Source organism: Lactuca saligna, chromosome 8, assembly GCF_052625555.1.
Source record: "Lactuca saligna cultivar CGN05327 chromosome 8, ASM5262555v1, whole genome shotgun sequence".
In the NCBI taxonomy this organism is placed as follows: Eukaryota; Viridiplantae; Streptophyta; class Magnoliopsida; order Asterales; family Asteraceae; genus Lactuca; species Lactuca saligna.
The window spans coordinates 235,672,723-235,744,811 of NC_136424.1; the positions used below are offsets into that span (position 1 = coordinate 235,672,723).

At 39.1% G+C, this 72,089-nt stretch overlaps 1 protein-coding gene and 1 long non-coding RNA gene across 2 annotated transcripts; both read left to right on the forward strand.

Annotated features, from left to right (window-relative positions):
• Nucleotides 1-22,706: 22,706 nt before the first annotated feature.
• LOC145013125 (uncharacterized) lies at nt 22,707-25,734 on the forward strand. Its single transcript, XR_013664843.1, has 3 exons — nt 22,707-23,175; nt 23,417-23,648; nt 25,114-25,734. It is a non-coding gene; the product is annotated as an uncharacterized LOC145013125 (long non-coding RNA).
• A 17,003-nt stretch (nt 25,735-42,737) lies between these two features.
• Nucleotides 42,738-43,400, forward strand: LOC145010542 (uncharacterized). The gene has a single exon (XM_078969069.1). The coding sequence runs from the start codon at nt 42,738-42,740 to the stop codon at nt 43,398-43,400; it is 663 nt and encodes a 220-aa protein (XP_078825195.1).
• Nucleotides 43,401-72,089: the final 28,689 nt, after the last annotated feature.

A 72,089-nucleotide genomic window follows, 5' to 3' on the forward strand; every position in this document is an offset into this window, starting at 1 on the left:
TGCCGACGAGGGATCATGCTCAAGCTCAGGAGTCAGGCCGCTAGACGACCAGATGAGGGAGTTCATCTCCTCTGAAATCACATGTAGTATCCTAGATCAGACTCATGTGATCTTCGACACGATCAAGGAGGGTATTTTAGAGCTTTTGGATGAGAGGTTGAGTGCTTTCCGTACTGAGGTGGCGACCATGATGGTGTCATGCATACTGACTTTCAGGGAGTTCAGAGCTTGTGGAGCTCCCAACTACCATGGGGATCGAGACCCCAATGCGAGCACTAGATGGTTGGCAGATGTTACCAATGCCTTTCGTACTAGCAGATGTACCGCGGGGGACAAGGTCTGACTTGCATCCTGTCTTCTGAGGACAGAGCACGTGGTGGGAGGAGGTCGAACATGCCATTGGTGCTGATGAAACTCTTGATGCTATGACTTGCAGTGATTTTTCGGTTAGGTTTAGAGTTGAGTTTGCACCTATGATAGAGGTGCAATAGCTTGCTAGGGAGTTCCAGGATTTACAACAGACTACTGAGACGGTGATGGAGATCACCGCTAAGTTTTAGGAGAGGACCCTTCTCGTTCCACAGTATGTGGCAAATGAGGAGATGAAAAAGGCCTGATATCATGAGATGTTCAGGAGTGACATTTGGTAGTTTATGAGCCAATCTAGCAGCAAAATGCTGGAGGATATGATTGTAGAGCTGGATTGAGATTGATCTAGAGATGTATAGGAAGAGGAAACCAGATGCGACATCTGGTATGGAGGGTTCGGGTAAGAAGCCCAAGACAGATTCCCGAGGGAAGGTCCAGCAGGGCCGAGGCCGCTGCGGCAAATGCGATAGGTCACACGAGGGGACGTGCAGGGCGGGTAGTTCGGGCTGCTTTAAGTGCAGCCGAACTGGACATGTCAGTAGGGACTGTACAACTACCACCACCACAACAACAACATATGATCTGATTTGCTTCCAATGCAATCAAAGGCGCCACAAGCAATCCTAGTCCCCGAGTTTAGCAGCAGTAGGACAGGTGGCGGCACCCACTCCTTCTACATTGAGGATTACAGACGGTCGTCAGGGCCGTGCTGAGGTGCCAGTGGTGAAGAGTAAAGCCTTCCAGTTGACAGCAGAGGAGGCATGTGCAGCTCCTAATGTTGTTATGGTATGTGTTTTCTCCCTATATCTTTATTTATGTTGATTATTGCTTATGTTTATGTGTTTTGTTATAGGATCATTCCTTGTAAACGGTATATCTGCCCTGGTATTGTTTGATTCAGGGGCTACCCGATCCTTTGTGTCGCTCTCACTCAGCAAGCGATTGGTTGGAGCTCCAGGAGAGCTGGATTGCCCACTTGATGTGGAGATAGCAGCTGACAGGACCGTTAGGGTTGCGAGGGTTCACAGTTGATATACTCTACGGTTATTCGATGAGTAGTTTTAGTAGATTTGGTTCCTATTCCCCTGCGAGGGAATAAGGCCATCGTGTGTATGGATTGGTTGAGCCCCAATGGGGTAGTAATTGACTAAGAGCAACAACTAGTGAGGGTTCGCACTCCTATTGGGGGAGGGCTAGTAATTTAGGGTTTAGGGTTTAGGGTTTAGGTTGAGTGGAAATGGTTTTGGTTGAGTGGAAGGAACCCTCCGCCTGTCAAGGGTTTGTTTTAGACCTGAAAATCATGGGACTTGGCGAGTGTATGAACAGACTCGGCGAGTCCAAGGCGATCTCCCGACCCATGAGGACAGACTCGATGACTTGTTCATACAACTCGGCGAGTCACAGACTAGACAAGCTCATATGAGGAATGTAAGGATGAGATTTTCAAAAGAAAATTTTCATTTTTTTACAACCATATTTTAAATATAAAACATTCTCAAAAAGTGTTTCACAATAGTTACTAATCAAACATGTTCCCAAGATAATAAATCACATCTCCTCTCGGTGTGTATGGTTCTTGCCGGCGCCTTCCCACGGTCCTCGCTAGTACCTGAAACACATAACACAACAACTGTAAGCATAAATGCTTAGTGAGTTCCCCAAAATACCACATACAACACATACGCTACTCGAGGCTACTGTACGAACCTCCGGTCGATGTGTCTCAGCGGGACCCTCCAGTCCTGTAGCTCGTTGGGCCCTCCGGCCCGGTCTGAATCATTGGACCCTCTGGTCGGTTCTGTATCGTTGGACGTTCCAGTCCGGTCTACACAATCATAGAACATACAAATATCACATAGCACATAGATTCACATAATCTCATACATAACATATAAGACCCTCCGATCTAGATAAATACCACTCTAGGTAACGTATAGTGAGAAGACTCACCTTGCGTAGCTTGGTGACTCGCAAATCTCGGAAATATCGAACTTCGTGGGATAAGATCTAGCCTCCGCCTAATCATATGAAATAAACACTCGGCATCAACACATTTTCCCAAGGCTAGACCATCCCTTCTCTTAATACAATCATGAGGGTAAAAGACCATTTTACCCCTCACATGGCTCAAATACCCTAAAGTTGACCAAACCCTAAAACTCAACAAAAGTCAACCCTTTGGGTTACGCTGCACGTACCAAACATGTACGTTGGGCGTAACCGATACCTTCAGAGAGTCGGGGTGCGCCACCCCCTACGCTGTGCGTACTGGAATTATGCCCAGCGTAATACCTAGTTTCAGTCCTTCAACTCTTGAGGTATTAAACAGTTAAGACCCACGTCCAAATTTTAGATCTGACCATTGCTAAGCCTCTTAAACCATAAAGTCGATGACTTTAAGCCTTTGCATGGCTGAATAAGTCACTAGCACCCAAAATGTAACACCCCCTCTGGCACGTATCACAATATTATCCGCTTTGGGCCACTCGGCACGAGGACTTCACATGGGGTCACCCATCCCGGTACTACTTCCGCCCGAGCACGCTTAACTGCAGAGTTCTTATGGGATCTGCTGCCCTCACGGCTTTAAAACGCGTTGTGATAGGGAAGGTATCCACACCCCTTATAAGGAATGCTTAGTTCTCCTTCCCAGCCGATGTGGGATCAGATCTAACCCACTTTCACCCCCCATTATAGGGTTCGACGTCCCTGTCGAACACATCGACCCGTGCCCTAGCTCTGATACCATTTGTAACACCCCCTCTGGCACGTATCACAATATTGTCCGCTTTGGGCCACTCGGCACGAGGACTTCACATGGGGTCACCCATCCCGGTACTACTCCCGCCCGAGCACGCTTAACTGCAGAGTTCTTATGGGATCTGCTGCCCTCACGGCTTTGAAACGCGTTGTGATAGGGAAGGTATCCACACCCCTTATAAGGAATGCTTAGTTCTCCTTCCCAGCCGATGTGGGATCAGATCTAACCCACTTTCACCCCCATTATAGGGTTCGACGTCCCCGTCGAACACATCGACCCGTGCCCTAGCTCTGATACCATTTGTAACACCCCCCTCTGGCACGTATCACAATATTGTCCGCTTTGGGCCACATCGGCTGGGAAGTCCTCGTGCCGAGTGGCCCAAAGCGGACAATATTGTGATACGTGCCAGAGGGGGGTGTTACACAAAACATTTCATTTTCTAACCCTAGAAGGCATAATACTCAAGCATGACCTCCTATCAACGACCAAGATGGGAACTTTATGGATCTAGACCACAAATACTACTAAAAAGGGACAGATCTGGAGCACTTTACACTCATAAAGTCTCCACCTTTGGGGTTTTTAACCCTAGAAATGGCACATGCAACAACAACCAAAAAGAAGAGGGAAATTTTGAACTTTATACCTCTAAATGCAGCTCCTTTCTCTGTAGATCTTAGATCCAAACTTGCACTTCAAGCTTTTAGTCTCCACAAGCTCCTTTCTTCCTTCTTCACTAACACACCAAGGCACTATTAGCTCCAAGAACACACACACTCACTAAGGACGATGGAAGGCTCTCTCTTAGGGTTTTACTCACTGATATGGAGGCTGAGAAATGAGCCTTATCATCCTTTAAATAGTGCACAAGTCTTATTAGGGTTTTGCATCTGGGTCGGGTACGCCCGGCGTAACTATGGGTACGCCCAGCGTACCTTAGCGACTCCGCGTCCAAAATAAGCGCATGAGTATGTGTAGCGTACCCCTTTGGTACGCCCAGCGTACTTACTTGCAAGGCTTCCTCCACTCAAGGACCAATCATGACCAATTGACAAAGTATAAGAGTGGAATAAATGTACCTGAATCTCGGGGTGTTACAATTCTCCCCCACTAGAACTAGACTTCGCCCCCGAAGTCTCATTCCACGAACAAATCTGGATGTTGCCATCGCATCTCCGACTCTGACTCCCAAGTCATTTCAGACCCCTTCCGATGTTGCCACCGAACCAGAACCAGAGGCGCCTCCTTGTTTCTCAGAACCTTGATCTTCCGACCCAAGATTGCGATCGGCTTTCTCAGCATAATTCAGACTCGTGTCCACCTGGATATCCTCTAATGGTACCATTGCTGACTCATCGACTATACACTTCCTCAGCTGTGACACGTGGAAGGTATCATGAATCTGGTCCAACTCTGCAGGTAGCTCAAAGCGATACGCTACCCTGCCCACCCTCACGATCACTCTAAACGGCCTAATATACCGGGGTCCCAGCTTGCCCCTCTTCCTTAATCAGATCACTCCTTTCTAAGGAGATACCTTCAGGAGCACAAAATCATTGTCCTGGAACTCAAGCTCGGATCGTCGCCTATCCGCATAACTCTTCTGGCGACTCTGAGCGGTTAACAACCTCTGTCTGACCTGTTGTATCTGCTCTGTCATCTGAAGCACTATCTCTGTACTACCCTTCACACGTTGCCCTACCTCGCCCCAACAAATGGGGGTCCGATACCTCCTTCCATACAACAGCTCAAAGGGAGGCATACCAATGCTCGAGTGATGGCTGTTGTTATAGGAAAACTCAGCCAAGGGAAAATACATGTCCCAACTCCCTTCAGAATCCAGTATACATGCCCGAAGCATATCCTCGAGCGTCTGAATCGTCCGCTCGCTCTGCCCGTCATTCTGCGGGTGGTATGCGGTACTAAAATGCAGCCTCGTACCCAATTCCTCATGAAATTTCTTCCAAAATTTGAAAGTGAAACGCACATCTCGATCTAAGACAATCGAGAACGGTACTCCATGTCGCGATACCACTTCCTTCAGGTACAACTCTACCAGCCTCTCCGCAAAAAAGCTCTCAATGATGGCAAGGAAATGAGTGCTCTTCGTCAACCTGTCCACAATCACCTAGATTGCATCGACACCCCTAGCAGTGTAACGCCTGTGTTTCTGGGCCTATCATTAATGATGATAAAATAGTCTAGGTTAACCTTTGTAACCCGTTTTGAAATAATAGAAGTGTATTATTTGAGTATTATGTGTTTTGTGCTTAATTGCTTAATTATGTGGTTTGATTAATTAGAATAAAATATGCGTCAAAATTTAAGTGTAAAATAAACTTGATATCTTTGGATAATGTTGTAGTAGTTGAAACGAGGTTTCCGAAGATATAAAGAATGTCGAAATCCGAGTTATAACGAAGAAGTTATGACCTGTCGAAGTTTCGTGACAGAACCGGCAACGCTGAATGACGTAAAAAGTGAAATTTACGTTAGAGCGATATTTAGTGTAGCACCTGGTTTCCGGTATGTGAATTTTATTTGAGCATTGCCCTATTTTAGACTTGGACTCGGCGAGTCATAAGGTCCGACTCGCCGAGTAGGGACGTGACTCAGGACACGTTTTAAGTGGGCGACTCGGCGAGTCCATATCCTGGACTCGGCGAGTCATCGCTGCTGGATGAAACCCTAGGTTCCAAGGGTTTGCACCCTATTTAAACCCTCATTCCGCCCCAACTCGTCCCCATTCACCCCCAGAACTCCCCCAACATCGTTTTCCCTTATTTCCTTGAGAGATTGAGGTGTTCTTGGTGTGTTCTTGAAGGTTTTGAGGAGAAAGAGGAGTAGATCAAGAAGAGGAGAAGGAGATCAGCCATCTTTGTGTCATTTCAACATTTTCCTTGAGGTATATCTCGTTTTCCCCTGTTTCTATGCTTAGGATGTCATTTGGGACACTCTTGAGCAATTCTTCAAGCTTGTTTGTGCTTAATGTTTCGTAATAAGTGGATTAACCTTTAGATCTAGGCAAGATTGAGCTCCAGGAGCTCAGATCTGTTAGCTTTATGGCCCCATGTGGCTTGTTCATCCTAGATCTACCCTTTTGAGGCATTTTGCACCCTAAAATCCACATTAGTGAATATCCACACGTAAAGTTGGAAACTTTACGTGTGATTTGTGTCCTAGTAGTCCAGATCTATGAGTTTCATGAACTGAATTCGAGTAAATCGATGTATTTGGTGGATGCATGGCGACGACTCGGCGAGTCGTATAGGTGACTCGGCGAGTCTGGTCGCGAGTCACCGATTTGGTCCTTTCATCATGTGTCGAGTTGAGCCGTGAGTCACAGGGGGTGACTCGGTGAGTTGGGAGCTGAACTCACCCGTGTTAGGACTCGGCGAGTCAATGCCCTGACTCGGCGAGTCCAAGGCAATCTTCATAGATCAAGAGCAGACTCGGCGAGTTGTTCATACAACTCGGCGAGTCTTAGCATAAAGTGTTCTTCGGATGAAGATGAACTTGACGAGTTGTTCATACAACTCGGCGAGTAGGATGAAGGAGTTGAATGACAGTTAGAAGGTGAACTCGTCGAGTCATAGCCCGACTCGACGAGTAGAACCAGGGACCCAGGACAATAGTTTGCTAGGGACTCGGCGAGTGGAGATCCACTCGGCGAGTCGGGTCAACTGAAAGTTGACCCTAGCTTTGGCTTAGAGCTAGACCGGGGGTAAAATGGTCATTTTACCTAAAGGACAGTTAGCAGTGTTTGATTGAGTATGTTGTGGGAATTTCAGCCGGAGGACTCCCGGAGCAACAGCAGTCAGTTAGTTCCCGATCAGTTCAGCAGCTACTTTGAGGTGAGTTACCTTCCAGTAGTGGTGGGTCTAAGGCCACAATGCCGGCCCACCAGTAGGAGACGTATGATAGATGATTGTCTTTGTGATATCATCTAGGTTTGCTATTACCTGTTATGTTATATGCTATCATGATACGTTATATGCAATAGTAGTAGAGTTCGGTTGTTAGGACCGTCGGGTAGTCAGACACCCCAGAATTATCTGACTGTATGTGATGGTATGCTTGTATGTTGGTCTGTTATGTTATGCGATAGAGGTAGCGGGAGAGGACCAGTCCCCAAGGATCGGTTGTTAGGACTGATGGGTAGTCAGCACCCCAGAATGGCTTGACATGGGTAGTCAGCACCCCAGAATGGCTTGACACGGGTAAGACGGCACCCCAGAATGGCCGTATGGGTAGGTCGGCACCCCAGAATGGCCGTACCGGGTAGTCAGGCACCCCAGAATAGCCTGGCAGTACGTATGTTATGTGTTTGTATGGTATGTGGTACGTTGGGGGAACTCACTAAGCTTTGTGCTTACGTTTACGGTTTTGTTTTCAGGTACCTCTGCATCGAAGGGGAAGGAGCCGGCGCGGTAGCGGCACGTCATACACACACTCTTCGGTTTCCGCATTTACGAGATTTACTGGGATTGTACTTTGATATTTTGATGGGATGTATGGTTTGACCTTTTAGAACATGGTTACGATGTGTTATGGTGTGATCAAACAATGTTTTTATTTATTAATGTTTTCTAAAGTAATATTTTAAAATGAAATTTTCAGACGTAAAAATTGGGTCGTTACATTTAGCCTTACTGATCTAAACGAAATTCGTAGAGTTCGTTAAATCGAGAGCGTGCATAAAAAGAACGCCAAAATCTGACTTCGTATGAGGAAGTTATGATTTATTAAAGTTTCGACTTAGCGGTATGCAGCCCGAAATACTCGATTTGAGATCGAGCGGTTTTTAGCTGAAACAATCTAAACGAGAATCGAAGATCTCGTTGTTAGTATTAAAGCGATGAAAAGTTAGGCAAGAACGGACGTCGGATGAAGAAGTTATGAATTTATAACGGAAATTTTCTGTCCCGGCCTATTAAAAATAATTAATAAAAATAAATTCAAAATTAGCCGACAGAGTCTAAACGAAAGTTGTAGAGCGTAGTCTCATCTACGTGTGGATATAAAGAACGTCGAAAACGGAGTTCGTATGAAGAAGATATGAATTTTCAAAGTTTATTAAATAATTAATATTAAAATTTAATTATAAAATTCGGCCTTATCCGAAGGGGAGTCACCGAGCTTATTCGAGGTACGCCCAGCGTACAACGAAGCGTGACGTCCCTCGCACTTGAGTTCTTCGGGTGACGAACGCCATGACGATTCGGACGCGTACGCCCCGCGTAATGCTGTACGCCCAGCGTACGGCGAGGCTCCAGCCTCCAATAAATAGGATGCGAGGTTGCCGAGTTCTTTTGCTCTTTTTCTCTCTTCTTTCTCCCGTTTTACATCGTTTTGCGTGCCAAAAGTACCCTGAAGCCCCGGAAATATTCCCAAGCCCTGAAGCAAGTTTCGAAGCCCCGAAGATCCCGAGAAGTGCGATTTCCGAGCCGAAGCTTTGTCTGCGAGAAGTTCGATTTTTGTAGAGATCTTCCAGATCTGCTGAGGATTACTACTTCTATAAGCCGTAGTGCTATCCGATCATCTTCTAATCAAGTGAGTGTGTAGTTACTTTCTTCCAACGCATAATTATGAAGTATTTTATACGAAATATGTGTTATGTGTATAATGATGTTGTTATATGTGTGAATGTATATTCATTCTCTTCTATCTCATAGATCCGATTTATTTTCTATGAAATACGTGTTATGTGGGTGTGCCTCATCTGTTATGTGGAATATGTATTGAATGAAAATGCTATACAGGTTTTTTTTAAACTATGTATGAAAATATATATATTTTTATCTATTAATATGTTGGGTAGAACATGGGTAGATAGTTGGTGTGTAATAAACAGATGAGAGGCCTCGATGTTGTTGTTGTTGACCTAGTTATTCAGCGGAGTATGGATAACGACCACAGACTCCTTCTAGACAGTCTCGTGGAACGCTAGCAGGTTCATAACCTGTAGGTGTTGTGAACGATGTGTTCACCGGTGCACTCTATCCCCTTCATGGTTTCCTTTAGGATATCTATTGTTGAGGAAACCCCTTAGCAGTGATGTCCATCCCGATGAAAATCCTAGATTAGGTCCCTTGAGATAGATGTTGTTTTAGGGATGTAAAGTGAGGATTACGGGAATGGGTAATCGGGATAGTGATTGGTTGGTGAAATTAAATATAATTTATTTATTGTGGGTTGAAAACCCTATATGCTCACCAGGCTCCCAAGCCTGACCCACTCAGTTTTATTTGTATTACAGGAAGTGGCGCAAGGGCGTAAGATGGATGAACCATCAAGATTGTTTTGTTTACAAGTCTGTATATGTATATATTTGTTGAATGACTTGTAATGTTATCGTTTATGCTTTATGGTCTGTATCGGAACATGACATCCCGAGTTTTGATTATATAATGAAAATGCATCTCTTGATGAAATGCTTTGATAAATATTATTTTATCATGTTTTGTTTTGGGAACAAATTCTGCAACACTTTTAAATCAAAAGGATTTACTCTGAAATTATTTTAAAAAGCATAAATGAAATCGGTCTTTTCTGGTCGTGATTTTGGGGATGTCACAAGCAGTCCTCGGCAATTTGGTGATAAAATCCATGGTAATCTGTTCCCACTTCCACTCGGGAATCTCTAACGGCTGCAACTTACCATGTGGACGCTGGTGCTCGGCCTTAACCTTGCGACAGGTCAAGCACCTCTGTACGAACCATGCAACATCCCTCTTCATACAGGGCCACCAATACTCCTTCTTCAGGTCCAAATACATCTTAGTGGCCCTGGGATGGATCAAGAACTTCAATATGTGCGCCTCCTCCATCAAGATGGTACGCATTCTGCCTACAAACGGTACCTAAAACCGACCCTTGAAGGTTATAAGTCCTCGACTATCGGTAACGAACTCCGATACTTTTCCGATCACTCGCTCCCTTTTTCGGTTCTCCGGTCTTACGGCCTCCGCCTGGGCCCCACGAATGGTGTCCCACACCGGAGTCATCACTGTCAATCTCATGCAAACATCTCGTATCGGGGCTCCCTCCACCCTATGGCTTAAGGCATTGGCTACAACATTAGCCTTGCCCGGGTGGTACAGGATCTCACAATCGTAATCCTTTACTACGTCCAACCATATCCTCTAGCCATATTCAGATTGGGCTGATCCATCAAATACTTCAAGCTCTTGTGGTCCGTGTATATCATACACCGAACCCCATACAAATAGTTACGCCAGATCTTGAGGGCGAACACTACTGCCCCCAATTCCATATTGTGAGTGGGATACCTCGACTCATGAGGTTTTAGCTGTCTCAATACATATGCTATCACATGCCCCCTCTTCATAAGCACCGCTCCCAACCCCGATATTGATGCATCACAATATACCACGAAATCCTCCATCCCTTCCGGAAGGACCAAGACCGGGGCTTCGCATAATCTTTGGCGAAGTGTCTCGAACGAGGTCTGCTGCTCCGGACCCCAAGAAAAAGTAACACCCTTCCGGGTCAACTTGGTGAGTGGCACGACGATCTTGGAGAAATCCTTGATTAATCTCCGATACTAGCCTGTCAACCCTAAGAAACTCCTGATCTCAGTAGGTGACCTCGACACCTCCCAACTCATCACAACCTCAATCTTGGCCGGATCAACCAATATCCCCTGCTGGTTAACGAGATGCCCTAGGAACTGGACCTCCCATAACCAAAAATCACACTTGGAGAATTTGGTGTAAAGCCTCTCCGATCTTAGAACTCCGAGGATTTCCCTCAAATGCTCCTCATGCTGCTCTCTGGATTTCGAATATACCAAGATATCATCGATGAAAACAATCACCGAACGATCCAATATCGGCCTGCACTCTTGGTTCATGAGATCCATGAACGCTGTTGGTGCATTGGTGAGCCTGAATGACATCACCACGAACTCGTAATTCCTGTAACGAGTTCTGAACGTTGTCTTCTTGATGTCCTCATCCCAAACCCTCATATGGTGATATCCCGATCTCAAGTCTATCTTGGAGAACCAAGACACCCCCTGCAACTGATCGAACATATCTTCGATCCTCGGTAACGGATAACGGTTCTTAACCATCAACTTGTTCAACTCCCGGTAATCGATGCACATCTAGTGTAAACCATCCTTCTTCTTGACAAAAAGGATCGGCACTCCCCAAGGTGAGCTACTCGGTCTGATAAACCCCTTTCCCAGCAGCTCTTGAAGCTATGAGGATAACTCTTGCATCTCGGGTGGCGCAAGACGATAGGGTGCCTTGGCAATAGGTGCTGCCCCGGGCACCAAGTCGATACGAAACTCCACCCACCTCTCGGGAGGCACACCCAACAACTCCTCGAGGAAAACATCCGGGAACTCCCGCACAATTGGGACCTCGTCAATCGGACTTGGCCTCCCAGCAGCCACTCGTGTGTCCATCACATAGGCCACAAATCCCCTATAGCCCTGCTGTAAACTCTGTCTCGCCCTAGCATCCGAACAAAATGTTGACTCAGGACGGGTACCCTCACCGTACACCGTAAGTACTCCGCCACTAGGGTCTCGAATCGTCACCAGCTGACGCTCGCAGTCTATAATAGCTCCAACTTGGCTTAACCAGTCCATGCCCACTATGACACATACGTCCCCCATCGCAATCGGAACTAGATCGATCGGAAACCCCGCACCGAAGATCTCAAGTCTACATCCTCGAACCAATACCGTGGCATACACTGCTCGCTCGTTAGCTATAGAAACTCACAGAGGTCAACTTAAGGCCTCTCGACAAATACTGATATGACGACTAAAGGCTAACGACACAAAAGATCGACTCGCTCCCGAGTCAAATAACACTAAGGCAGGTACAGAATTCACAAGAAAAGTACCTACGCATAACATGATATAAGCATAATATCTCAAACTCAAATAAATAGAGAGAAGAATAGATACCGGCCACAACATTGGGTGCTGCGCGAACCTCCTCCACTGTCAATTGGAAGGCCCTCCCACGAGCCATTGGCACCTCGGCCTTCACTGGCCGAACCTCGGTAGCCCTAGCCGCAGGCACAGATCCCTATTGTAGCTGAGGGCACTTGGCCTTCCTGTGGTCGGTCTGGTTGCAATGGAAGAAAACAGAGAATCCCTTGGGGTAATCCCTCTCGATATGCCCCTCCTTCCCACACTTGTAGCATACCCCTGCCCTACATGACCCCTCGTGACTCTTGCCGCACTTCCCACAAGTGCGGCCCTTCACGATCCCAGATCTTGAATCAGCGGGCTTAGCCTGCTTGGCTGCCGGCTAAGACTGAGCCGGCCGTCGATCCATCCTCTGTGACTCGGCCTCCTCCCTGGCCTGAGTCTCCAACTCAATCTCCCTCTTCCGGGCATTTTCCTGGAGCTCAGCAAATGTCCGGTAAGTCGAGTTTGCCATGAACTCCTGAATATGAACTCCTGAATATCTCTCCTCAGAACACTCAGATACCGGCTCATGCGAGCCTGCTCAGTAGACACCTGCTCAGGGCAAAACATCGCCCTCTCGTGAAACTTCCTGGTAATAACTGTAACAGAATCAGTACCCTGCTTAAGGGTCAAGAACTCCTGAATCAACCGTTCCCTCTCCACCGGGGGAACATACTCGTCTCTGAACATGGCGGTGAACCTCTCCCAGGTCACCTCAGAAATCTCTGCCAGAGTGAAGCTCGCCATCATGATCTTCCACCAATCCTTCGCTCCCAAGCGGAGCTGGTTCAAAGCGAATCATACACTCAAGTGTTCTGGACAAGAACACGTATAGAAACATCCCTTGATGTCAGAGATCCATCTTATCGCAGCAATCGGGTCCTGCGTCCCATCGAACTCTGGTGGCTTCGTGTTGCTGAACTCCCGAAACAACAACGAGTCACCTCCCTGAGGTCTGGAGCAACAACAGCAGCAGTAGCTGCAGCAGCCGCAACCTCAGTCACCGCTGCATACTGCTCGTCAAAGGTCTCAATCAATGTGGTTTTGATGTCCCCGAACATCTCAGGAATCTCAGCCCGGATGGCAGCAACCACCTCCTCATGAATCAATCGACGGATCTCCTCATCGCTGACACTACTGCTCCTAGGTGTGTCGTGTCCCAACCACGATGCCTCTGAAATGCAACATCAAAATATCAGAGACTCGATCGAGCATACTTGCACTCGATAACGCAACCCTACTCGTCCTCCAAAATCCAAAGGATTCTTACTTGGGTTTCTCACTAATCCGGTGTCTTCAGTAGTACGGGCCCTATACTACTGACCACACCGCATCAACATTCACCCCAAGTCCTCCTCCTTGGATCCCGGATCGCAAGTAGTCTATTCTCGTTATGCATTGGCTACCCTCCAATAGACCTCTCATGAGCTCCTAACTGCTACCTACTCACTCTTAAGGCATCTCATAGCAGCAGTAATCTCCTAGGCTAAGGTATCACAGATCAGGCCACTCTAGTCCTATTATGAACACCTAGCCCACTCTAGCATGCATAACATAATATATCATATAAAACATAATGTAAGGGTATTTTGGGGATTCACCATTCGGGCGTTGGCTGATCATACACACTGCTCTGCTCTTCTCTTTTTAAACCTTTTTACTCTTTTAAAAACTTGTTTTATGTAAAAAAAATCTCTCAAATCCTCAGTTTGAGTTCAAATACGCCCGAAGGTGCATCCGAATCCCTCAAACCAAGGCTCTGATACCAACTTGTAACGACAATATTTTCAAAAGAAAATTTTCATTTTTTTACAACCATATTTTAAATATAAAAGATTCTCAAAAAGTGTTTCACAATAGTTATTAATCAAACATGTTCCCAAGATCATAAATCACATCTCCTCTCGGTGTGTACGGTTCATGCCGGCGCCTTCCCACGGTCCTCGCTAGTACCTGAAACAAATAACACAACAACTGTAAATATAAATGCTTAGTGAGTTCCCTAAAATACCACATACAACACATACGCCACTCGAGGCTACTGTACGACCCTCCGATCGATGTGTCTCAGCGGGACCCTCCAGTCTCGTAGCTCGTTGGGCCCTCCGGCCCGGTCTGAATCGTTGGACCCTTTGGTCCGGTCTGTATCGTTGGACCTTCCGGTCCGGTCTACGCAATCATATAACGTACAAATATCACATAACACATAGATTCACATAATCTCATACATAACACATAAGACCCTCCGGTCCACATAAATACTACTCTAGGTAACGTATAGTGAGAAGACTCACCTCGCGTAGCTCGGTGACTCGTAAATCTCGGAAATCTCGGACTCCGTGGGATATGATCTAGCCTCCGCCTAATCATATGAAATAAACACTCGGCATCAAAACATTTTCCCAAGGCTAGACCATCCCTTCTCTTAATACTCTCATGAAGGTAAAAGACCATTTTACCCTTCACATGGCTCAAATACCCTAAAGTTGACTAAACCTTAAAAGTCAACAAAAGTCAACCCTTCGGGTTACGCTGCGCGGACCAAACATGTACGTTGGGTGTAACCGATACCTTCAGAGAGTCGGGGTGCGCCACCCCCTACGCTGCGCGTACTAGAATTACGCCCAGCGTAATACCCAGTTTCAGTCCTTCAACTCTTGAGGTCTTAAACAGTTAAGACCCACATCCAACTTTTAGATCTGACCATTGCTAAGCCTCTTAAACCATAAAGTCGATGACTTTAAGCCTTTGCATGGCTGAATAAGTCACTAGCACCCAAAACATTTCATTCTCTAACCCTAGAAGGCATAATACTCAAGCATGACCTCCTATCAACGACCAAGATGGGAACTTTATGGATCTAGACCACAAATACTACTGAAAAGGGATAGATCTCGGACCATGGAGCACTTTACACTCATAAAGTCTCCACCTTTGGGGTTTTTAACCCTAGAAATGGCACATGCAACAACAACCAAAAAGAAGAGGAAAGTTTTGAACTTTATACCTCTAAATGCAGCTCCTTTCTCTGTAGATCTCAGATCCAAACTTGCACTTCAACCTTTTAGTCTCCACAAGCTCCTTTATTCCTTCTTCACTAATACACCAAGGCACTATTAGCTCCAAGAACACACACACTCACTAAGGATGATGGAAGGCTCTCTCTTAGGGTTTTACTCACTGATATGGAGGCTGAGAAATGATCCTTAGCATCCTTTAAATAGTACACAAGTCTTATTAGGGTTTTGCATCTGGGACGGGTACGCCCGACGTAACTATGGGTACGCCCAGCGTACCTTAGCGACTCCGCGTCCAAAATAAGCGCATGAGTACGCGCAACGTACCCCTTTGGTACGCCCAACGTACTCACTTGCAAGGCTTCCTCCACTCAAGGACCAATCATGACCAATTGAAAAAGAATAAGGGTGGAATAAATGTACCTGAATCTTAGGGTGTTACAAGGAAGCTGAACTCGACGAGTTCAAGGAAGAGATCTACTTACGCGAGGTGCAATTTATTGGGCACCTTGTCAACTAGAAGGGTATTCTGGTCGATCCAGAAAGATAGAGGTCGTGATGCAATGGGAAATTCTGAGGTCTCCAACTGAGATTTGGAGTTTCCTGGGTCTAGCGGGTTATTACCAGAGATTTATTCAGGAATTCCTTAAGATTGCAGTTCCTTTGACCCGACTGATTAAGAAGTTGGTGACCTTTCGCTGGGGACATGAGTAGCAGGCAGTCTTCGAGATTCTTAGACAGCAACTATGCATGGCACCGATCCTGACTTTGCCAGAGGGAGTTGACGACTTCGTGGTTTACTATAACGCATCGATCACAAGCATGGGTGCAATATTAATGCAGCGGGGTCATGTGATAGCTTACGCTTCGAGGCAGTTGAAGCCTCACGGGGATAACTATCTGACGCATGATTTACAGCTGGGGGCTAAGGTTTTTGCCCTAACGAGGAAGAGAAGTATGATTTCTAGTTCCACCAATGCTCAAATAAGGGAATGATCTTTCACCTTGATCGACACTTGGAATATTATCTTCAGACAGAAAGCTTTTTCCAAAAGGATGAGGAAGACCATAGTTGTCAGAACAAGACATCTACAAATAGGAGAAATTTAAGTTAGTTGATTTAATCTTTAATATAACACCCAAATGAAATATTAAGGCTAGGACCCAACACAATAATTCACAATTTAGAAGAGAAATGTCGTACGACCAGTTGTAAATTAATTGAAGGTAGGTAAATGATGATTTACCAATTTCACCATGAAAACGAAATTTTAAAAGAATTAGGTTTTTAAATGAATTTCCTATATCTTTTTGATATTCATTGAACTTTTCAATGACATGTGTAATCTCGATTATGCACTTCAAGTTTGTGACTGGGATACCAAGGATCACAAACAAGGTGTGGTTAACCATGCAATTTAGCTTGGTACTCTTGATGTCATTTATCACCTAATCAATGTGCCGGTTAACCACGCACGCTCCATTGATCAATGATAATTTATGAGAAACCCATTGCCATCATTCATTAGTCCATATTAGTGTGTCGGTTAACCACACACGCTCCACTAACTGACCAATAAGGTGTAATGTGCAATTTCATGGGTTAACATCAAATTCACATTTTCCTAAAGTAACTAAGATTGGGAATTTATAAAAGTGTTTAGTTACTTTATATTTTCATTATTCTTTTAATGAGGATTTAGTGTCCTATCCTACCCGTTCGACTAACGACCCTCCACTAGTCAAGAGTACGGTATGTAAGTGAATACCCAATGGCGGTCATTTTATAGGTCGCTTCCTTAAACACCCCTTATAGACTAGCTTCGTGAATGGGGCATACTAACGTGAAGACAGACCTTTACTATATATATATATATATATATATATATATATATATATATATATATATATATATATATATATATATATATATATATATATATAATTAAGCTTTTAATCTTATATAGTATAAGAGTGTATTTTAAACTTTTAAAATACTAAGTGGTTTAATCGTTTAATAAATTAAACTTTTTAACTCAATTAAATTTAAACCATATTATGGATATATTAATTCTCTTTTAATTAAACACTTAATTAATCTTATTAATAACATCCATGAGGATATATTTTAAACTATCAAAATGCGAAGATTTAACTATTTAAATTACTAAAATCAGAACTTTTAATTTAAATTTAAACTATAAAACCAAAAGGGTGTAATTTGAAACTATTTAAAATGACTTGGTTAAATCTATGAATCAAAACAATCTTATATCATCCAAATTTAAGCAAATCTTTAATTTTGGTAAGGATATCAAGTTACCAATAAGAAAAATCGATTTTAGGCAATAAAACGAGTTATGGTAATTATCCAAATCAAAATCTGATTAGGAAATCGAAATTTTAGGTTACAGACAAGTCAACTCGTCGAGTTCCCTAGTCAGACAACATATTTCGATTTTCTATAGCTTTGAACAATTCACTCTTACATCTATTCAATTGAAAAACACCCTAGGCTGTGATACCACTGATGGGTTTTGAGCATATCTACAATCCTATGTGATCATGCAACCCTAATTACTTTGGATCTAAGTTTTTCTCTATTGAACATGCAAATTCAATACCAAAGAAATGAACCCTAGATATAGTATATATAATTTCGAAATTCACACACACACACACACACACACATATATATATATATATATATATATATATATATATATATATATCTTTACTATCTTATAAAAGAAATCCCACTATTTCTAAAAATAGATTGAATATAATAATATTATTTTTTTAAGACGTTCAAATCATTAAGCTAATAGTACACGTAGTCATCAATAAAATAATATTAAATTTTAACCTGTGTTTTGAATCCTTATATTTCTCAACAAATTCTATCTCCTTCCCTGAATTTCGGATAATTCAAAATTTGAAACCATCAGAAAATACATGTTGATTCAAATATCCCTCTTGCAGATGACTCCTTCTTAACAGGTTTTTATTTTAATCCTTACTTGTAATTGATTTCATCATTTCTAACTTTTTGTATTTTTATTTTATAAATATATTGGGTGAAGATTTTATTATATCAGGTTTGTTCCTAAATTTTTTTTTACTATGTTTCTTTAATGTGTTGGTTTTGCAGGTTCAAAGAACTCAACCAAGAGGGCCAGTTAGAGCATTGTATTATCATTAGTTTGTATATTTTGACATCTTACTTTTGCAATAAAGAACGGTTAAACACAAGATTTGACATGATTAAGGTAGTTTGTATATTTTTCATCTTGTTTAGTCTAAAAATGAAACATTTTTCATCATTGGTCCTTATAATATCAAGTTTCATCACATGGACTTCCTGATTACGGTGATTATTGTCCTTATTATAAGGTTATATATAGATTTTGTTCAATATTTTAAGGTTTCGAGAACCTAAATCAATATGAATCCTTGAATTACATACCATCGTTGAAAATGTTTTAATTTGTGACCAAACTTGGTTTAAAATTACAATGAACAAGTTGACACTTGAGTATTTTGGCATTCTCAAAGGCCTATTTATCGACTTTTGAATCACAACACCTAATATTCTAAAGGTTTATTTTTATAAACTATTATTTATATATTTTATCATTTTACTTAGTAGGACATTAAATTAATAAAGGAATTAAGGAAAACGAAAAAAAAGAGGACGATAAACAGTACAAGTGGTTTGGGTATGTATAAATGGAAGTAATAACCATTTAGGGGGTGTTTGGCAAAAAAGCTTATTGCTTATTAGTTTATTAGCTTATAAGTTAATAAGTAAATGTATGGTAACTTATGAAAAAATGACGTATTAGAGGTTCCCCATCGGAATAAGTTATTTTAATCCAAACACTTTTTTAACTTATAGTGATGTGGAACCTAATAAGTTGTTTTAAAAAAAGCTTAGTCAAACACCCCTTAATATGGTATGGTAATGCTCTTGAAAAATAGATGTCATTTGAAATTCATTTCTCGAAGTGAACGCAAAATGATTTTAACTCTAAAGAGATCAAATTATTTGTTGCCCGCCGCTTTGTGCGGGTAGACGGCTAGTATGTATATATATATATATATATATATATATATATATATATATATATATATATTAGGGTTTGATGATTACCTCACTTGTTATATTGTAATAACAAGAGAATCCTTGAAGTCCTTGACTCTTGAAAGCTTAGTTCCCCAAGTGTTGCACCTCTAATGGAGTCGCAAACACTCAATACAACAAGGATGACTTGGAGAGATACTAGAAATCAACCAGGTTCTCTTAGAATAGCATGGGAGCCGAAATCCTTTGTCAAAGGGGGTTTAATAGTTGGGGCTATTAGGGTTTTCAGGTGGAAACCCTAATTTCCTTGCTTAGGCCTTAAGCAATCCATGAACCTCCATAATAGAAGCCTTGGACAAATTAGGGCCTCCTATAGATTTCATCTAGTCCTCCCATAGGAGTCCAACAGCTCAACTTTACAACTATCAATGATTTGCAAAACCAATCCCTCCATTATTAATCAGTTCCTTTTAATCTCAAAATTAATATCAAATTAATTTCTAATTAATTACTAATTAATAATATGATTTCCAAATAATGTATTAATAAAATCATTCTGAGTACTAATTTATTATTCATATAATAAATCCTACTCTCTATCCATTTGTCATCCTATCAAGTTAAATGAGTGAAGGCAACCCAAAAGGACCGTACTCATAATCAAATCAAGTATATAGTTATAGGCTTAGACACCTAATCTATCACACACAACGTGCACTCCCCAGTATTTATGCAATTAGTATTTGAGTACTATGATCTTTTAAATAATGTAGTTGTGTAATGGGATTTTTGGAAACAAATGTGGTTGATATTATTAATTATTCAATGAAAATTTTCCTATGAAATTTAGGTTGTTACATAATTTCACTTAAAATTCCCATAAGTGAATGAGGCCTAGCCGTAATTGTCGAAGAATGGTTCTTGATACTATCGAATCTTGGTGACTTTTTGATTCTATTGGCAATAGCGAAGTAACCATTAGGATGTGACACAACTGTTGCTTTATCATGGATCGAGAAAAGCACTCATTACTTATACACATGGTACATGGGGCTGCAGTCACTTCAACTACTCACTTTACATGTGGATTTTGATCATTGGACCTTGGTTGAATTTGAACGTGACACTGGTTATAAAAGAAGCCTTGCAAATACAATTCAATATTTCTGATTCCCAAAATTTATGCAAGAACCCTAAACCTAAATTTTGTTTATCTTCCAAAATTCTCTCAACAATCAACATGTCTACGACCAACACTATTTTCAATTACCACAATATAACCGACAATGAAGTTTTTTATGCCAGAGATGAAGGTTCAATGAAACAATGTGTGGTTTAATCCATCGATCGACGACTATCCAAAACAAACTGAAAATGGCTGTATAGTGTTTGAATGATTCCATACTACATTATGATCTAACCACATCGTTTGATATTCCGTTGAACTGGTTATCACTTGTTGCCACTACTGCCGTTTACAACAAGATGGCTGAACTTATTACATTCCAGATGGAATCCAGACGCAACAAGTGGTTACACAAGAAACAGTTCACCCAAATCCTTTAGTTTCCATCAGACAGTTCATTTGAAGTCTATACGCCTGATCAGATACTTCAAATGTTCTATGAAATAGGTTATCAACCCCATATTTCTCTTATTAGCAGTTTTAAAAAGTTGAATCTACCAAGTGTTTGGAGTTTTTTCTTTGGTATCACTGTTCGTTGTCTGTCTGGAAGGAATTGTGGACTTGATAAGGTGAAAGTTAATTTTTATTTTGTTATGGCGGGATTATACTATGGAATGAAAGTTGTTTATGCTTTGATACCGTGAGATGAATTTAACACATCTATCAAGCATTCGAAGGTGTCCATTGAGATAGCTAGTGCCAGATTTTGGAGTCTTAATTTGCATGAAACTTTTAGCCAAGCAGGAATTCAGGTACCTGAAGATGTTGAGACTACTCAAATCTCAACTCTTATAATTTTAAAGGATTCTCTAGATGATCCTATGGTATTTTTGGTTTTTGGGAAGATACTTGATGTTATACTTAACCTAGTATCTGCTTCGAATCAGTTTCTAATCCAATACAAAGCTTCATTGGATATTACTTCTTTTAGTTCTACTTTAAAGAATGTCACATTTAAGGAGGTAGATAGTTCATCTAAAGCTTCTCAAGTTGTTAAGAAAAAGAAGTCCACATTAAAGCCTAAAGTAGTTACTCATATATTTATTTCTGAGAAGCCAAATGGCTCAGGGAAGACAGTAAAAGGTGTTTCTAAGAGGAAGAAAACTCAAAGTGATTTAGAGAAGGGAGTTCCTACTGATTCTGTTCTAGATATATCTGTCCTTGAGAATTTTGTTAAGAAGTTGAAGACAAAGTCTAAGTCCTCTGGTGTTGTTATAAAAGAATGACACACAATGAATATATTTATGTGTTCTAAAATTTGGATCCTAAAATTAGGGTCGTTTTGTAAAAATTAGATGTAAGACCCATGTATTATATGAGTTAATTAAAAAAAATTAAATTTAAATGTTTAAATATTTAAGAAGTTTGGATTTATAAGAAAATAAGAAAAATAATAAATTATTAAAATTGATTTTTTTATATTTTAAATTTAAATAAATAAGCAAAATAAACTAATGAGCTTTAATTTGGTTAATTTAAAATAATAATGTAAGTCCATTAATGATATTGATATTCATTTATTACTATATTTATTGTAAGTATTCCATCATTCCTAATAAATCAAAATCTTTTTGCCACATGTCCCATTCTCCTTTATTTGGACACATGACATTTTCTAAAATTTTTAAATTTTTTATTTTCCACTTGTCATTTTATTGTATTTTTCATTTTATTAAATAAAAATTCCACATTTAATATGTAAGGTCATATATATATATATATATATATATATATATATATATATATATATATGTAAGATATTTATTAGAAATAGTTTATATATGTAATTTATTTAATGTATTAAAGTCTCATTAATTTTAATAATTTAGAATTTTTCTCATTTTTTTTTTATAAATTTAAAATTTTCAAATTGTTAAAATTTCATATATTTTTTTTAAATAAACCCATATAATACATGAATCTCACATTTAATTAAAATATTATATGAAATTTATTAAAATAGAAAAACCTATAAAATGATATAAAAAAGAAATTAATTTAAAATAAGATTTGACAAATGAAATTGAATGTAACACATGGAAAGAAAAAAAACCGAAGGCGTTCATTCTTCCTACTAAGCTTAACGCCTCGTTCCCGAGTTTAACAAAAGAAAAGAAGAGAATAAAAAAAAAAGTTACGAGAGAAAAGAAGAGAAAGAAAAGGAAAATAAAATTTTCTTTTGTGTTCCTGAGTTGGAAAGAAGCGGAAGAAAAATGAATTATTTTATTTTTTTTTCCAAATTCTACAAAATCCAAAGGAAAGTTAAAACGAACTTAAGAACATTAATTTTTTTTTTCTTTTTTTCCTAGTAAACGAGGTGTAAAGGGGAAATTTAGAAAATCCAAATTTTTTGAAGATCCGCTTTCCTCTATCTCTGCAGTCTGCTCCCGTCAGACCTTCATCACACCCTCTTTCTCTCTACAAAGCCAAAGTTGCCGCCACCACCATCAAACCACATCGGATCTATGATTAAATCCGATCACCGATCACCCATAATGGTTCTCACTCATGCTTTAACCCTAGGACTCGCCTCCTACCTTCCTACATATCTATTCTCCTCGTCTGACGTGTTGGTGTGAAGCACTACGACGTTTTTAGAAGGCAGTATTTTCAACCATTGAACGTATTCAAAAGAAATTTGAAGAATTGGGAAGTTATAGCTGTGAAAGACGCATGTGTTTGGAAGATTTTGAGCTAAACCCATGAATATCTCCGTCCATTGATTATATTTTGAAGAAATTACAAGGCTTGGTGTCAAAGATGCAGATTTTGCGAGTATTCTGAGCTAAACCTACACGTGTATGTATACGTTTGTATTTCTATTTGAAGTTTCTAATTCCTTCTCGTTCATGTCTGAGAGGTAGTATGTGATCCTTTCTCATTTTCTTCCATGTATATGTTTGCAATTGTGCCTGCGAAGTGCTTGATTAAATGCCTAAGAGAAAGTTGTATGAATACATGAGCCTACAATTCAGACCTAATAAATCTGCGTCATTTTCTATGATTTTATCTTAACAAATGATTACTTATCTTTTTACAGATGGAACGAACCTTCATTGTGATCAAGTCTGATGTTGTGCAAAGAGGAATGTTAATTTACTAATTTAACCTTCAATCCCTCATCTTTGCCAGTGAATTATTTTGACCTTTAACTCTTTTCAAGAAATTGGAGATTATAGCCAGATTTGAACATAAGGGCTTCAAACTTGTAGCTATTAAACTTGTGGTACCTTCAAAGGAGTTTGTGGGAAAGCATCCACATACCATGAAAGGTGCTATTCTATTACTTTTAATTCTTATTGATAGTTAAATGATTTACTTGCCTCAATAATTTCTCCTCTAATGTTTAAGAAATTGATTTCTAACCTAGTGAAATAAATGGCAGTCGCCAGGTGTTTGACAAAATATCCCAAAGAAACATAGTTGTCATTTACATCTAACCACACATGACACAACTTCTTTAATATATGCAAGTATAAATGATGGGATTTACAAAATTATGAATGAATAACTTGGTAAAATTGTTGTTATTTGCACTCAAACACATGTCTTCACTTCGGTTGTGGGATTGAAGAACATGCATGCTTTCCATTTCATGCTATTTAAGTTTTTATAAGTTAATATATATTTCTAGTTTATACTTATGCATCACTAAAGTTATTCATGTAATTCACAACGATTGTTCTAATTTTTGAAGTCATTCAGTTCATGGAAAGATGTCGGGTTGTAAAAACTAAATGAGCTGATAGTGCGATATCTTGTTAAATTTCTGACTTTAATATTCCTTTTTTATGTGATGAGGGATTGATATATCTGTTGAAAGCTACATTTTTGTGATCTTCTTGGTGTTAATAGATATCTGGATGAAATTATTGTTGCTTTTTGAGGTCTAGATACACGTAAGATTGAGAAATTGATGATCTTGGGAAGTTAAGAAAGCTAAAATTGTTTATTTTTTTATCTCTGTCATATGCTAAAATTGTTGTTGCTTTGTGAGATTTATATTTGTTATTTATTATTATTGAAACACAGCTAAAATTGTTTATTTTTTATCTGTCATAGTGATCTATCCAGGAATGTTTTGAATGGAACTCCCTTCCAATCGCTCTTTATAATACTTTTCTTATATTAGCTGTTTTCTAGTAGCTCTTTATTTGTAGAATTTTAAGTTGTCTTTGTATCATGAACTAAAATATATTAAAAGTAGCCATATATGCAAGTACCATGACCAAAAAAAAAAAAACTATGTGGTAAAGATATTCTTGAACCTAACTAAATTTGCAATATAGATTTTACAAAAGTTTATTGGCTTGGCGTTTTTTTTAATACTATTATTTTTCCATTGCAATACACTTTTTCTAGAAGAAAGTGTAAAAAGGGAAACAAAAAAAAAAAAAACACAAATTAGCATCTTTTCTGTTACAGGGTAGTTTGGGAATTTTGAAAAGAAGTTGTCACACAACGTCCTATTGATTTACTCAAATATTTTAAACATCATTTATCCGGTCACCACTTGCGTAAATTTAGACTGTTATCTTATTTAAATTGAACGCACTCTCTGGATATGAGTAAATGTCCATTTTACCCTTTTCTCTATAACTGATACCGATTAACAAAAATGACTCTTAACTTCACAAACTATAACAAATCAAAATCTTAGATCACTATGTTATTCAAGATAAATAATGATACAAATACAATTATATTTAATCACAGAGACACTTTTCTTTTTTGTAGTTTAACATTCTGACAAATCAAGCAACAAACATGATAACGATAATCTTTCAGTACCTGAATCCGAAAGATGTAGAAGAACATATGGGAAAAACTGGAGGCGCACCACAATTACACACCAGAGGAAAAAATATTGTGCACAACACATGCATCGTGATCCAAAATTCCAACACCAGTATTTCATTTTCTGTTGGGGCAAGTTATATACAAAAGGGTAATACTGGAAATCAATCAAATGAGTTTAGCAATAGTGATGATGATGATGATGATGGAAGTGATCCAAATGGTGCAACTAACAGTAGTAGTAGTGATGCATGTGACCATATTTATACTAACAATATGAATGCTGGTTATGGAGGGCTAGTTATTTATACTCTATTTTAACCGATGGGTGAATTCTCGAGTTTTCATGTTTAAAACCTTTTAATCCTCATCAGGTTAGCTGGTGCTTTGACTGAGATACCCATACGGGTGATGTATGTTGTCCCTGTTAACTGTATACATCAAGACCTACAAGCCAGACACAAACCCATGTATAACAAGACCAACACATTCCTAATATTATAACTCCAAAATAATGGATGAGGTAATATATGACTTCCTCATTCTTCGTTTTAGTTTTCATTGATGTTTCTAAATGGTGATATAAATCGGGTGCTAAAAGGTTGTTGTTTCATAGTCAACTCAATTTTCTATGAAATTGCAACCTCTTTGTTTCTTGAAAGCTTTTAAGTTAAAATGACTTGGGTGTCTTATCATAATGTATTTTCAGGTATTCTCCATCCCATGATCATTTATGTTGTTTAATTGAACAACTTGATGCTTTATTTTTATGCCCATAATAACAATGTACTTATAAGTTATATACTAATTAGGGAATTGTTGAGTTAAGGTGTAGTTCTGGTATCAACCCAGTCCCATGGCTTCCAACCCGAATCAGTGTTGTCAGTAGCGACCATAGCGATCGCTATAGTTAATAGCGAGGCGAGGCGATGCAACCCCATAGCGACTGAATAGTGACCTATTTAACTTTTTAAAATTTTATTATTATTATTATTATTTTTTTTTAAATCTAGTATAAATAGAACTGTTTTAGGGTTTTTAGTTCACTAAGTCAAAGAGAGCATTGTATATCTAAAATTAACACTTTTTTTCTTTTTTTTTTTTTGTAATATGCATGTTTTAGAACTTAATTGAAATAATAGTCTTGGTTTTTAGCTTATTTATTAGTTATAATTGCTAATAAGGTGAAGGTAAAAGTAGTATTAATTTTTAATAGGCATTCGCTAAAATGAAATAGCCATCGCTATTTCTTCGCTATCTCCACATAGCATATAGGTAGGTTGTCGTTATTACCTCGCTATCGCTATCGATAACACTGACCCGAATAGGATTCTACCAAGTGAGTTAGCCTTTGTGTCTTTGCAGGAAATAGGAACCTACTTTACTTTATTTGTTTGTTATAGCATTTCACTTTCATGTTGTTTTTACTTTATTACTTAAGACTTGTTTATCTTCTTCAATGTTTTCATAGGTAAAAAGAGAGCCTAAGGTTTCTTTTAGCATATTATTGTGCACTAGAGCTTATATTTGGTGCCACTAAATATACGTTAATTATAGATATTTGGTTAATAGGTCTGAAAATTTCTCTTAATTGGAGATGAAGTTTTCTTAGGAAAATTGATGTGATACGATGAAAAGGTTAATGTATTACATTTATTTAGCATTGGAATGATTATATATATATATATATATATATATATATATATATATATATATATATATATATATATATATTGAAATGGATTGTTTTTCTGTGTATGACATGCAAAGAGCGTGTCGTAAAATATGATGTAAATGCATGTCATTAAAGTCCATATCATAAAGGAAGATGACACGCAAGTTGTGTTTCCTAAAATGCATGTCATAAGTTTATAACATGTAAATGCTTGTTAGACTGGGGCTTTAATGACATGCATAAGCGTGTCATCTGGCCCTTTTATGACACGCATTGTGTGTCATTAAATGGTTGTTTTCTAGTAGTTGACATTACTGGTGAAGAAGTTCAAAAGAAAAGGAAACGCAAACACTCAGCTACGAGGTTATTTAATCAATTTAAAAAGCTTATGGCTTAGACAGTCGAAGAGCCTTTTCCTATAGCTTTGTCAACACCAATTACTTTTGAAGCAGATCATGATAGTGAAAAGCCAGAAGATGAAGTTTTCGGAATGATGATCTCACTTTCCATGATTCACATAGAAAGGATGCCACTGTCGAATCGAATATCGAGGAGACGAGTATTCCTGATGTCAATGTAAATGCATCTAATGCGGATACAAACATTTCTACTAGTGAGCCAATCATTACTTCTCTTCCTGAGAAGATTGGAGCTACACCATATGAAGGTCCTAGTTGCAAGTCCAATAAGGACTCAAATATTAATATTGGTGAAGAAAATTTGACATTTGATATTGATACTTCTATTGTTCTACCACCACCACCTTCATCACCACTACCAACCTTAACTGTCATCTCAACAACAGTTCCTACAATTTAACCTACATTCGCATGTATCATCAAAGAATCCATCACTTCATTGTTTTCTTTTCGGTTAATAGGCCAAGAATCGCCACCTACCGATGAAGATGAAACGATCGGATTTGCTGAGCTTGAGTTTAATCATGAAGAAGATATAGATGACAACATGATTATGTCAGGAAAGCAGTATATGATTCTCAATTCCAAACTCAAAGCCATTGATTAATTTCTCAATGACAATGCTAGAAAATCCTCGGTGAGTTGTCAGGAAGTTGAATTTTTAATGAAGTTTCAAGAGTCAAGGATGAGTAATTTGATTAGTTCTTCTATGACAAGCTTAGAAGAACGTATGGCTGCTCATTTGAGTTCTTAAATGCATGATTTGATGGAGTTCCAAAATGTTGCTCGAGAGCGACATGCAATTATTTAGAATATTGTGAACACTTTGCAAGAGTCCATGAAGCAAAGATTAAAGATTTTGTTGATTTGTTTAATAAAGATAGAACGAAGCTTGATCAATTTGGTGCGAACATTAAGGATAAAGTTGATGTTCTTATGAATGCAACTTGTACCTTGATTGAAGATGTTCATTCTTTCAACAAGGAATATATTGGCACGTTGAAGCTTATGAAAGAAGCCGATGTGAAGGTGTTTGCCAATATCAGAAACTCTCTTATTGGTTTTCATGAATCTTTGTCGAAGTTTGATTTATCAATAACTTTGATATCTAAAGATCAAATTTATTCAGTGGCTTCCTCGGTTGAATCTTGTTTCAAAATAGAACTTGCTCCAATTTTAGACCTTGTTCTTTAATTGCCAACTAATACTGCACGTCCGTCTGTAAATGTGTTACAAGGGGGTGAAAAAGGGGTTGGGTCATCGAAAGACAGCGGAGAAGATAAAGGAAAAATAGTTAGGAAGTTGATCTCCACTCATATTCCATCAACTTTACCAATAAAAACCATCATGACAACTTCAAAAACGACTGCTACACCAAATGTCGAAGTTAATTTGTCAAAGATACAATCAAAGAAAGGGTTGAACATTAGTGAAAGAGGTTGAGGTTCTTCAATAGGTAAACGTGTTACTACTTCTGATCAAAGAAATAAAGGGAAAGGTGTTAATGTGGAACCTACACTAGAAGAGAAGAAGAAATTGCAAGAATTGGAAATAGAAATGATGAAGCAATTGAACATCATAATGAGGATGAGAGTGAATGATCCACTAAGTCTTAGTAGGGCGGACCCTAACAAATTTTGGTGTTATAAAACGATTGAAAGTGCAACTTTTGGTAAAGTAGATGATTTTGATAAGAGGCCAAAGAAAAGTGTTGCTATTTAAGATTCAAACTTCAATCAACTGGACTTTCCATTCAGTTATTTAATGTTCATTTTTGCTTAGTTCATAAGGATCAAGATGAGTTCAAGAAGCTGAAAATTCGTTTCCACGCAGTTCTAGGAAAGAAAGAAGAAGAGGTGTGGTCTTTGGTTAAAATAATCAACATTATTCTGATAACTCCTGATACGTTGTTCGAAAGAGTTTTGAAAAATTATTGATATACTGTGGTTAGGGCGAGCAATGTTATTATGCTTATCAAGCATTAATAGGTATTGAACTCTCTACTACTGTCAACAAGAAGTTCAAAGTTCCTGTTCGGTCATATTTAAATGGTTTATACTGGGTTTCTAGTCTATTATTGTTCTTGGGCTTTAGATAGTGAGCTTATGGTGTTTTCGGTTTTGGGGACCGAAATCACTATGGTGATTTCGGTCAGATTGGGCTTGGGCCTGTTAAGGCTTTGTACTTGGTATATATAAATAGTTTTCAGCCGTTTAAGAGTTCTAGTTGTTCGATTGTCATAATATTCGGCTGTTAAGCGTTTCTTTGTGTACCAGACGATTTCATCCAATAAATTGTGTGCATTAAGAGTTATTTGTGTGTTCTTGAATCATTATCTGATTTATATTCCACATTCTTTAGATAGTTTGATTGATATCTTATTGAGCAAACTGTTTTGGGACTTACAATTGGTATCAAAACTTTGAAAGGGTATCAATCGATTCAAGGACCTTAGGGACTTGTTTTTAGCTGTTTTGAGATCATTGGTTTAATCGAAATTTGATAAGTTCCAATTTAAATTGATAGAATTCTTGTTGCTCATCGATTAATTGTTCTTGGGATTCTTAGTGTTCATTGTGGATTCATCTAAATTTACGGGATTAAATTTGGATCTTTATTAATTAAAATCACAAAATTTAAGGGTTGTTGGTAACTTCCTGATAAGAAAGCAAGGTTTTTGGTTCCAACATCTTAAGGGTTTTCAGTGTTTCTTGGTCAAAGTTGAAGGTTTCGGTCAATGTTTTGACCGAAATTTGTAAAAGAAATAAGCGTATTTGGTTTTAGTTCTCGGCCGGAATCATCAGTTCTTGGCCAACATTTTCTTTGTTTTCGGTCAACGTTTTTTTGGAGTTTTCGGTCAACTCACCTGTTGACTTTCCTTGTTTTTGGTCAATTTTTTAAATTTTGGGTGTTCTTAGTTTTGTTAATAAAAATGGAATCTCAATACAACAGTTCAGTATATCAGGAGTTGGATTCTATCATGGGGACTACCACTCGAATTCCTCGTCTTCTGCCCGCTGATGGGTTTTTGGAATGGAAGTTCAGAATTAAGAAGTGCATTAATATGAAGGATGCCAAGATATGGAAGAGCATTCTCAGAGGTCCAGTCAGGATTACAACAACTTTGGATGATGAAGCTAAAATTGTTGTTGATAAAAGGATAGAGAACTACACGGATGAGGATTTTGAAAAGGTTGACGAACATGATAGAGCTCTTGCCACTCTTACTATGGCCTTATCTCCTAAAATTGCCGAAGGCTTTAGGGAATACACGTTTGCAAAGGATTTATGGGAAGCTTTGATTGATGTTTATGAAGGAAATGAAGACATGAGGCAGAGTTGACAAGACCTGCTTCGCTAGAGGTTCAACATGTTTAATCATGTTCTAGGGGAGTCTCTTGAAGTTGAGTTGCAAAGGTTTATTACTCTCACTACTAAGATGAGTACGGCTGGGATCAATCTACCACACACAGAGATTAACAAGAAGCTAATGAATTCTCTTCTACATAGCTAGGACATGAATGTGTCAGTGATCAAGAAGACTAGAGATCTGAGCAAGCTTTCCCTTGTAGAAGTGATGGCTATAATCAAGGCATGTGTCATGGATGATAAGCAACATGAAATCAACCATGTGAATTCCTATTCTACTGCCAATCTAGGAATCTCAACAAATAGTGTTTTCTCAGCTCAACATACACATTATGTTCACCCTGTTGTACCTTATCAATATCTGGAACCTTCAAGTTCTAAAACCACAACTACAATTCAAACTTCATCGATTCCAAAAGAAGTTGAAGAGAACATGGCTTTAATGGCTGGATTCATGAATTACTACAATGCTCTCTTGGCAGGAGATTTGGCCCCTCTAATCATGGTTGGAGAACTGGATCAGATTCATCTTGAGGACATAGAAAAGATGGACATCACATGGCAAATAACTACGACTGTGTTTAGGGCAAAAAAGTTTACTCAGCGCACAAGGAAGAACAACTAGGGCATGAATGTGGAGAAGAAGGTGTGATTCAATAAGAGCAAGCTTCGATGCTTCAACTGTCATGAGCCAGGTCATTTTGCTCGTGAATGCACCAAGCCAGATACCAGGAACAATCCCGATAGAATGTTGGTGCCTGCAGGGAACAACAGAGGAGCTGCAACTAATAATGAAACAACTAATCTGGCGATGGTGGCACGAAGATTTGAGTGGGAGGATCAAATACAAGCGCTAAATCTGACAAGACATGAAACAAGAAACTTGGCATAGATAAGTGAAAGTTCAACGGTAGAGGAAGCTGAAGAAGAGATGATAGAACTGTAATTCGCCTTCATGGTCTCTACTACACCTGCCACAAAAGAGGTTAGTGAAACTTTCTGTACTCAAGCTTGTAGTGATAAAAATTAAACATTATCGAGATTAACATGAATTATTAATTAGGGAAATTGAGGGTCTTAAATATGAAGGATATACTCTCAGAAAGGCCTAAATACCCTTAAAGAAAAATTAGAGGCCCAAACCAAAGATCTAAAAAGAATTAGGGAAGAATACGACACTAAATGTGAACACTATGATTATGCTCAATAAAAAATTGTCAGTCTAACTAATGAGCTTGACACATTGAAAATTAGATTTGAAAATGCACAGTTTAATTTTAAAAAATTTGTTGTGTCAAGTAAGAAAGTTGGGACAATGATTGAAAAGCAACTTAGATGGAAAGACAAAAAGAATGTAGGTCTTGGGTATGATATTGTTGCTCCTCCATTCAATGATAACTACACTTTTACTCCTCTGACTGAGGAAGAAATAGAAAGGGAAGCACACTTACAATATGGCACACCTATTATAGTTGAGATAGTAAATAATGATAGGGTGAACGATACTAATGTTTCTACCTCACATGCAGATGAATCCCTAGTGCAAGACAGGAAAGAGGATAGAGAAAGTGTTTCTGTTTTGAAAAATCACACTGCTTTTGAAAAATGATGTTTTGAAAGCTGATACTGCTATTTTCGTTAATTCTGTTGAATGCTCAAACAATGTCTCTTTGAAAACTGATACTTCTTTTGTTTCTAATATGTTTGATGATGTTGTAAATTCCAATATTAATGGACTTGCTGTTAGTAAATATAGTCCACCAAAACAAGTCAAACAGACTGCCAACTGTAAGTGTACTTGTGGACACAATCTAGACACACAATCGGGGACAAGCAGTAACGACTTTTATATGAAGAAACACATGTTTCCACTGTGGAACACTTGGACACATTGCGAGAAACTGCCTAAATCGTGCATATGTTCCATACTATGCACAAGGTAGGTAGAACATATCACGAGGAAGATCTTTCAAAAGAAATTCCTTGAGGTCACGTTCCAGTGATGGTGATTGGAATGCAAACAAGGATAGAAATCAGGCTGTCAAAGAAAATAAAGACAAAAAGATTATGAAACATCATTCAAGAGATAATTTGGCGAAACCGAAATTGATCAAACCTAGATCGGTGTACCCAAAGTCATCTCATGGGTCATCATCTAACAAAAGATGGATACCCAAAAGATCAAACACAAAGGACAAAAACTCTTCAAAATCAAATGCCTAAGCCCCCATCTATGTCAGTAATAAATTCTTAAACCTGATTGTAGATCTGTGCCCAAAAGTCCTATGACCCAATCACCTCACCGTCCTTTAAATTCGTCAAGTACATTATTTGATTCAAAGGATATGGTATGGCAAGAAGTTTCATGTGTAGATGGAAATGGTCAACCTAGTGTTACTATGGACTGTGTTCCCAAATCTAACTGATCTCGCACATTGTGCAGGAACAACTATTGTGGAATATCATAAGACCTTGGTATGTTGATAGTGGCAGTCCAGGCACATGACAGGAGACATCACTCAATTTCATGACATTCAGACCTTTAATGGAAGGTATGTTTCTTTTGCGGAAGGAGAATGAGGAAAAATCACTCAAAAGGGTATGATTACTAATTGCGTTTTGAGCTTTGAAAATGTTAATATTGCTTCAGAGTTGAAACACAGTTTGCCGAGCGTCTCTCAGATCTGTGACAAAGGTTTCTTAACTCATTTCACAAATAAGGAGTGTTTAGTTTTGAAGCCTGGTATCGTCATACCATAGGATTGGATTTTGGTGAGATCTGACCGTAAAGGGAATGCTTACATCATCGACATGAATCACAACATTCCTGAGCAAGTCACATGTTAATTTTCATAGGTCTCAGAACACAATGCTATGCTCTGGCATCGTCGTCTCGGTCATGCAAATGCTAAGAATCTTAATCATCTTGCAAAGAATGACATTGTTCGTGGTTTTTCAATAAAGAACTTGATGACTTTCGAGAAATGTGTGGCCTGTGCTCAAGGAAAACATCATCGCAAGCCACACAAGCCCAAGCTGGCCGACAGAAACAACACTACTCTCCAGCTGCTACATATGGGTTTATTTGGTCCCGTGAATGTTCTAAGCATCAACAGGAATTCTTGTTGCTTGGTGATAATCGATGATTACTCACATTCACCTGAGTTTTCATATTGTCTAATAAGAGTGAAACTGCTGAACTTATCAAGAGGTTTATTGTGCTCATTGAAAATCAGACCAACGAGAAGGTGAAGGGGATTTGAAGTGATAATGACATAGAGTTCAAGAATGTTGTCCTGGATCATTTTTGTGCTGAAAAATGTATATTGCGTCAGTACAATGCTGCTCGGACACCTCAACAAAATGGCGTAGCGGACCGGTGAAGTTGTACTTTAGCACGACATGCTATGTTCAGAATCATGTTCTGATCAACAAACAACAGATGAAGACTCCATATGAAATTCTATATGGTCAAAAACCAACGGTTGCTCACTTCAGGATTTTTGGTTGCCCTTACACACTACTTCACATTGAGTCCACTCCTAAGTTTAATTCAAAACCTAATGACTGCTATTTCGTGGGATATGCTAGACACACTGCTTATCGAGTTTACAACAAATCCACCAAACAGATTGCGGTGTCATTTGATGTGCGTTGGCTGGAAGAGAATGCGATGGATGCTCGAGTTGGACCAGACTGGTTATTTAATTGCACTTCTTTGTTTAAATCATTTAATGTGTTTTCAGATGATGATTCAGGTACATACTCAGGTTCGAGTGCAGTTGTTGAAGATGACGAGGAAGATTTTATCATTGGCTCATTCAAATAATCTATGGTGATTCCTGAATCTTCTGCGATAGATGCAACTACACCAAGTACACCTCTTTCCTCACTAGTCCAAAAGTCTAGTTTTGACACCGAAGCTACTCCCCTTACTCCCGAAGAAGCTGAGATTCTCTCAAGGGACAATGTAACTGCCACACAAACCTTCATGGGATTTCTCTTTCCAAAGCCGTTCGCAAATGAATTTGTGGCAAGTACTTCTCATGATCACAGACCGTTTGAAGCGGGTGATTTGGCAGTGGGCAGATTTGACATCACAAATCTTCCAGTCATAGTCAATGATATCGGCCATCCAATCCCAACCAATGTTCAATGAGATCATCCTATCCAGAACAATATTGGTCTACTAGAAAGTGGGTTTCAGACCAGAAGTCAAAGTGGATACGTCAATGAGTGTCTTTACCCGTGCTTCATATCCCAAATTGAACCAAAGAATGTGGACATGACTCTAAATGAACCGAGCTAGGTGGATGCAATGCATGAAGAGAGCTGAATCAGTTCGAGAAGTTAAAAGTATGGTAGTTGGTAGAGCTACCGAAGGGTAAGAAGTCTTTGGACACACGTTGGGTGTTCAAAAATAAGCAAGATGATAGTGGGGTAGTGGGGTGATTGTGCGCAACATAGCTCGTTTGGTCATTCGTGGATTCAGGCAGATAGAGGGTCTTGACTACACCAAAGTGTCTGCTCCTGTAGCGCATTTGGAAGTCATTCACATATTTCTAGCATACGCTTCCTACATGGGGTTTACGGTTTATTAGATGGACGCCAAGACAACCTTTTTGTACGGAGCCGTGAAGGAGGAGATTTATGTTGATCAACCACCAGGGTTTGTCAATCAAAAGTTTCCAAATCATGTCTACAAATTGGACAAGGCTCTATATGGTTTGCATCAGGCTCCTAGAGCTTGGTATGCTACCTTAACTGAACATCTGTTGGAGCACGGGTACACAAGGGGAACGATCGATCCGACGTTATTCATCAAGAAAAAGAATGCAGATTTGATTGTTGTCGAAATCTACGTAAACGACATCATTTTCGGGTCGACCAACACATAGCTATGCAAAGAGTTCAAGGATGCAATGAAGAAAAGATTTGAGATGAGCTCGCTGGGTGAAATGACAATGTTTCTAAGTTTACAAGTTCGACAGGATTCGGCCAAAATTTTACTTCATCAAGGCATATATGTGGAAGAAATGCTAGAAAAGTTTGGTTTTAATGATTCAAAAATTGCTTCCACTCTAGTGGCAGAAAGACCATTGATGACTCCAGTTCCAAAAGGAGAATCTGTAGATCAAACTAAATATCGATCGATGATCGGATCTCTGATTTATCTGACTGCTAGCAGACCTGACATCATGTTTGCTGTTTGTCAATGCGCTCGTTAATCCTAAACTTTCCCAGTTTGATTGCTGTTAAAAGGATTTTAGATACCTTAAAGGTAGCCCTAAATTGGGTCTTTGGTATCCTAAAAATCCCGAATTTGATTTATATGCTTTTGCTGACATTAACTATAGAGGTTGTGATTTTGACAGGAAATCTACATCAAGTTTTGTCAGTTCTTGGGGGACCAATTGGTGTCATGGCAATGCAAGAAACAACAAACGGTGTCGACCTCAACGATTGAGGCTGAATACGTTGCCGCTTTAGTTTGTTGCTCTCAGGTTATCTGGATTCAACACCAATTGCTGGATTACGATTTGAATTTTCTTGACAACTCCATTTTCTGTGATAATGATGCGGATATTCAAATTGCCAAAAATCCCGTTCAACATTCAAAAACCAAACACATCTACATCAACATTCATTTTATTCGAGACTGTTATGAGCGTGAGCTTATTTGTTTGAAACAAAATCACACTGATAATAATGTGGCGGATTTGTTCACCAAACCTTTTAGTAAGGCTCGTTTCGATGTGGTTGTGGGTTATCTGAAAATGATTCGTTTCAAAGATTAATTTTATATTATTTTTTTGTTTAAATTTGCTCGTTTATTTTATTTCATTTCTTTTCTATGCACAAATTTAGGAGGAGAAATCAAAATACAAAAAAAAAATAAAAAAATTATAAAATCAAAAATATAATTTTTTTTTAAATAAAAAAATTCCAAAAATATGTCTTCTTTGGTAAGTGTTCTTGGGAAGTGATATGGAGTATAATGTTAAAGAGCAACCTGAAATACGTGTAATGCACTGAAGCTAAATTGTTTAGACTCTATGTTCAATGTGCTAGTAGGCATGAAGGATTCAAAATAAAAGGACTAGACACTGTTGACAATGAAAAGACCTGACAGTGTTAACTCATCTGGACTTAGATAGTTACATTTGGACTGACCATACGACGCTTGGATAGATAGATTAGTGAGATAAACAAGGGAGCATGCGAGATACATTAAAGTTATTTATCATTTAGAACTGTGGCTCAACACTTCTTCAACGTACAAACTCATGTCCTTAATTCTAGGGCTGATAGGGTGACTGGGGGTTCTGATAAAGTAGGTCTGTGTGAAATTGTTTTTTCTTTCTTATCCTCTACGTCAGTCATATGTTCCCCGCTTTGCGTGATTGGAAGAGATCCGATATGAGACGCAACACATGCATCTTTATTTCTATGCATCTCTATATCTATCTATGCAGTCATATGCTGTCCCTCTGCGTGATTAGAAGAGATCCGACTTGGGACACAACATATGCATCTTTCTATTTCTCTATCCCTCTATTTATGTTAGTTATATGTTGTCCCTCTGCGTGATTGGAAGAGATCCGACATGTGATACAACATATGCATCTATATATCTATCTTGTCTCTCAAATAATTGAGCACTAGCCTAAAGTAAAGAGCTTTTTGGAATTCCTTGATTGCTAGGGTATGTTGTGAAGTCGGGAATGCATTCTAGTGCGCTTAAAATTGAATTGGTTCATGACTAAAGGTTGACTGTAGATCCCGCTGCTAAATTTAGGTGGATAACAATATCCTTGGTCGTTGTCAGCAAAATGACCTATTTAGGAATATAATTGCAATGTCTTGTTACTTATAATCCGTCCAACCTGCAAATATATGCTTTGTGTTTAAGTGGACCACAATATTGGTGATTGACCAGAGCTATTCATGCATGTGTGTGTGCTGAGAAACGATATTAAATTGCTTGACAACTTATGAACCCAAAATGCTTTAAATTTAATTATAAAGGTGTTGAGAAACGATATTAAAATTTAATTACACGAGTTCATTTCATTAGAGATCGCTTGTGACATTTTGGATGCGAATCATGTGATGTTTGGTATCATCAAGGAGAGGACCATGGAGCTATTTGATGAGCGTTTACCGACCTTTTGTGCCGAGATTGAATCTGGTCAATTAGGTGAATATACTCTCTCTTTTTAGGAGTTCAACGTTTTTGGAGACCCAAAGTGCTTTAGGAAGGACCCTATTGCTAGCAGACGATGGATAGCTGATATGGAGAATGATCAATGAACGAGTTTCTGCCCTGAAGGATCGAAGGTGGGATTTGCATCTTGCCTTCTGAGGGACCGAGCTCGCGACCTGTGGGAGGAGGTTGGCCATGCTTTAGAAGATGAGTTTGTGAAGTCCATGACCTATACCGATTTTCTAATAAGATTCAAGGTAGAGTTCGCACCTGCTATTGAGGTGTAGCAGTTAGTGAGGGAGATTCACGACCTATACCAGATGAAGGAGAATGTGACGGAGATCACCACCATGTTCAGGGAGAGGGCTCTAATGGTACCATAGTGTGTTGTTGATGATGAAATGAGGAAAACAAGGTACCATGACATCCTCAGGGATGACATACGAGAGTTTTTTAGCATGTCGAGCTGCAAGGCGCTGGATGACATGATTGCTAGTGTCCAGGAATGGGAGATTGAGTTGGAGGTTCGTACGAAGCACATGACAGAGCAGCTTCAGATAGTAGTCGGCCCGAACAAAAGGCCCAATACTTTTGATTCATGATCGAGAGGCCAGTAGGGTCGGGGATGTTGTGCTAAGTGTGGGAGGTCTCACGAGAAGGGTTGTCATGATATAGGAGGAGCTACTTCAATTACAGCTAGACTGGTCATTTCAACAAGAATTGCACTCGGTGAGCACTCACATGCTTCCATTGCAATCATAAGAACCATAAGAAGGCCGATTGTCTAAGATTATCAGGTGGAGCGACGAGGGCTCTCATTCCAGCTTCATAGAGGATTACTGATGGCCAGGGGGTCATGACAGAAACTCTTATGGTGATGAGCATAACTTTGTCAGTTGAGGGTCGAGAAGTCCCGAGTAATGCTCCATGTTATGACTTGTATGTATCCTTACCATGTATCTTACTTATTTCATTGCATATGCTTATGTTTTATCTTATCATGTATATAGATGTTTTTAGTCAATGGTATGACTACTCATGTTTTGTTCGATTCGGGTGCTACCCGATCTTTTGTGTCTCTTATGCTTAACATGAAGTTTAGTGATGCTCCGGGGACTTTGGATTATCCCTTGAAGGTGGAGATTTTCAATGATCTTTTATTGAGTGCTTCTAGATTTCATCGACTATCTGTTTTGAATATGTTAAGTGAGAGGTATTTGATTGATCTGGTTTTGATTCCTCTACGAGGGTCGAAGGTTATAACGGATATGGACTGGTTGTCCCCCAATGAGGCTATGATTAATTGTAAGAACCAGTTAGCGAGAGTTCAAATCCCAAGTGGGGGATAATTGGTTATTCATGGCGAGGGTGCTCAACACGGACCCAATGTATATTCAGCTGCTAGATTTAGGAGGTATATTCGGCAGGGGTGCTCCGGATTCCTAGCTTATGTGTGGATACGCGAGTTGAGGGTAAGAAGACTGTAGACGCAATGCCCATTGTACGAGAGGTCTGCAATGTGTTTCTAGAGGATTTTCTAGGAGTTCCTCCTGCGTGACAGGTTGATTTTCAGATTGATCTGATTCTAGGTGCGACACAAATAACTAAGGCACCATATTGCTTAGCACCACCGGAGATGCAGAAGTTATTAGACAATGGATCCATCAGACATTGGGAGCACCAATCTTGTTTGTGACAAAGAAGGATGGTTCACACAGGATGTGTATTAACTATTGGGAGTTGAACAACCTGATGGTGAAGAACCGTTATCCACTTTCAAGGATCAATGGTTTATTTGACCAACTTCAGGGTGCATCTTGGGTCTCCAAGTTTATTTGAGATCGATTTATCATTAGATGAGGGTTCGGGGTGAGGATGTGCAGAAGACGGCCTTCAAGACTCATTATGGTCACTATACGTTTGTGGTGATGCCATTCAGGCTCACTAACGCACCAGCAACATTCATGGATCTCATGAATTGGGTGTGCAAGCGAATGCTAGACCGATCTGTAATAGTGTTTATTGATGATATCTCGGTTAAGACCGCTAATCAAAATGAGGAGCACCTGTGGGAGGTTTTGGAGACCTTAAGGAGGGAGAGGTTTTATGCCAAGTTCTCAAAATATGACTTTTGGTTGCACATGGTGCAGTTTTTAGGGCACATTGTAAACCAGAAGGGTATATTGGTCCATCTGACTAAGATTGAGGAAGTGATGCAGTGGGAGGTTGCGAGGACACCGTATGAGGTTTGAAGTTTCCTTGGGTTAGCAGGTTATTACCATAGATTCATTCAAGATTTCTCTAAATTGTTGTTCCTTTGACCTGAGTAACGAAGAAGAATATTACTTTTCGATGTGGGCCTGAACAACAAACATCATTAGAGACCTTGAGGTAGAGATTGTGCAAGGCTCCTATTATGACCCTTTTAAAGGGCATGGATAACTGTGGTTTATTATGATGTGTCGATTTTGGAATTGGGTTCAATGCTTATGTAGAAGGGTCATGTGATTGCTTACGCACCGAGGTAGTTGAAGCCTCATACGAAAAATTATCCTACTCATGATCTGGAGCTGGGGGCTGTGGTATTTACCTTCGATATTTGGATACATTATTTGTATGGGGTTAGGTGCACTATTTACACAATTCAAAAAAGTTTGACGTATTTGATGGATCAACTAAACTTGAACATGAGGTAGCATAGATGGTTAGATGTGGTGAAGAATTATGATTGTGATATTCGTTACCATCCTAGGAAGGCTAATTTATGGCTATGCCTTGAGTCGGAATACAACGAGTGCGCCCATTAGAGGTTTATGTTTGAGGATGGTTATTGTTTCACCACTGTTGGACCTGATCAAGACAACACAAGTAGAGGGGTTAAATAGGGAGAATTTGAAAGAAGAGATAATCAGGGGCCAAATTCCGTTATTTTTCAAGGATAGTAGTGGGTTATTGACTCGGTGCGGTAGGGTGTGGTTCCCGGTTGCTGGCGGGGTTAGGTAGACATTGTTGGAGGAAGCGCACACGTCTAAGTTTTCGATTTATTTGGGCTCCACAAATATGTACAGGGATTTGAGACTGAGCTTTTGGTGGCCCTGCATTAAGAGGGAGATAACATGGTATGATGAGGGCACCTGAATTAACGAGAAGTCAAGGACGAACATCAGATAACCCATGGAAAGATGTGCAAGATGCACGTGTTACCCATTCCTATGTGCAAGTGGGAAGAGATAACTATGAACTTTATTACGAAGTTGCTAAGGATGGTGCTTGGGGTGGATTCTATCTAGGTCATTGTCGATATGTTGACCAAGGGTGCTCATTTTATTCTCATTTTAGAGAGTATTTCTTCTGAGAAGTTGGCCGACATCTATATCAGGGAGGTGGTCACACATCATGGAGTTCCGGTTTTAGTGGTCTCTTACTGCGATGTTCGTTTTGGTACCATGTTTTGGAGGAAGTTTCATGAGAATTTGGGTACTCAGTTGCATTTCAGCACAACATATGACCCCCAGACCGACAAACATAGTGAGCAGACTATTCAAACACTCGAGGATATGCTCATGGCATGTGTGCTAGGTTTTGGAGGGAGTTGGAGCATTTATCTACCATTAGCTGAATTCTCCTACAACAATAGTTATCATTCCAATATTGATTGACCTCCCATTCGAGATGCTTTACGGGAGGAAGTGTCGGAACCTGACTTGTTAAGGTGAGGTTGGGCATCGAGTTATGGGGAATACTGAGGTAGTAATCAAGACTACTAAGTTGATACATGTGCACGATTGGTCGTGGACCGTGCAGAGTCTCCATAAAAATTATGCTGATTGGAAACGTTCAAATATCAATGTAACATCCCGATTCTCATGTATAATTTTTAAAGCTTTGTATTCATTATGGAAGGAACTCGACGAGTTGGAGGCGCCGACTCGTCATGTTGAACCTAGTCAGCCCGCGTGATTTATAACTTCTACTCGTCGAGTTGGTGGACCCCAACTCGACGAGTAGGAGCTGGAGAATGAAACCCTAATTTCTAGTGATGAGCGTAGGCGGTTACTCGCCTTAATTATCTGGAAATGAAACCGGAACTGGAACCGGCAGTTCCTAAAATGTTAGAACCGGAACTGGAACCGTCGGGTAGCCGTTCCATTAGCCGGTACCCGGTTCATTAAATTGTTGAATTTTTAAGACATTTAAAACTATACATATGAGTTAGCATTCAATGAATTGAAGTCCATAGTTAAAGAAAATTTTCTATGAGTTAGAATTTAACATTAAGGCCTTGTGGTATACATACCACGAATGGAATCGTGGTCTAGTTGGCCACGATAATGGATCGTGCACACAACCCCGGCGTTCTGTGGTCAGGCATGGTCGTGCTTCTTCGTGTTCCCGACAACGGATTCAAACGAACAATATGATTGGTTTTTGGGTTTTTTTGGCCTTTGAACGACTATTTTAGCCGTTTCCTTTTTTTTTTCAAACTCAATTCACTAAATATAAATAAACCTTTTATTTTCACCAAAACTTACACCTCATTCTATTCTCTAAAACCACAAAACACATATACATGGATTCCACAAAACATATGAAATTTTTAAAAACTTTTGACTCAGATGGCGACGTAGAATTCGTCGAAACATTCTTCAACGTTGTGCAACACATTCACGACGAAGAAAGTTCAAATGCAGCTCGTAAAAGGGCGGTCATCAATCGTGATCGCCAAGCCGCACACGACTTATTGGTACGTGATTAGTTTGCCGATAATTATCTTTATAATGATGACTCATTTGAACGTCGTTTCCGTCTGAATAAGGGTATACTTTTATGTATTAGTAATGCTTTAGAATCTCGTTATGATTTTTTTAAACAAAAACCCGATGCTAGAGGAAGAATGAGTTTTAGTAGTATACAAAAATGTGCGGTTGCTCTTAGGTATTTGGGATACGGTATAACATTTGATGCATCTAACGAATACTTGAAAGTATCCGAGAGGACCGTAGTTGAATATGTAGATTGGTTTTTTGCATGTGTTTATGAGGTTTTTCACGAAGAATACTTGCGCAAACCTACTCAACGTGATATTGAGAGATTATATTCGGCTCATGAAGAGAGGCATGGATTTCCGGGTATGCTTGGTAGTCTAGATTGCACGCATGTGGTTTGGGAAAAATGTCCAAATGCATGGCGTGGCCAGTTCACTCTAGGAGATATAGATGAACCAACTATCATCCTAGAAGTTGTTGTATCTCAAGATTTGTGGATATGGCATGCCTTTTTTGGAGTAGCGGGGTCTAACAATGACCTTAATGTTCTTGGCCAGTCTCCACTTTTCAACGATATTTGGACCGGCAAAGCACCTGATATGACGTTCACGGTGAACGGGCACGCGTACAAATACAGTTACTACCTTGGTGATGGGATATACCCGAATTATTCTACATTGATGAAGGCATACTCGGTTCCTCGAAGTGAAAAGACAAAGTTGTTTACAAAAAAACAGGAATCGGCAAGAAAGGATATTGAGAGGGTATTTGGAGTCCTTAAGCAGTCATGACATGTAGTGAAATATGCTACACGACTCTAGGATAAAGAAAGAATTAAAACGAATGGTCCTAGCATGTATTATAATGCATAATATGATTATTGAAGATGAAAGTCGAACGATTAGACAAAGTTGTTTACAAAAGAACAGGAATCGGTGAGAAAGGATATCGAGAGGGCATTTGGAGTCCTTAAGCAGACATGACATGTAGTGAAATATGCTACACGACTCTAGGATAAAGAAAGAATTAAACGAATGGTCCTAGCACGTATGATCCGAACAACATTGTTGTTCCAATGGAGGAGTTCGTACCCCGGAACGAATGCGTTTTTAGAGCGAGTTGTTGAAATTCATAACAATGAAACGTGTTTCAATCTTCGAGAAGATGTCGCGGAATATTTGTACCAACGTAGCATGAACGACGATTAGGATTTTTATATGTATGTTTATTTGTTTTTTAATTAATGTAATGTTTTTTTCTAGATTAACTAAATAATTTAGTTTGAAGTTGTAATTTTATTTTTATAATTAATGAAAAACTAGTTTTAAAATGTCATACCCCCAAACCAAGGATGACGGAAACGTCCGGGGGTGGAGGACTTCATGTATAGTATCATAACCACAAATTCAATAGTAATTTAAGCAAACAAAACCAACATATATATAATTGAAAAAGTTACATCACTTGTATAAATTACATGTTTCAAAATCAATTACAATATGTTGACAAAATATGGAAAGTTTGACGCCTTAACATCCCATCCTCAAAAGCACTTGATTTCCTGTTTAGTGATTTCCTGAGAATACAAGTTGTTTGAAAAGTATCAACACAAAGGTTGGTGAGTTCATAAGTTTTTGTTATAAAACTTAGTAGAAGTCTTTCTCATGTAAATATCGCGTTTGTTTCAGAAAAATCCGATATTTTCCTTAAAATTCGTATAATGTAGCCTTATGACCAAAGACCAAAATGTATAAGAAATCATTTTTACTTAGTAGAAATGTCATGAGTTTGAATTGATATAAAAAGTGAATTTAAATCAACCTAAAACCTACTTAGGTTTTATGAAATCTCGTAAACTTTATGAATTGTTATCTCCCTATGTGAGTCGCTATAATCATACTATGACTATGTGAACCTGCCACGACGTTTCTCAGGCGTCGCGAAAATGAAATGACATTCGTCACCCGTAGACCTGCAGGTCCCACTGTAGCTAGCAGCAAGGTGTGGGGTGTCAAACCCAATACATATCTATATACAAGTATCACGTTCTCCTTCCGGGAGACTCTGATTATAACTACCAGGAATTATATTCCGCACTCGAACGTACGGAAAGAGAGAATGTCTCACAATTTAGGGTAACAAGTTTACGTATAATGTGTGTGAGTGTAAACCTTTTCTGTATGAATGTACTCTTTTAGTACGAGTGTGTTATACAATATATCATAAACTATACCTATTATAGTTTATCTAAAACGTTTGTAATATGTAAGAACTCTTTTATGGAAATGTATTAGTGTTATGAATTTATTAAACTATACTTTTTATAGTTTAATATACGTGTTCTAAAATGAATGAATAATATTTATTATGAATGACTTAGTTCCAGTTCATGATGATAAACTAACAAAGAAACACATTCAATAATTAGAACTTATGATTATACACTTTGCTCAACATAATACAAAGTGTTATGATATTTACATGCTGTTGGCTAACTTTAGCCATTCTGCACTGTTTTGGAAAAATCATAGAAAAATCATACGAAGTCAAAAACTAGATCCGTAAATTCTGAGAGTTCACAAAATGTGTCTAGTTTACTCATAATTTTTATCACGATTTTTAATGACCTCCAACGTGGGTGAAAAAGTCCATAATCACAGATTGGTCCGGATTGTTGTTTGAAATGATAGGCAGTTTTGTAAAAATCACCATAAATTGTATAAAAATCGTATGGAGATGTGCAAGTAGTCATTTTAAATCTAAGAACTTGAACTATTTGTACCTTGTACAGTTTTGAAAACAAAAATGTTTAAGATGCCCAAAACAGTCCGTGAATGGAGTTGAACTTTTCTGATGAAGGCTGTTAGAAAAATTTAGTTATGCTCTTGGTGTTTTAACTTGTATTCCCCCCCTGAAAACTTGAGAAAACATGAAAATTTAGGGGTATGAACTCACCTTAAGTGATTTTAGTAGATGATTGTTGAAGAATGGAAGTGTTTAACTCAAGAACACTTGGAGATGCCTTGAAGATTTTCGAGAATCTAACATCATAGTTATGGAGTTTGTGTAAGCAATCAATGATTTGAGTAGAATGAAGTGAAATAATCATAAGGAGGATGAATTTTACTTACTAAGAGTGGAAGAACACTTGAAAATCAGCCTTGAATCTCGAAATTTGTGTAGAAAAAGTTTGAGAGAAAAGTGGTGTTTGATACTTAGTGAAATGAGAGAAAATGAGGAGAGATGATGTTTGTTCCAGCTCTAAAAACGTGGGAATGAGTGTAATTTGAGTGTAAAGGGACATTGAAGTGACCTAGGTAAGGTGGGGAGGTATGGCTGGTCATAGAGTGGGTGTGGGGTGGTTGCTTGTGTCATAAGTTAAGGCAAAGTCAACACTCCACCTTAAATAAATCCTCCATTAGATCTTTATTATTTAGATAATGATTTTCATCAAAATATGTTTAAATTATGAATATTTAGGGTTTATTATGTTAAAATATAATTTCTGGAGAAAATCCCGCTTTAAAATCACGAAAAACGGGCTTAAAATGTTAAAAATATCAAAAAGGGGCTAAAAGTGACAAATTTCCGAAATCTGGCCGAGGTTCGGCCTTCTGATGCTGAAACCAAGAGGAGAGAGGGCAGAAACCGAGAGGGGAGAAGAGAGAGGGCAGGAACCGAGAGGGGAGAAGAGAACAGAGAGGCGCGAAGAGACAGAGAGGAGAGAAGGAGCAGAGACCGAGAGAAGAGAAGAGAGAGCAGAGAGGCGGAAGGCGAACAGAAGCAGAGAAGCGACAAAGAGTGTGAGAAGCGACAGAGAGTGCGAGAAGCGACAGAGAGTGCGAGAAGCGATAGAGACCGAGACTCGGTCTCTGCTACAGGGTTCGGTCCTTCGGGTTCAGCCAACAGAGGCTCGGTTCGGTTCCTAGGTCTCGGCCTTAAGGAGCTTCGGCTCCTTGAGAAGGGTTTCGGTTCCTAAGGTTCATTTTTCTCGTTTTTACCCTGTTTTAAGCCGTTTGTGACCCGGTTAAGGGTCGGAATGACCCGAATGATTCTAAAAAGTTACGGGAACTTTTTGAGAGAGATTTGGGAGAGATTTCTCATACTTGGAGATATTTGGGAGAGATTTGACATTCTTGGAGAGATTTCTCATACAAAGAGATATTTGAGAGAGGTTGCACATACTTGGAGAGATTTGACATTCTTGGAGAGATTTCTCATACAGAGAGATATTTGAAAGAGATTTGGGAGAGATTTCACATACTTGGAGAGATTTGGGAGAGATTTGACATTCTTGGAGAGATTTCTCATACAAAGAGATATTTGAGAGAGGTTTCACATACTTGGAGAGATTTGGGAGAGATTTGACATTCTTGGAGGGATTTCTCATACAGAGAGATATTAGAGAGAGATTTCACATACTTAGAGAGATTTGTCATAGAGAGAGATAGAGTGCAAACGATTGAGAGAGGTTCCATGTGTGACAATTGTGAGTGTTTAGCCCCGCAATGCAAGGTTTTTGAGCCCCATTAAGTCATGATTAAGGACCCTACACACTCCCGATGAGTATGCAACATGGTTTTTATCAGTTTAGTTCATTGATTAGCACTAAGGCTTCGGAAATTTTAACACAAGATTTTTCCCAATTGATGTTTTCCCATTAATATAGCAAGTTATACAGTATGAAAATAACACAAACCCTAATACACAAGGTTTAATCGAGTTGACCGGTTTGACTTGAGGACTTGACTTGACTCAAGATTGACGATTGTCACATAAAAAAATGAATGCTTTTTAATTATAAAAATGTAATTTTATTTTATTTTTGAATTAAAAAATATAATTTTATTGTATTTTTGAATTAAAAAAAATGAAAATAATGATGTGGAGTGGTGTGTTAGTGGTAGGTATCCCATGTTAGTGGTAGTGGAATGTGGTGCTGATGTGGCACTCACCACATATGTGGTATGTGGTGGGTATAACGAATGGTCTAACATAATAGTAACTTATGTCTATTATCTATAAATTCTTTTTTAAAATTGATAGTTTAATTTCAAAGCGAAAATTATATATGGAAATTTAAAGTTTCAAAACAAATTATTTAAAACTCAAGAATTTTAAATCATGTTATTCAGGAGGATATTGTATAATGTATTTGATTGTGATATATATATATATATATATATATATATATATATATATATATATACCGGTTTCGGCGGGTACCTAGCGGGTAGCGGTTTCGTAAAAATGAAAACCGGAACCGGAACCACTTAAGGCGGTTCCGGTTCCGGAACCGGCGGTTCTGAGGCGGTTCCGGTTACGAAAGCGGATACCCAGTTCCGATGCTCATCCCTACTAATTTACAGGGTTTTACACCCTATTTAAAGGGTCATTTGCCTCCCTCTACCTCCCTTACCGTTCCCCTTGAGCTCAAAAATCATAATCGCGTCTACTCTCCAATTTTGTGTGTTAAGAAGCTTGGAAGGTGGGTTTTGTGAATAGAGCTCGGAGTATAAGGAGATTGGAGCTAGGAGAAGCTTGTGGATCTGATTTCTACTTCATCTTAGCATCATCTTGAAGGTAACAAGTCGTTACCTCGACTTCTCTCTAGCTAGATCTCTTCTTGCAAAGGTTTAAGGCTATGTCTAGTTTGTTGTGGAGTTATTTCTGGTTTTAGGCATGATTTGAAGTTATAACTTCAGATCTAGACTCCTCTAGCCCCTTATAGTCATAAAGTTCTAGTCTTTAGCAAGTTATCGCCTTATCCTTACCTAAAACTTCTTCCTTAGCTTGGTTTTGGCATTTAAGACCTTGCATGCACGTAAAGTTTGCAAATTTATGTGGAAACCATACCCTAAGAGGTTAGAGCTGTAATTTGGAGCCTTGGTCTTGCTTAAAATAGTCTGAATATGAAAAAGGGTGAAGAGACTCGACGAGTTGCATGGTCAACTCGACGATTCGGATGAAGATTTTCCGTGTTGGTTTTGCATGGACTCAGCAAGTCAGTGAGATGAATGCTATGATTAGTGATCTGTTAGATCGGTTTGACTTTTATATATGCTAGCGTATGATATTTATGTACACATGATTGTTTGATTTGGGGGTTGGGTTGAGGCGGTTATGCATTGTGCTCAAGGCCAACATACCCAAGGCAGATCGGATAGACTGCAAACCCGATTAGGGCGTACCAGTCAGGCCGAAGGTCCAACGAGCGGTACGGATAGGCTGAAGGCCCTGAGAGGCTGTCCAGACGTGCCGATGGCTCATAGAGTAGTCCTAATAGATTGATGGCCGTGCGAGGCGGTCCAGTCAGACTGATGGCTCATTATGCATGTTGTTTATTTGTTTAGTATGATATAGCTATAATTTGTATGACGTTTGTATTTTAGGGGAACTCACTAAGCTTCGGGCTTATAGTTGTTGAATATGTTTTAGGTACTTCTGATGATTGCGAGAAAGAGAATGCGTGATCATGCACCTCCTTATATTTTTATGATTTGATTTTGGGATACTTAGACATGAAACCATTTTGAAAACAAATTTGTAATAATTATTGGTTTTTGAATGTTTTAAAAAGTTTTAAATTGGATTAAATTTTATGGATGTTACGATCAAGTTCCAGGTTGGAGAACTTGTACTTTTGAAAGTGTCACCTTAGAAGGGTGTCATCTGATTCAAGAAGCGGGGAAAGTTTGGCCCCATATTTATTGGTCCCTTAAGGGATATCGCCCAGGTGGGCAAGGTTACGCATCGATTGGATTTACCTTATGAGCTTAGATAGATTCACAACTCTTTCCATGTCTCCCGGTTGAAAAAATGTGCAACCGATGAATCTGTAGTAGTACCTTTGGATGACATTCAAGTTGATGCGCACATAAATCACATAAATAAACCGATTGTGATCCTTGACAGAAAGACAAAGACTTTTAAGGAGGTTGGATTCTTGAAGGTGCAATGACAACAACGGAAGAGTTCCGAGTGGACTTGGGAACCTGATGAGGGGGTGAGGGTGCATTACCCCGTGTTGTTTATGGCAGCGGACTTCAAGGATGAAGTTTAATTCAAGTAGGGGAGAGTTGTAACATCCGAATCCTTGAGGTATGAATTTTAAATTGAATTATGAGGTTTTTTTGTTAGCTATGATGTGACGAAGGCATCTTCATGACGTGTCATGGCTATTTAAGGTGCATTTCTCATTAATATCTCACGATGTGGCACTCATTTGTCATGAAATGACATCTGACTAGAATCAAATCCTAATTTTAGGTCATTGGCCCTATTTAAATGAAGTGGGGGCTAGGGTTTTGTCCACCCTCAACGTCCATTACTTCCTAAACTCCCATTGAAGAAACCCTAATATGCTCTATTTTTGAGCTCATATTGGTGTTTTTGGAGTTCTTGAAGGAAGAAAAAGAACTTTGTGGTGAAAGGAACATCTTGGCCAACTTTGAGACTTCATTTGGGCATCTTTGGACCTTTGTAAGTGTTCAAGACCTAATCTTTATTGTTCTAAGTTGCTAGATCTATGGTTTTTCTCATCTTCTTCAAATATGAGCTAGTTTGGGTGGAAGGATTCCATAAAGTTGGCAACTTTATGGATACTTGAGGTCCTTTGTTGGTTATATGCTTTGGATCTAGAGTCTGGAGTAATTTTGAATCCATGCATGTGATTTTGGTCCCATTTTCACCATTTTGATCCATCTTGAGTTCAACACATGCATTGGACATGCATGTCTATAAAGCACCGATCTTTAGAAGGGTTTTGGGTAAGAAATCCCCCTAATAAGTTAAGATGAATGGCTTAATAGATAAGGGGATTAATGCACTAAACTACCCCAGTGTGCATCTCACGACATGACCACACATCTCACGATGTGACCACATGGGTGTCTCGACATGACGATAAGGATTCATTGACTATTTTGGATAGACGTTCCTACGATGTGGTGACAAGGCCATTACTACATGACAACAGATTCAAACGAGACTGAGTTAATTGTGACCAATTCTATGATCGGGATGAGGTCGCTTTCCCATGACTTGACTCAGCGCTAGTCACGATGTGGGGGTCAACTGATGTTGAAGTTGAGTGTTGACAATGACTGTAACTGTTGAATTTTTGACATGGGTTAAATTTTGGTCGATTTTCTTATTCTAGAGTATACACTAAGGTAGGAACTTGTTTGATTCGACAGGTGAGTTGTAGCACCTATTTTGTGACATTGAGCTGTGGGTTGTCTGATTTCGCGAGAAAGGTGAATTTTCTCATTATACTGTGTAGGATGCTAGCTATCTTTATGACTCTAGCATTGTATGTTAGGCTGGCACCCTTGTATGTTGGGTTGGGCCCAATATATGGACAAGGCCAGTTAAGTGGGCGAGACCAATTTTTTTGTATGGTATGTGGTATTTTTGGGAACTCACTAAGCTTTGTGCTTATGGTTTTGTGGTTTAAATGTTTTCAGGTACTTCTATTGCCAAAGGGAAGGACACAACTTGACTACACATCACCCCTTGATGGGTTTTCCGCATTGATTATTAACATTTTACTCTAGTGTTTGAGAGATACATTTTACTATGATTGGTTCTGAACAAATGATTGTATAGTTTTGATGGTTTGAAAATGAATTTTTTATTAGTATTTTGGGATGTTACACTTACAACATCATTCGTTTGATATTAGCAAAAACAACATACGAAACTTCTGCCCTTTTTAGTTTTCGATAGGGAGAAAATAGATTCAACTTCCTATGACTGTGAAAAGAAAATTTCTGAATATGATAAGGTCCCAATAGATTCTTATGCATATGGTGTTGTGAAAATTAAAGAATGTTTAGATGAAAATGATCTTGTTAACATTGTAAATGAGATCTTGACCAAAAACGAACTAATAAAAAATTTGAAAATAACTGAGAATTCAACATCTAACTCTCAAACAAATTTGCTAATATCGACGATGATTATGATGATATAAGTGAAATTAAGATGGAGGAAATTGTTGATTGTTCTCAGTTATCTATCATTAATGTCACTTCTTTAGCGAAGGGTAAATAAATATGTAATGATTCTTTGGTTAAAATTAACCATCGACTTCGTAAGTTCACGATCCTGATCATGGGACTGTTAAATACAGTCAGTCAGACAGTGACGATAATAGTGATGATGTTTCGAAAGAAACTTTTTTCTCCTTTCAAACAAATTGAAATGATTGAAGTTTTCCTATTTGGAATCGTGTTAGGTCTAATTCCTATTACTTTGGCTGGATTATTTGTAACTGCATATTTACAATACAGGTGTGGCGATCAGTAGTAAATGGTGATAAAGTTAAACATGAAATTAACAAAATTGTTGAAGAGGATAACAAGGAAGCTTCGAAAGAAGGACTTTCCATTCATTGGGGGCTACAAAGATGTATCTTGACCTAAAACATAGCTATTGGTGTTCGTGTATGAAGAGGTATGTGGCATGGTTCATTGAGTGGTGCTTGACCTGCGTGAAGGTCAAGGCCGAACATCAGCGCCCTCACGACAAGTTGCAACCCTTGAAGGTCCACTATGGAAGTGGGAGCAGATCACGGTGGAATTTATTTCAAAATTACCGAAGACTATGAATGGTTTTGATGCTATCTGGGTGATAGTTGATCGTTTGACGAAGAGGGCTCATTTATTAGCCATAATTGAGAGCTCTTCTTCCATGAAATTGGCCGATATATATATATATATATATATATATATATATATATATATATATATATATATATATATATATATATATATATACGTGAGGTTGTGGCACATCATTGGGTGGCGACTTCTATTGTGTCGGACCGGGAATTTCGTTTTATTTACAGATTTTTGAAGAGGTTTCACGAGGAGATGGGCATATGGTTACATTTCAATACCGCCAATCATCTGCAGACAGAAGGGTAGAGCAAGAGTACTATATAGATGCTTGAGGATATGTTATGAGCCTTTATTATTTATTTTGGTGGGAGGTGGGACTCTTACCTTCTTTTGGTTGAGTGTTCTTACAGCAACAACCATCATGCCATTATTTGCATGCCTCCCATTGAGCTCCGATATGGGAGGAAGTGTCGGACTCCTATCTTTTGGAAGAGGTCGGGAAGAGAGTCATTGGGAGCATTGAGATAGTGATAAAGAATACAAAGCTTATTTAACAGGTCAAATATTGGTTTCTGATAGCCTAGAGCTGCCATAAGAGTTACGCGGATCGGAGACACTCTGAGTTGGAGTTTTAGATTGGAGATTTGGTGGTCCTGAAGGTATCACCTAGGAAAGGTGTATCTGATTCAGTAAGTGGGGCAAGTTGGGCCCCAGTTTTATTGGCCCATTTTTGAATGATAGCCCGAGTGGGAAACATGGCATAGCAGTTAGAGCTGCATGAGGAGTTGAGCAAGATTCATGACATCTTTCATGTTTCGTAGTTAAGGAAGTGTGTGGCCGTTGAGAAAATTGTGGTTCCTTTGGAGGACATTCAAGTTGATGGTTGCCTAAATTACATTGAGATACCGATGTCGATTCTAGATAGCAAAGTCATGAGGAACAAGGTATTGAACTTGGTCAAAGTGCAGTGGCAACATCGAAAACACTATGAGTGGACTTAGGAGCCTGATGTTGCAATGTGTGTGTATTATCCCAATTTATTTGTAGAGGTTGACATCGAGGACGAAAGATGATTCTTGTGGGGGAGAATTTTAACACCCGTTTACAGGTATTTCCACTTGTAACTAAAAAAATGAAATTATTTTGCAAATCTAGTCCTTATGTTTGGCGTAGACAAAGCGGACGTCGGGAGTAAAGCCTTAAGTGGATCGTGATGGAGGACAAGTACACTGGGCATACACGTGAGTATGTCGGGTTTACTCGTCATGCCCATAAAGCCCAATTTATTAGGGTTATGTCCTCTATTTAAGCATCTTATTCCCACTTGGACATTCTTATGACCAACCTCCATTCCTCTAAACCATAAAATCGAAACCTTTGCTCTTGTGATTGAGATTTGAAGCTTGAGAGTGATTTTTGAGTGTTTTTGGTAGAGAAGGAAGATCATTCAAGTAGTGGTGTTGGATTCAAGCTTTTACATCCAGAATCTACATCTCAATGTTCATCTTTTGAAGGTATAAAGTTCATACATTAGAGCTTTTTTGATAGATCTTGTTTAAGCTTATATTTATGTTCATTTTGTCCCAAACCCATGATCTTTGTGATTATGGAATACTCAAGAGCATATGAGCTATCCTTGCAGACGATTTAGTGTCCATAGAATCATAAAAATGCAAGCTTGATCCTTTCCTTTCATCAATGCATGAGTTATGGTGTTTTTGGTGATGTTAGAAGTTGGGGTTTTAGGATAAAGCTCTCTTTAGCCATGAAAACGCATAAAATATAAAGACTGTATGGATTATGGCACGTTTTAGGGTTAGATCTGAGGCTGGGGTAAAGTGTCTTAATGATTAATACCCAAAAACTTGGATTTAAGTTGAAATCGCGTATGTCGAGCGTAACCCGATTCCTTCTAGCCGTGTCTTCTATGGCCAATGTACAGCTGAGTACGTTGCATGTAAGGCTTATTGTTGACTTTCTTTGACTTTTGACTATTTGTGCCTGTAAGGGTACTTGTGAGGGTTTTTGGTCTCTGAAAGGGATAAATGGTCTTTTGCGCTAAATGTGGATTAGATTTGGCTTCGAGATAGTGAAGTATGGAAAATTACCATAATTGGTAATTAGGGTTAATTGGTGTAATTATTAGGCCGAGTCTTGTTTCAGTAGCTCGGGTGTTAGTTTTATTAGTCATCTATGCAAGGTGAGTCTCCTCAGTATTGTTTGAATGTTTTTCCGCTTAGTGCATTGAAATATTGTAACCTATGTTTTCTATCAATGGTATCAAAGTCTTATGGCTGTCTTTCATGTATTTACACATTGGTGAAATCATAAAACTAAAGAAACAATTTTTTTTCAAAAAATCATTGCTTACGGTGTGAGCGTTGGTGCTCACGACGTGAGCTCGGTCAGATCCAAAAAGTCTGATGCTTATCTGCCTAATCTGATTTTGATATGATAATTACCTGCTATAGTTACTTTCCAAATTCGGTTTTAATGAATATATCATGATAATGTGAAAGCTTAGAAGTTAGGAGATAAGTATTTGCATTGATTAATTATTTGTTGATTAATATGCTTGATTTCTTAAGTGTATAAATAATTAATTTAGTTATTAATTGAACTTAATAATTAATGTTAAATATTATTTGTTTTAATTTTAAATTTAACTTAATTGTTTAATTTTTGAAAGTTAAAATATAAATTAGTATTTTCGAAAAGTTTTAAACAATACACCTTATACTATATGTAGAATTAAATTTTTAATTATTACTATAGGTATAAGTTTAAGTCAGTCGAACCGCTAGTACGCCCATTCATGAAGCCGTAGTATAAGGGGACTTTAAGGAAGTGGCCTATAAAATGACCGATATTGGGTATCCACTCTTACCCATCGCACCCTTGTATGATGGAGGGTTGTTAGTTGAACGGGTTTGATTGGACAATTAATTCTCACTAGTAAGTATAATGAATTAAAAACTAACTAGACATTTTATTAAAATTCCCAATCTTAGTTACTTTAGGAAAACTGTAAATTTCTATGCTAACCCATGAAACTGCACATTGCACTTTATAAGTCGTTAGTGGAGCATGTGTGGTTAACCGGTACACTAATAGAGTCTAATAAAGAGTGGAAATGGGTGTCTAGAAAATTATCATTGATTAATGGAGCATGTGTGGTTAACTGGTACACTAAAATGAGATGATAAATGACATCGAGTGTACCAAGCTAATTTGCATGGTTATTCACATCTTGTTTGTGATCCTCAATATCCCAGACACAAATTGAAGAGGATAATCAAGATTAAACATGCCATTGAAGAGTTTCAGTGAATCTCAAAAGATCTAAGAATTCCATTAAAAACCTAATTCGTTCAAATTTTGTGTTCTTGTGGTGAAATTGGTGTATCGCCATTTACCTACCTTTATATAACTTACAATTAGATTATGGCATCCATGTTCTAAGTTGTGAATTATTTAGTTGGATCCTAGCCTTGATATTTTATTTTGGGTGTTATATTGAGGATTATTCTTGTCTAACTAAAAACTATCTTTATTTTATAGATGTATACTCCAACTGATGATTTTGGTTCTTCATCCACCAACTACAATGATTGGATGTGCAACATAAAAATAGCCCTTCGTTTCAAGGACAAGGAGTATGTCCTTGAGAGATCATTCAATTAGATCGACGAAGAAAAGGCCACTCCTGAAGAAATGGTCGCCTACAAGAAACACTATAGTGATGCAACAAAAGTTGCTTGCATCATAGTGACCACAATGACTCCAGAGTTGCAGAGACACTATGTGTCACACCCCCAAACCAAGGATGGCGGAAACTGTTGGAATAGTGTCTAAGGCTGCAACTATATTAAACAAGTATTTGACCCGATTGCGCATGGTCCTTTTGGGTTGCCTTCACCATAGCAACTTGATAGGATGATTTACAATGAGAGTTGAAATATTGTAAGGAATATTATTATTATTATTTAATTAATATAAGTCATAAATTAATTAGGAATTAATTTTGTGACTTAAAAAGATTAATTAAATAGAAGGACTTAAACTATCAAATGTGTGATAGTTATACTTTAGGCTGTAATCCTTTATGGATGGTATGGTGGACGATTTTAGGGATTAGGATAATCCTAAAATCCGTCCAAAGGGTTATCATAAAGGGATTAGGATTGCTTTGGGCTTAAGTTATCCAATTTGGGTTTAAGGGTGAAACCCTAGGAGCCTTACAAGTATAAATAGACCCTTGGGGTCATGGAAATCGGGACACTTGTCTCTAAGGAAACCCTGGCCGATTTCTAAGTCCTTTCCCACTCTCTTAAATCATCCTCTTGCTAGTTGGTGTTTGTAAGCCATTAGAGGAGTGACAATTGTGACTCTAAAGCTCCAAGAACAAGAAGATCAAACAAGTGATTCAAGGTAAACTTATAACCATGATGTATCCTTGTTATTATGCTAGAATAACCATTATAAGTCTTGGATTCATGCATGTTCAATTAGAGAAACCCAGATCCAAGCATTAGGGTTTTGTATGTGCACATAGGAATGTTCATATGGCTAAAACCCATTAGTGGTATCAGAGCCTAGATTGGTTTCTATTGAATTGATGCATTGGTTACTTGTTTGATGCTTGCAAAATTCAATTTTTGTGGTCCTGCCTGATGAACTCGGCGAGTCTATTAGGTCAATATAAATCCGATTTTTTGATATATTTGAGTATATCCTTGATCTAATTGAAGATATTTATCAATTAATTGAATATTAGTTTCCTTATGTGATAATTGACTAATTATTTTAATTAAATTGGTAAATTGTTTTGCAAGAAATAATTAAATAAATCAAATATGGATAATTATGTGATTAAATGTTAATTGAGATTATTTGTTATTTGATCCTCTATGTTTTGAAAAGTTTAAAACCTACCCTCAAGTTTTGAAATTTATGTTTTGTGATTAAAAGTTTAATTTGGACAATTTAAATTTCCAACCCTAGAATTTTACAAGTTCAAAATTCAACCCTATACTAATATAATCTTACAAGATTAATATATATATATATATATATATATATATATATATATATATATATATATATATATATATATATATATATATATAATTAAAATACTAGTCTTACCGTTAGTAGGCTTCATTCACGAAGCCGGTCTATAAGGTGGGTATAAGGTTGCTGCCTATAAAATGGCGCTTAATGGGTGTACACTCACGCCCACCGCTTGGTTGATCGGTGGAGGGTCATTAGCCAAACGGGTAGGATAGGGCAACCTCATATCCTCATTAAAAGTATAATATGAAATACAAAGTAACTATTTTTCAAAATTCCCAATCCTAGTTACTTTAGGAAAAGTGAATTGATGCAATCCCATGAAATTATACTTTGCACCCTTGCTAAGAAGTTAGTGGAGCGTGTGTGGTTTACCGGCACACTAATTGGTTCTAAGAAAAGGTGGCAAAGGGTGATTCATTGTTTATCATAGTTCGATGGAGCGTGTGTGGTTTACCGACACATCGAATAGGTGATCGTTACAATGAAGGCACCATGTGAATTTGCATGGTAATTCACACCCACTTTGTGATCCTCGGTATCCCAGTCACAAACGAGAGGGGCATATCGAGATTTAAACATGCCATTGAAAAGTTTAATGAATCTCATCTAAATCTAGGAATTCTCATTACACTAAGAGTCAAAGTTATGTTTTATGGTGGAGAATTAGTGAATCATCATTCACTTACCTTCAAATTGTTTACATGTTAGATTACGACATCCCTTTTCTAATATGTAAATATTGTTGTTGGATCCTAGCCCAAATTTTTCTTATTGGGTGATAATTAGGGATCCAAATTCTAATCTATCTTTGTCCGTTTCTATTTGTAGATGTCAAAACGCAAACAACGCTGCTGCAAGCTCGTTCACATTGATGAGCCTTTGCCAAAAGGTAACTTTCGATGGAACGAACTTTAGCGAATGGATAAGATACATTCGCACGATTGCTCGCTACGAGGACAAGGAGTATGTCCTCGATGAGAAGCTCGAGAAGATCAATCCTGAAATCGCTACTCCGGCTGAAATGGTTGCTTTTGAAACTCACGAGCTTGATGCAACGAAGGTACATTGCATCATGATGGCCACCATGAATGCCGAATTCCAAAAGTCCTACGAGGACATGTATCCATACGAAATGCACCAAGACTTGTTGGAGAGATACCATCAAAACGCGAGACAAGAGTGTTACGAGATTTTCACTAACATGATTTCCGCCAAAATGGGTCATGGAGAATCTCTTACCGTGCACCTGTAAAAGATGCAAAGGTATGTCGATCGACTTCGCAAGTTAAATGTTGACTTTGGGGAAGACTTGGCGATCGACATGGTGCTTCACTCTTTTCCGCCGTGTTACAATCAATTTAGGATGACCTACCACATGAATAAGGAAGAGGTCACCCTAAGCAAGCTCCAAGGTCTCCTTAGGGTTGCTGAGAGCAATCTCAAGGACAAGTCTGTTGCACCTACTCCCAATCCACCCGCTGCTCCTGTTTTGGCCATTGGGCAAGGAAGAGGCAATAAGAGGAAGGCTCCATCTAAGAGCTACCGCAAGGGAAAGTCCCGAGATGGTTCCTCCTCTAGTGGGACAAAAGTTGATCCCACCAAGCCTACTTCTAACCCAAAGGAGGCAGAGTGCCACCATTGCCACAAAATAGGGCATTGGAAGAGAAGCTGCCTAGAGTACCTGTAAGCCATCAAGGAAGGAAAGATTAAGCCGTCTTTCGCAAGTGTATACACAATTAAATCTAATGATTCATCTCATGCTATTTCTTGGGTCCTCGATACCGGTTGTGGTTACCACATTTGTTCTGAATTGCAGGGACTAAGAAGAAATAGGGATGTGGAGCATGGAAGAATAAATCTAATCATGGGGAACAGAAGATCGTCGCCTGTGACCAAGATTGGAGTATATTCTCTAGTGCTTAGGAATGGTTTATCTTTAGATTTGAACAATTGTTGCTATTTGCCAGAAATGGCAAGAAACATCATTTCATTTCATGGTTTGTTTAGAAAAGGATTTAGATTTTCTTTTAATAATGAGAATGGTTCTATTTGTGCTTATCTAAATGGTGTCTTATATTTTGAAGCAATACCATGTAATGGAATTTATGAAACTGTTATGATTGTAGATAACCTAGGAAATGATGTTTTATGCATGGATTCTTCCAATAGTATGGATAGAGCATCTTTGTGGCATTGTCATCTTGGACATTTTAACAAGAAGCGCATAGCCCAACTCCAAAAGGATGGAGTGTTGGAGTCATTCGACTTTAGGAAAGATGACACATGCGAATCTTGTTTACTTGGAAAGATGACTAAGTCACCCTTCACTAGCACATGTGAAAGGGGTGAGGGTTTATTGGACCTAATACATACCGATGTATGCGGACCGTTTAGATCAACCACGAAGGATGGAAACCGCTTCTATGTGACTTTTACCGATGACTATAGTAGATATGAGTATATCTACTTAATCAAGGAAAAGTCATAAACATTTGAAAAGTTCAAAGAGTTCAAGCATGAAGTGGAGAATCAATTGGGCAGGAAAATCAAGATGTTTCGATCCGATCGAGGAGGAGAGTACCTAAGTCCTGAATTCCACGACTATCTAAAAGAGTGTGGAATAGTTTCATAATTGATGCCACCTAGGACACCATAATTGAATGGTGTGGCAGAAAGGCGTAATCAAACCTTATTGGACATGGTCCGCTCTATGATGAGTCGTGCTTCGCTATCTATCTCATTCTGGGGGTATGCCTTAGAGACTGCCGCCCATATCCTTAACTGAGTCCCTACTAAAAAGGTTACCAAAACACCTCATGAGATGTGGACAGGGAAAGCTCCCTTGTTAGCACATATCAAGGTTTGGGGTTGTGAGGCTTTCGTAATATGAGACACTCACGACAAACTCGAACCTCGTAGTGAGCGATGTATTTTCATCGGCTACCCGCAGAAATCCTTTGGATATCTCTTCTATAGACCGAAGGACAATGTTGTCTTTGTTGCGAGGAGAGGAGTTTTCCGAGAGCGATAAATCATAAGCCAAGGAGACAGTGGGAGGCAAATCGAGCTTGAAGAGGTTCAAGAGTCGATAGATGAAGGAACCTCTACTGCTGGCACTCAACCCGAGGAGGAAACTCCGGTTGAACCGATTGACGAGTCCTTATCTCTTAGACATTCCGAAAGAGTTAGAGTTTAACCCTAGTTATATGGTTTTCATATTACTACCGAAGGGGACACGTATATTAGTGATAGTACACTAATAAATCTAGATGAACCTAATAGCTATAAGGAAGCCATGGCGGGCCCGGAGTCTGCGAAGTGGAAAGAGGCAATAGACAGCAAGATCCAATCCATGTATGACAACCAAGTCTGGAATTTGGTTAATTATGTGCCCGAACGTAAGACCGTTGGGTGCAAATGGATCTTCAAGAAGAAGACCGATGTGGATGGAAACGTACACACATATAAGGCGCGATTGGTTGCGAAGGGTTTTACTCAAACTCCCGGAGTTGACTATGATGAAACCTTCTTGCCAGTTGCGAAGATAAAATCTATTAGAGTGATGCTAGCAATTGCTGCATTTCATGATTATGAAATTTGGCAAATGGATGTCAAAACTGCTTTCCTTAATGGGAAGTTGGCTGAGGATGTTTACATGGCTCAGCCAGAGGGTTTGTCGATCCGATGCATCCAAATAGAGTGTGTAAGCTTGAGAAGTCCATTTATGGACTTAAGCAAGCATCTCGCAGATGGAATCTTTGCTTCGATGAGAAAGTCAAAGAGTTTGGATTAGTACGAAGTGAAGATGAATCATGTGTATATGTCAAAGCCAGTGGGAGTATAGTTAGCTTTCTCGTTTTGTATGTCGATGACATATTGCTCATAGGGAACGATGTCCCGATACTGCAGGAGATTATGTCCTAGCTCGGGAAGTGCTTCGCTATGAAGGACCTCGGAGAGGCTTCCTATATTCTGGGAATAAGGATAGTGAGACAACGAAGTAAGAGACTAATAGGTCTTAGTCAGAACACTTACTTAGATAAGGTACTAAAACATTTTAGTATGGAAAACTCGAAGAAGGGAGAATTACCGATACAATATAATGCCAAGTTAAGTAAGACTCAAAGTCCGAGTAACGAAGCCGAAATAGCAGAAATGAGTCGAGTACCATACGCTTCCGCAGTTGGCTCAATCATGTATGCTATGACTTGTACTCGCCCAGATGTAGCCTTTGCTTTGAGCATGGTTAGTAGATATCAAGGGAATCCTAGCAGAGCCCATTGGATTGCGGTGAAAAATATCCTTAAGTACCTACGGAGGACCAAGGAATGGTTTTTAGTCCTCGGAGGGAGTGATGACTTGAAGGTGCAAGGGTATAGTGACGCCAACTTTCAGACCGACAGGGACAACTACCGTTCGCAGTCAGGCTGGGTCTTTAACCTGAATGGAGGAGCAGTAACTTGGAAAAGTTCCAAACAGGAAACCGTAGCTGATTCAACGTGCGAATCAGAGTACATTGCAGTGAGCGAAGCGTCGAAAGAGGCAATCTGGTTAAAGAACTTCATTGGTGATCTTGGAGTTGTACCTACCATAAAGGACATGGAGATTTTCTGTGATAATGAAGGAGCGGTCGCCTTGACCAAGGAACCAAGAGATCATGGTAGATCTCGACATATCGACAAAAAATATCATTTTGTAAGACATCGTGTAGAAGAAGGACAACTCGTGGTGAAGAGGATATCATCAAAAAATAACCCAACAGATCCGCTTACGAAGGGACTGAGCAGGGTTAAGCACTTGCAGCATGCTAGGAGCATTGGGCTGAAGGATGATATTAGTATAGATTAGATAGTTTTAGAAACGTATAATAGATGAATGTAATTAACATTTGATGATTAAATAAAAGAGTATTATTTATAAGTAAAGTTACTATCCTATATTAATCATTTAACTATTGTTTCACTTTGCATGTTTTGACTTCCAGAATAATTAAGTTTATTAAGAATAATCGAATTATTCAAATGTCCACAATCGTTCATATGTTGGAAGTAGGTATGAATGAAGATTGTCTTGAATTGGTGTGTAGATTGTCTAAATGGTATTAGACATAACAAAAGTTTGCTGCAACGTTCATGAGTGCTTATGAACTTGTTTTGAGCATTGGAACAAACCCGCGCTTGCTGGAATCACCTTATGGAATGTGAGAAAAGGGTGATCGCAAGACGATAATATCATATGGTCTTAAAAACCTAGATATATGATTTGTTATTTGTTAATTGGTTGTACATTGATAATGCGAAACCGCATCAGTAACTTGATGCTATAAAACTCATTGTTGTGTATAGTTGGTTAATGAATAAGTAAATGCATATAAGTCGAAGTTTATCTGTTACTTTTATCCTAAAAGGTAAAAGCGATATCTCGGCCGCTCGATGATTTGATTTGACTTATGTGCTGGGCCCGGTTAGAACTAAATTGATGTGTTCAATTAAGTTCTATGTAAAATAAATCTGAGATCGAGAAACCAAATGCTAGACAATTGGTTCAATATAAATGTCAGCATGATATCTATACAGAGGACTGTACAATCCCTTATCTAAAGGACAAGATTGATTAGATCAGAGTTTGACAGCATCTTTGAGAGCTACGATTGCTAATCGGTGTATATAGTTACTATAATTATCCAAGTGGGAGACTGTTTGAATAGTGTTTAAGGCTGCAACTATATTAAGCAAGTATTTGACCCGATTGAGCATGGTCCTTTTGGGTTGCCTTCACCATAGCAACTTGATAGGATGATTTACAATGAGAGTTGAAATATTATAAGGAATATTATTATTATTATTATTTGATTAATATAAGTCATAAATTAATTAGGAATTAATTTGGTGACTTAAAGAGATCAATTAAATAGAAGGACTTAGACTGTCAAAAGTGTGATAGTTATACTTTAGGAAGTAATCCTTTATGGATGGTATGATGGACGATTTTAGGGATTAGGATAATCCTAAAATCCGTCCAAAGGGTTATCATAAAGGGATTAGGATTGCTTTGGTCTTAAGTTATCCAATTAGGGTTTAAGGGTGAAACCCTAGGAGCCTTACAAGTATAAATAGACCCTTGGGGTCATGGAAATCGGCACCCTTGTCTCTAAGGAAACCCTGGACGATTTCTAAGTCCTTTCCCACTCTCTCAAATCATCCTTTTGCTAGTTGGTGTTTGTAAGCCATTAGAGGAGTGACAATTGTGACTCTAAAGCTCCAAGAACAAGAAGATCAAACAAGTGATTCAAGGGAAACTTATAACTATGATTTATCCTTGTTATTATGCTAGAATAACCATTATAAGTCTTGGATTCATGCATGTTCAATTAGAGAAACCTAGATCCAAGCATTAGGGTTTTGTATGTGCACATAGGAATGTTCATATGGCTAAAACCCATCAGAAACGTCCGGGGTGGAGGACTTCATGTATAGTATCATAACCACAATTGTAATGGTGATTTAAGCAAACACAACCAACATATATATAATTGAAAGAGTTACATCATTGTATGAATTGCATGTTTCCAAATCAATTACAATATGTTGACAAAACATGAAATGTTGACGCCTTAACATCCCATCCTCAAAATGCATTTTGATACATGTTTAGTGATTTCATGAGACAAGTTGTTTGCAAAAGTGTCAACACAAAGGTTGGTGAGTCCATAAGCTTTTTTTAAAAACTTGATAAAAGTCTTTCTCCTGTAAATGTCATGTTTGCTCTAGAAAATCCGATATTTTCCTTAAAATGTGTAATGTAGTCTTATATCCGAAGACCGAAATGTATAAGTAACCTTTCTTATTGATAGAAAAAGATATGTGTTTAAATCAACATAAACGTTTATGAGTTAAATGAAATTCCCGTAAACTTTTATGTTTGTTAATACTTTCTGTGAGTTTATTATAACCATGGTACGACCTAGTTGTCCTAAAACGATGTTCTTCAGGCGTCGGAAATGTTATGACATTTGTCACCCCAGACCTTCTGGTCTAACTGTCCCATGCAGTTAAGGTGTGGGTTTATAGATCTATACACAACTATCATGCTCTCCCTCCAGGAGACTTTGGTTACAATACATGACTTATTTGTAAATGTGAAGCGAATGTCTCACAAAGTCATTAACGAATTTACGTGTAATGTAATGAAAATCCCGTTTTGTATAAATGTACCCTTTTTGTATGAGAGTGTTATATAATGTATCATAAACTATACCTATTATAGTTTATCAAAACCAGGGTAGTAGTGGTAATGTACGTAAACTATATTTAACATAGTTTATTCAAATGTTTGTACGTAATGGATGTGCTTTGATTATAACAATCTGTTATCTAATATATATATATATATATATATATATATATATATATATATATATATATATATCAAAATCCATTTATTAACTGATGCTTGTCTCTATACCAAGAAAAAATGTCATTTATTTGCAATAACATATATTCACATAAAGATAAACACCTTGCTCGACATGTTACAAGGTGAAATGAAATTGTTAGCATTTTTCTGTTATTAACAGTTTCTATCACTGTTATTAAAAAATTCATAAAACTTCATAAATCCAAATAAGAATCCGTAAAATTCTGGGAGTTTGGAAAATGAGTCTAGTTTGTTCATAAATTTTTCCATGACTTTTAGAGACATCCATCGTAGGTGAAAACATCCATAAACACAGACTGTTCCAAATTGGTTCTTGAAACGATAGACAGTTTTGTAAAAATCACCATAAATTGTAGAAAAATCGTATGGAAATGTGCAAGTAGCCATTTTAAAGCTAAGAACTTGAAATACTATCACATTATACAGTTTTGAAAAATAAAATGTTTTGGTTGACCAAAACAGTCCGTGAATGGAGTCCAACTTTTCTGATGAAAGCTATTAGAAGCATTTAGTTGTGTTCTTGGTGATTTAACTTGTATCCCCCCTTAAAACTTAAGAAAATACGAAATTGTAAGGGTATGAACTCACCTTGAATGATTTCCGTAGGTGAGTGTTGGAGATGAGAAGTGTTTAATTCAAGAACACTTGGAGAATTACTTTGAAGATTCAATAATCTAACACAAAAACGATGGAGTTTGTGTAAGAAATCAATTATTTGAGTAAAATGAAGTGTAATCATCACAAAGAGGATGAATGATACTTACCAAGAGTGTAAGAAAGCTTGGTGATCAGCCTTAAATCTCAAATTTTTAGAGAGAGAAAGTGAGAGAAAGTTGTGTTTGATCTTTTGGCAAAATGAGAGAAATGAGTGAAGTAAGGAGTGTGGAATGATGTTCCAGCTTCTAATAATGTGGAAAAGGTTGGAAATGATTGAAAAAGTACCTTGACAAGACCTGGGCATGGTAGGAGGAGTGTGGTTGGTCAAAGAGTGGGTGTGAGGGGTTGCTTGTGTCATAAGCTAAATGTAAGTCAACACTCCACCCCCTTGTACACCACCCACTAAATCTTGGATAAGATTGGCATTAAAGACGTGATTAATTAGTATTTTGGGTCTTCATTTGTTAAAATAAAGTTTTGAGTGAAAATCCCGCGTTAAAATGATGAAAAAATGGGTCTAAAATGCTAAAAATATTGAAAATCGGGTGAAAAGTGTCAAAATCTGAAGTTCCTGGCCGAAGTCGTGAGGTCTCAGCCCTTAAGGAGTGGAGAACCGAAGCCGAAGTTCGGTTGGTCATAAGGACCGAAAGTAGAGAAGAGACCGAGAGGAGAGGAAGAAAAGAACCGAAGGTGCGAAGGTGGGAAGGGAAGAGGCGAGGCTCGGTCTCGGTTCTTGGTCCCGGGGTTTCGGTCTCAGAGGTTTCGGCTTCCGGTGGTTTCGGTTCGGCGTGGTTCGGCTTTTGGCTTCCGGTGGTTTCGGTTCTTGGCTCTCGATTCCAGGGTCTCGGTTTCAGATGCTGGGGCTCGGTCTCAATTGCTTCCCAGTTTCGGTTCTAGGGTTTCGGTTGCTAAGAGGTTTCGGCCTCTAAGAGGAGTTTCGGCGCCTTAAGGCTGTTTTACTCGTTTTAACCTCGTTTCAAGCCGTTTTTGACCCGGTTAAGGGTCGGGATGGCCCAAAAGACTATGAAAAGTTACGAGAACTTTTGAGAGAGATTTGGGAGAGATTTGAAATAGAGAGATATAGAGAATACAATTGAGGGATGTTTCGTTTGTGACCTTTTTGAGTGTCCAGCTTCGCAATGCAAGGTTCGTAAACACCATTACGCCATGTTTTAGTATCCTACACACTCCCGATGAGTGTGTAATAGTGTTTTATCTCTTTGGTTCAATGTTTAGCATTATCACGGCTATGGAAATTCAAATGTACGAATTTTCCAATTGATGTTTTTTCATTAAAATAGTAGGTTGTTTAGTAATTACACAATGTAAACCCTAATATACAAGGGCTAATTGGGTCATCTGGTTTGACTTGTTGACTTTGTTTGACTTTGACTTGACCCGAAATTGACTATTGTCACATCATCCCCCCGTTAGATGGAATTTCGTTCTGAAATTTACGTTTTGGATGGGACTTCAAGAGTTCGGGAAGAGATGTGAGTATTTTTGTTTCATTTGATCTTCGCGTTCCCAGGTGAACTCTGGTCCTCGTTTAGCATTCCAAGGAACCTTCACAATGGGAATACGATTTTGTTTCGTTCTTTTGATCTCCCGATCCATGATTTCGACTGGTTCCTCCACGAAGTGGAGATTTTTGTTAACTTCGATTTCGTCGAGGGGTATCACTAGAGTCTCATCTAATAGGCACTTTTTCAAGTTTGATACGTGGAAGGTAGGGTGTACGTTATTAAGCTCTTGTGGTAATCGAGTTTATACGCCACGAGACCAATCCTGGCAAGGTTTTCAAATGGTCCGATGTACCTTGGGTTTAGTTTCCCACGTTTACCGAAACGTATCATTCCTTTCCAAGGGGAAACTTTCAGTAGTACCCGATCTCCGACCTGGAATTCCAAGGGTTTGCATCGCTTGTCTGCGTAACTCTTTTTTCGATCACGAAACGCCTTCAGTCTTTCCCGAATTTGAACAATATTTTTTGTGGTCTCCCTTATGATTTCAGGCCTAGTAAGGGTGCTATCAGGGACTTGCCCCCTAGCTAGCTGAGTATCCCCCACTTCGGCCCAACATAGGGGTGATATGCATTTGTGACCGTAGAGAGCCTCGAATGGAGCGACTTTAATACTAGTGTGATAGCTGTTATTATAGGAGAATTCGATAAGCGGTAAATGGGTATCCCATGCCTTACCAAATTCTATCACACAGGCTCTCAACATGTCTTCTAATGTCTATATGGTGCGCTCGCTCTGCCCATCGGTTTGTGGATGGTAGGTCGTACTCATATCTAGCGTAGTTCCCAGAGATTTTTGTAGGGACTGCCAAAATCGCGAGGTGAATCTACTATTTCGGTTAAAGATAATGGATATTGGTACACCATGCAGTCGCACAACCTCCTTAATGTACGTTCTGGTTAACTTCTCCATCTTGTCGGTTTCCTTTTTTGGCAGGAGGTGCGCAGACTTGGTCAACCTGTCTACGATTACCCGTATGGTGTCAAGCCTACCCGATGCCTTAGGCAGCTTGGTTATGAAGTCCATGATTATTCGTTCCCACTTCCACTCAGGTATATCTGGCTGTTGTAGTAGTCCTGATGGCTTTTGGTATTCTACCTTGACCTTGGCGCAAGTCAGACACTTGCCCACATAGGTAGCAATCTCGGCTTTCATGTTCGGCCACGAGTACAACTTTTTGAGGTCTAGATACATCTTATCTGAACCTGGATGGATGGAATCGTGTCTTGTGTGCTTCGTTCATGACAACGTCTCGGAACCCACCGAACTTCGGTGTCCAGATCTGGTTCATGAGGTAGTGAGCTCCGTCCTCCTTGACTTCTAGGTTTTTATCCATCCCTCTCAATGCCTCACCTATCACATTTTCTTGTTTCTAGGCTTCAAATTGAGCTTCCTTGATTCGTGTGAACAGGTTCGAATGGATCGTGATTGTCAATGACTTCACCCGGCGACCCGAATATTCTTTTCTGCTTAGGGCATCGGCTACAACATTGGCCTTGCCCGGATGATAGCGGATTTCGCACTCATAATCGTTCAGTAGCTCTACCCATCTTCTTTGTCGTATGTTGAGTTCTTTTTTATTGAGGATATGCTGAAGACTTTTGTGATCGATGAAGATGGTGCACTTTGTGCCATAGAGGTAGTGTCTCCAGATCTTTAAGGCAAACACTACTGCTCCTAATTCGAGGTCGTGGGTAGTATAGTTAACTTCGTGGGTCTTAAGTTGCCTTGACACGTATGCTTTAACCTTCCCCCTCTGCTTGAGCACGCATCCGAGACCTTGATTCGAAGCATCGCAATACATAACGAAGTGATCGGTTCCTTCTGGAAGAGACAAGATCGGTGCGCTGCATAGGGCTTGTTTTAGTGTTTGGAAGGTGGCTTCTTGTTTATCTTCCCATTTGAACACCACACCTTTCTGAGTCAGAGTGGTGAGAGGCTTAGCACTCTTGGAGAAGTTCTGTATGAATCTTCGGTAGTAACCTGCGAGTCCCAAAAATTGTCGGATTTCTGTTGGCGTTGTAGGTGCTGACCAGTTTTCGATCGCCTTGATTTTTGAGGGATCCACGTGTATTCCTTTCTTGCTAACCACGTGGCCAAGGAATCCCTATTCTCGGAGCCAAAATTCGCACTTTGAAAACTTAGCATAAAGCTTCTCGGCTCTTAGAGTGTCCAGAATTAGTCACAGGTGTTGCATGTGCTCTTCTTTGCTCCTCGAATAGACCAAGATATGGTCGATGAATACGATCACGAATTTATCTAAGAAGGGTCGACACACTCGGTTCATCAGATCCATGAACACCGTAGGCGCATTTGTTAATCCGAATGGCATCACTACAAACTCGTAGTGCCCATAGCGAGTTCTGAATGCCGTCTTGGGGATATCTTCTTCTTGAACTCGCAACTGATGATAACCCGATCTCAAGTCGATTTTTGAAAAGTAACTTGATTCCTGAAGTTGATCGAAAAGGTCGTCGATTCGGGGTAGGGGATATCGGTTCTTGATGGTATGCTAGTTTCATTCTCGATAGTCGATGCACATGCGAAATGATCCATCCTTCTTCTTTACAAAAAGGACTGGTGCTCCCCAAGGTGCGAACCTTGGTCTAATGAACCCTTTGCTCAATAGTTCATTCAACTGGCTGGATAGTTCTTGCATTTCTGCTGGTGCTAGTCGGTATGGAGCTTTGGCAATGGAGGTAGCTCCGGGAATTAAGTCGATTTGGAATTCGACTTGTCGTGCGAGTGGTACACCTGGTAGGTCTTCCGGGAATACGTTAGGGAAGTTGCATACTTCTGGAATGTCTTTGATGTCTTTCACCTCTTGTTTCTTATCTACGACGTGGTCTAAGAATGCGTGGTATTCCTTTCGGAGATACTTTTGGCCTTTGATGCAAGAGATGATTTGCAAATTTGCACTGGGTTTATCACCATAGATGAGAAGGGTTTTTCCATTTGGCAGATTAAGGCGAACGACCCTTTCATAACATAGAATGTCAACATGATGAGGACTTAACCAATCCATACCAATGATGATGTCGAAAATTTTTATGGTGACTGGCATTAGATCGATTTTGAACGAGTGGTTATCCAGAGTGAGGGTACACCTAATGTATATATCATTAGTGCACTCAACCTTTCCGTTTGCCATTTCTATGACGTATGAATCTTCTAATGACTGGGGGTTTTGTTTTAGTAATTGTTTGAATTGGTGGCTCACGAAACTCCTCTCCGCTCCACTATCAAATAATACGCATGCATAAGAGTTATTGAGGAGAAACGTACCGGTAACCACTGTAGGATCCTTGACTACTTCCCCATGTCCTATTTCCAGGACTCTCCCTACACCTCCGGTATTAGGGGCTCGTGCCTTGGGGCAGTTCCTCTTGAAGTGCCCTGCTTCACCACATCCATAACAGGTTTAGCTTGCCCCTGCGCTGGCAACTTGGTTGATCGGTCGCGCTGGTGCTTTACAGAAACGAGTGGTATGCCCCTTCCTATCACAGTTTTTGCAATGTAGTTCCCGACAAGCACCAGTGTGGTGGAAGCTGCACTTGTTGAACTTAGGGAGGGTTCCAACATATTGTTTCGGTGGTGCTGGAGTGGTAGCAGTATTGGAAGCACGGATAACCATAGTCTGTTGCTTCTTGGCGGGATCCTGTGTCGGTTGCTTCTTTCCATTGTCCCAGAACTTCCTCTTGTTGTTCGCTACTTTTGTTTGGTCAGTGGTGGCGGTCATGGTACCACGGCTGGCCCTGTGATCGATGAGTTGTTGTGACAATTCCTTGGCACTTTCGAAGGTAGCGGGTTTCAAGGCCAGTACACTATCTTGAACCTGAGATGACAACCCCAAGAGGTATCTTTCCACCTTTTTCTCCCCTGGAGTGACCATTGTTGGACAGAGGAGTGCTAGGTCAACCGGGCAATGTAGGTTTCAAGATCTGTGCCCGACATTCTGAGGTTCCAGATTTCTTCTTCGAGTTTTTGTATCTCGCCCCTTGGGCAATACTTCTTCAGCATTAACGCTTTCAAGTCTTCCCAGCTTATGGATTTAGCCACCGCGGGGGTAAGTGATTTAACTCGGCCATTCCACCAAGTAAGAGCCCTTCCTGTGAAAGTGAATGCTGCATACTTGACCGTGCTTGCTTCGGGACAAGCACAGATCTCAAAGACTGCTTCGGTCCTTTCGAACCATTGCATCAGCATGATGATGCCCCTGCTCCCATTGAAGGCATCAGGTTTGCCGTTTGTGAAATCTTTGTAGGTGCATTCTTTTGTGCGCCCCGAACTGTCACCCTGGATAGAGGGTGTAGCACCAGATCCAGATCCACCATTGCCATTGGTGCTGATTTGCGACATAGCTGCTGCCACAGCTGCTGTTACTGCAACCTGGAACATTGTTGGATCAAATTGTGGTGGCGGCGGCGGAGGTGGTGGTGCTGCGCTGCTGGAAGGTCTTGGTCTTTTCTTTGGTGGCATGGTTATGTCATAAGTTTTTAAAACGTCAAGTCGGTAAGACTTCAATAGTAATAACAAGTCGAATGTTACTTGTTTTTATCTCATTTGTATTGTATCCCGACTTTATTACATTAGCAAGAAATTCATAGAATGGTTTATGCAATTAAACTTATGAATTAAGTAGTGGTGACTCAAACGGAGTCATGTGTTTGGTTCCGTGTCTGACTCACTCCTAAGATTCGTTCGATGTGTCTCAGTTATGCGTAATTAAAATTTTAATAAATTGTTGATACTAATAAGTGTGCCCTAAGTCCACAACCAAACAAGGAACAGGTCCTAAGGCGAACTCGTCATTTCTAGGTCAATTATTGCTTTAATTACACACAACGAGGTACACTTAAAATCTTAGAATTATCATTTGTAAATTGTTTGTAATACCACATAGAAATTCTCATGTCAACATCCAATGAAGTAAAATGCATGCCAAATTCATTGATAACTTTTTAGTACATATTGTTTTGAGGAAATTTGACCTCACAAGGGTCTACATTACATCAATGCAAAAGATAGTTTTGACAGCACAAAAGCCCTTTGAATATTGTAATCACTTAGTCGCAGGGTCAACCTACATACAAAAGAGTAGCACCAACGCATGCTCGGAAAACTATACTACGAAGATGTGTGAGTAGTATTGAGTCCTACT

Bases quoted from the DNA above. Each gene is read 5' to 3' on its own strand.
- LOC145010542 (XM_078969069.1), top strand. From the start codon at position 42,738: ATGAGTTTTAGTAGTATACAAAAATGTGCGGTTGCTCTTAGGTATTTG.